At 36.8% G+C, this 65,698-nt stretch overlaps 1 long non-coding RNA gene across 3 annotated transcripts; it reads left to right on the top strand.

Annotated features, from left to right (window-relative positions):
• Positions 1-17,685: 17,685 nt before the first annotated feature.
• On the top strand, positions 17,686-29,091 carry LOC114274762 (uncharacterized). 3 transcript variants are annotated; one of them, XR_014337988.1, is made up of 5 exons: positions 17,704-17,969; positions 24,868-25,149; positions 25,325-25,412; positions 27,483-27,570; positions 28,728-29,091. It is a non-coding gene; the product is annotated as an uncharacterized LOC114274762 (long non-coding RNA). The 3 variants fall into 3 exon arrangements; XR_014337987.1 differs by having other exon boundaries at positions 27,436-27,570; XR_014337986.1 differs by lacking the exon at positions 25,325-25,412 and having other exon boundaries at positions 17,686-17,969.
• Positions 29,092-65,698: the final 36,607 nt, after the last annotated feature.

Genomic DNA, 65,698 nt, shown 5'->3' with positions numbered 1-65,698 from the left:
TGTTAACAATGTGAATATAAACATTGACATGTTAACATTCACATTGATAAGAGTATAAAGTTGGCCCGGCCTGTTGACAATGTGAATATTCACATTGACATGTTAACATTTACATTAATAATAGAAGTGCAAAATTAGCCCGCGTCCCGTGGCGGCGTGAAATCCGTCCACGGCCCATGGGCGGCGCGAGGGGCCCGTTGACAATGTGAATATTCACATTGACATGTTAACATTCACATTGATAAGAGTATAAAATTGGCCCACGGCCCATGGGCAGCCAAAAGCCCGCCCGCAGCCCGGGGCGAGCCCGGGCCAGCCCGTTGACAATGTGAATATTCACATTGACATGTTAACATTCACATTGATAGGAGTTTAAAATTAGCCCGCGCCTTGTGGCTGCCCGAAACCCGCCCACGGGTCCCGACCTGTTAACAATGTGAATATTCACATTGACATGTTAACATTCACATTGATAAGAGTGTAAAATTGGCCCGCACCCCGTGGGCGGCCCGAAGCCTGACCGTAGTTCGAGGCGGGCTTGGCCCGACCCATGACAATGTGAATATTCACATTGACATGTTAACATTAACATTGATAAGAGTGTAAAATTTACCCGCTGCCCGAAGCTTGCCCGCGGCCCGGGGTAGGCCTGGCCCAGCCTGTTGACAATGTGAATATTCACATTGACATGTTAACATGCACATTGATAGGAATATAGAATTGGCCCGCGGCCCGTGGGCTGCCCGAAGCCCGCACACGGCCCGAGGCAGCTTGTTTGGGTCCGGGCCCAAGCATGTCCGATGTAACGCCCTCAAAATAATACATAAAAACCATCACTTTAGACATGCATTGATATAAAAGAAACCAACCCTTTTTATTCATCAGAGTAGTTCTTACTACAGTATTACATGTTAACAACAAAAACAAATGCCCTATGGGCTTATGGCTTTCCAAGTCAACACCTGATTACACAAAAGAAGAGTACTAACTCTATACAAGATAAGCCCTTGGCTTGATATACATGTAATACAAACAAAATAAACAAAAAGAGTCTTCAACTCTCATCATCATCCAAGCTATATCCTTGGAGGTGGCATACTACCTGTACCTGAAAATAATGTCCCATATAGGGTGAGCCAACGCCCAGTAGAAATATGCTAAACACAGTATGAGCAATAACTAAGACATTAGCAATTGATAAATGTTCAATTTCTATAAACCAATCCATAACCCATTTCCATTTCATGACCACTATGTTCATGTTTCATTTCAGTTTCCATTTCTTATCAATTTCACAATTTACATCAACGGCTCAGAACCTAGCCAACCATTTATATGAGACAGTGACTCATATTAAACGTTTCCCATTTCACAATAGATAAACATACTAGTTGTATCAACATCTCAACAGATAAGCATACAAGCCGTATCCACATTTCAACTGATATGCATATTAGCTATATCAACACTTCCATAGATAAGCATATGAGCTATATCAACACGTTAACTGATAAGCATATGAGCTGTATCAGTGGAGTCCATCCCCTATCTCCTCCCAAACAACATCCGGTTTAGAGGTCCATCCCCTATCTTCCCCTAAACCGTAGAGTACATCCCTTATCTCCTCTCACACACACAACGTATATACATAATCAATCAATACATAACGTTAATGTATTCTATCAACAGTCATACTCTATGACATATCCAATTGATTAGTTTTAGTTTGCCTAATCATCATGCATTGTCTACAACAATCAAAACTACCCTCCACCGGTAGCCCAAGCAATTATTTCTAAACAGATAATAAAAGCTCCAACAGATAAAATATCAATGTTTTCAAAAGTGAGCGATTAATAAATCCAACTCCACTATTCTACTATATAATGAGCCAATTTCATTATTTCCAACTCAATTCTAGATAACCACAATTTTTTCAAATTAATCATACCAATTAATTTATACTACCAATTAGGGTTTTCTACCCCATTTCCTAATATTGACCCAATGGTCCAAATATCAACAACCAACAACGATATCATTATTTTGAAACCCACAATACACATTTTAGAATCAAAATAACAAAATCCTTTTTTAACATTTTGAAACCTAAGTCCCAAAATTACCTAACTTCAACACTTTATCAAAACAACCAAAAATCTATGTCAAAGACCATAAGAGTGAATAGGAATCCCTACCTCAAACGATGACACCCAAAGAAGAAGATGACGGAAACGAAGTTGCACCGAATCACAAGTTTCTCGGATCAAAATGTAGCCCTCGACAATCAACACTATTATTACAAAGGCCAAAGGGGAGGGAAGCACCCTGACTAGATCAAATCCTAGAGAGAAGGGAGTTTCTAGAGAGAGAAGTTCTCAAATGGCGTTTTGGAAAAGTAAGAGAGAGAGAGAGGAAGTGTAGAAAATGATTCAAAAATGCCCAGCTGTCATCTGTTATACGACATTCCCACTCGAGCGGAAAACACAACGCTCGAGCGTCAAGAACAAAAAACTAGGTCTGCTCGAGGGCAAAAAAGCCTGCTCGAGCGCCAAGACACAAGAATAAAGTACATCCGCTCGAGCGCGAAAACCAGTCCGCTCGAGCGTTCTCCCAGAACTTTCACCAAAGAGGAACTACCCGCTCAAGCGCCAACAAGCCCGCTCGAGCGCAAGAAACCCGCTCGAGCGTAGAAAACACACCTGCAGAAGTTTTGCAGGGACTCGAAATGCTGGAAGGGTGTAAACCCCGCTCGAGTGCAAAATGACCCGTTCGAGCGGACCACTCAAAAACTAGGCAACAGCAATGGGAGCCAAAGCTCTACCAACCTGTAATAACCAAGCCCAACACATCCTAAAACTCAAACAAATGGAATTAAAGGACGACAACAAGATAGACACAACTACTAACTCCACGGAATCGAGTCCAGAATGCAACAGAACAGTAAAGGAAATACCAGAATCGCTATATCCGAGACCCTAGGCTAGGGCCTATATAGCGACCCCGGTCTTTTCCCATTTGATTATTGTATCCGGACATAGGTTTCGTAGATTCTGTCATTGTATAAGTGTTGTTGTTGTCACTTATTTTCTCAATTGGAGTTATAGGATGTGTTGGGCAGGTTTGTTTCAGGTTGGTTGGGTTTAGAAACCAAGTGTTGCTGTCCAGAATTTTGGATCCTCACTCGAGCGAGGAGTTGGTCGCTCGAGCGAGAAGTTGTTTTTGGTTCTTCGCTCGAGCCGGGGTTTGGTCGCTCGAGCGAGAGTTTGCGTCTAGTATGGACCTGTAGCATTGCATTCTTGGCTCGAGCGAACTTCTCTTTGCTCGAGCGAGGATTTCTTGTGTCTGGTCGCTCGAGCGACCAAGTCTTCGCTCGAGCGAGCCTGTCCAGTTTAATTACGCAGCAGCGGGTTTTGCTCAGTCTTTTTCATCTTCTTTTTTATTCCAAACCCTAGGTTCGACTTCTCTCTCTTCCCACTCACCTTCTCTCTTAGGCTTGATCTATTTAGAGTGTGTTTCTACCCTAGTTGCTTTATTAAAAAGATAGAGTGAGTCGAGGGCTTCCATTTAATCTGAACATTTGGCGATTTGGAGCACATTGGTATTTGGGTATTCATCTCTGTCTTCTCCATTTGGGTTGTTTTCTTTGAGGTAGGGATTTCCTACTCCATTTTATAAGTTTTGTTCTAAATTTTGGTATATTGATATGTTCGGGTTACTTTGATAATTTTGGGAAATACCCTAGTTGTATTAATTAATTAATTTGTATAATTAATTTAAGGGAATTGGGGAATTTGGTTAAATTCATGAAATTGGGAAAGTTATTGATTAAATGGTGTAGTTGGATAATGTAAATCACTCGCCTATTGAATTGTTGGTATATTTATTTCCAAGTCTAGAAATAACTGTTTTGGGCTATCGGTGGAGGATAGTCGTGCTTGTTGTAGACACTGCATGTGGAATAGGGATAACTGAAACTAATCATTGTTTAAGTCATCAACTTTGACTGCTGAATTAATACAGACATTATGTGTATTGATTGTGTGTTGTATATGTTATGTGTTTGCATACATTGTTTTGTGTGGGAGGAGATAGGGGATGTACTCCACGGTTTAGGGGAAGATAGGGGATGGACCTCTAAACCGGATTTTGTTTGGGAGGAGATAGGGGATGGACTCCATTAGCATCACTTTTATGTGTGCTTATTTATATTGAAGTGTTTTTATTGATACAGCACTAAAATGTGTATCAAATTGGAAGTAAGAAGTGCTTTGATTTGAGCTTGAGTCTTATTTGTTCGTTGACATTGGAAGAATGTGAATTCGATAAATATATATAGTTCACTTTTGTAAGTTTGGCCAGGTTCTGAGCCATATTGATAATGTTGGAAAGTAAGACGTGTCTTAGACATTAATGTCATGAAACTGTATAATGATGTAATTGATTATCTTGGTTAACCATCTATTGAATGCTATTGCTTATTCAATACTTATATTTGGTTTAATATATTTCTACTGGGCTGTGGCTCACCCTATATGGGAACATCATTTTCAGGTTCAGGTGATAAGCTACCTCCAAGGACTTAGCTTGGAAGGACTTGGATTCTGAAGACTATTTTTTTTTTCCAGTTGTTTGCTTTTATTTGTTAGTACATGTAAACACTCAAGCCTAGGGCTTTATTTGTAATTGAGTTAGAACTCATATTTTGTGTCCAAGTGTTGGCTTGGAAAGATGTAAGCCCATAGGGCATTTAATTTGATGTTACATGTAATGTTTTTATTTAGTAATACTCTGATGAATGAATTAATAAATTGTTTTCTTTAAGTAATGCATGTTGATGATATACATATAATGGGTTTATTTTGAGGGCGTTACGACTTGGTATCAAAGCGTACCGGGTTTGAATACTTTGGGTACGTGGGAAGTGATTAGTATCACATTGGGTTCGTCTCGTTTGAGAGAGACTTAGTGTAATGTTATATGCTTATGTGATAACATGTTTATGTGATTATGTGGGTATGGAATGTAGTTTCTAGGATGTTGATTGGACCCTTGAGTTTCTAGTAGTCTTGTTGGAAAGGCACTTGATCACTGCTGCTTCCAACCGGAACTATAGTAACGCATTGGGACTATCATTATCCGGGAATGAAATTCGTAGGTGCTTATGTGATTATGTGCTTACGTGGAATGAATTATTGTTGTCCAATGCATTAGGACGCAAGTGTTTAGCTTCGGCACATTGATTAATGTGCTAATGTCTTTGTTTCCTTTATTAGGATGTCAGGACGAGGACGAGGACGCGGTAGGCGTGGTAGGCCGGGTAGGCAGGAGGTGCCTGTGCCAGAGGAGATTCCGGTAGTTCAGGAGGGAATTGGCCAGGCCAATGTGGCCGAGCCAGTAGGCCAGCAGGCTATGGGCGCTCTAGCCCGAGAGATAGCAGGGGCATTCAGGGAGTCAGTAGGCATTCTCAGAGCTGAGAATCAAGCTCGGGATGTTGCTGCAGATGCAGGACCTTCCTTTCTGAAGAGGGAGTTCTTCCGGTCTAATCCGGATGAATTTGTGGGTGATCCTAAAGAGCCGCTTAAGGCAGATGAATGGCTCGAACAGACAACGAAGACGTTTGAGATGCTTGGCATCGAAGACGAGGGGTTGAAAGTGACCTTGGCATCTTTTCAGTTGAAGGGGGATGCGGGTCAGTGGTGGAAGTTCACTAAGGGTCGTATAGGAGGTACATGGGAGGCTTTTGTGAATGCTTTCCAGGAGAAGTTCTTATCTCCAGTAGTTAGGGAGAAGCTGAGAGACCAGTTCTGCCAGCTTAAGCAGTCGAGTTCTTCAGTGGCCGAGTTTGAGGCTGCATTTACTAGTTTGTCCAGGTTTGCACCTGAGTTGGTGACGTCTGAGGAACGCCGTTGTATTGAGTTTGAGAAGAAGTTGAGGCGTGGCCTCAAGCTGAGAGTTGGGGGAACTATGATTCGGGATTATGGGCGTATGGTTGATGCTGCAGCTCACATGGAAATCATGATGCAAGAGGAGGAGGAAGGACAGAAGGGCTCCAAGAGGAGTCAGGATGGTCAGAATGATGGTAGGAGACAGAAGGGTTTTAATCCTCAGCAGTCTCAGGGTAGCTTTTCTAGATCGACTTTTCCTGTGCCGAGTGCTAGTTCGGGGAAAGGCAGTCAAGGAGACATTACCTGTTTCAAGTGTGGCCAGTTGGGCCACAAGTCTCTAGTTTATCCTCAGAGGGGAGGAGTGCAGAGAGCAGCATCATCTTCGGCTCGATCTCAGAGCCAGAGTCAGGGTAGAAGCCAACCACTCTCGTGTTATCAATGTAGTCAGCCAGGGCATATGAAGAGGTATTGCCCGCAGTTGGGTGGCACACCTGGTGCATCTGGTTTGAGGCCGATTCAGGGTCAGCAGCCAGCTCAGTCGGGTCAGGCCTCGAGGGCCAATCAGGGGGCTTCATCGTCCCAGTCGGTGCAGCAATCTTATGCTCATAGGGGTGAGCAGGTTGATCAGAGGTCGTCTAGGCGCGTGTATGCTGTTACCGCGCAGGATCTTGTGCGGCACCATCAGTTGTGAGAGGTACCTTCTTGTTTTGCAACTCGGTTGCTAATGTTTTGATTGATACGGGTGCTTCTCATTCCTTTGTGTCTGCTGCATTTGCATCTGTTTTGGAGTTGGAGTTAGCACAGTTAGCATCTCCTATTTGTGTAGTGTCACCTCTTGGGGGTGAATTGATTTTGAAACAAGGTGTTAGGGGTTGTGATATAGAGGTTGATTATCATAGAATTTCATTTTCCTTTGTAGTTATGCCTATGAGGGGTTTTGAAGTTATTTTGGGTATGGACTGGTTATCGTCATACCGGGCAGTTATTGATTGCTACCGCCAGAGGGTCACTTGTTGTACCGTGAGCGGAGAGTATTTCCATTTTCTGGGGGACCGGGTTGGTAATGTGTTACCACCGGGGTATGTTCCGCGAGGACGGAGTGAGCTTAGTGGTCTAGTTGCTAACCTTTCGATTAGTGAGATTAGTGAGGATGATGAGACTCAGATTATGTTGCCAAGGGTGGTTTGTGAGTACTCGGACGTCTTTCCTGAGGATCTTGTTGGGTTGCCACCGCATCGAGAGATTGAATTCTCTATTGACCTAGTGCCCGGCACGGCGCCGATTTCTATGGCACCTTATCGTTTTGCCCCAGCCGAGTTAGTTGAGTTGAAGATTTAGCTTCAGGAGTTACTAGACAAGGGCTTTATACGTCCTAGTGTTTCGCCGTGGGGAGCACTGGCCCTCTTTGTTAAAAAGAAATGTGGTGTTTTGAGACTTTGTATAGATTACCGGAAATTGAATCGGGCTACGGTTAAAAATAAGTACCCTATGCCTCGTATAGATGATCTGTTCGATCAGTTGAAAGGTTCCAGTTGTTTCTCGAAGATAGACTTGAGATCGGGTTATCATCAGTTAAGAGTCAGGGAGGAGGATATTCCGAAGACGGCATTCCGTACACGGTATGGCCACTACGAGTTTTTGGTGATGCCATTTGGGCTCACCAATGCACCGGCAGTTTTTATGGATTTGATGAACCGGATATTCCGGGAATTTTTAGATCGTTTCGTAGTCGTCTTCGTGGACGACATCCTTATCTATTCACCTTCTGAGGAGAAGCACAAGGAACACTTGAGAGTGGTGCTTGAGTTACTTAGAGCCCATAAGCTTTATGCTAAGTTTGGGAAGTGTGAGTTTTGGCTAGAAGAGGTCAAGTTCTTAGGCCATGTAGTTTCTGGGGAAGGAGTGTCTGTTGATACATCCAAGACTGAGGCGGTGCAAGATTGGGCACAGCCTAAGAGTGTGTTTGAGATCCGCAGTTTTCTGGGGTTAGCTGGGTATTATGGTCGGTTTGTGAAAGATTTCTCCAGATTAGCTTCGCCTTGACTAGATTGACTCGAAAGGGAGTCAAATTTGTATAGAGTGAGACTTGTGAAAAGTCGTTCCAGGAGTTGAAAGTTAGACTGACCACCGCTCCAGTATTGATTATTCCAGAGAGAGGGTTGGGTTATGCAGTCTACTGTGACGCCTCATGAGAGGGTCTGGGTTGTGTGTTAATGCAAGAAGGGAAAGTAGTTGCCTATGGCTCACGTCAGTTGAAAATTCACGAACAGAATTACCCTACGCATGATCTAGAGTTAGCAGCTGTGATATTTGCCTTGAAGATTTGGAGGCATTACCTTTATGGTGAGAGGTTTGAGGTATTCTCGGATCATAAGAGTCTGAAATATTTGTTTACACAGAAAGACTTGAACTTGAGACAGAGGAGGTGGATGGAGTTCATAGAGGATTATGACTTTGAGTTGCATTATCATCCGGGAAAGGCCAATGTAGTGGCCGATGCCCTTAGCAGGAAACCTGTTGGTGACATAGCTAGTATAGCCATCCGAGAATGGGAGATGTTGAGTGCACTTGGGGAGTTTGATTTACTTCTGGGCGAATCCGTTGAGGCTGCGGCCTTGTTTTCTGTTGTTGCACAGCCTACACTTTTGACTCGAGTGTTAGAGGCTCAGAGGGGTGACCTTGAGGTAGAATCTCTTCGTGAGAAGATTTCTGGTGGGAAGGTTGAGAAGGGTATGACGGTGTATTCCGACCTGAGTGTGAGATACCGAGACCGTCTGTTTGTGCCGGAGTCTTGCCGAGAGGAGGTACTCCGAGAGTTTCATCATTCACGCCTTGCGGTGCATCTGGGAGGCACTAAGATGTATCGGGATTTGGGTCGCCAGTTCTGGTGGCGGGGTATGAAGAGAGATGTGGCAGCGTTCGTATCTAAGTGCCTTACTTGTCAGCAAGTGAAGACTGAACATCAGAGGCCAGCGGGTTTGTTGCAACCCTTGCCTATTGCCGAGTGGAAGTGGGAACACGTCACTATGGAATTCGTTGTGGGTCTTCCGAGGACTCAGCGAGGTAGTGATGCTATTTGGGTGGTTGTAGACCGGTTGACTAAGTCGGCACACTTTATTCCTATGCGTGTTAGAGATTCAGTCGATCATCTGGCCGATTTTTATATTCGGGACATAGTGAGGTTACACGGGGTTCCAGTGACGATTGTCTCAGATAGAGATCCTCGTTTTACTGCCAGATTGTGGCAGAGTTTGCAGAGTGCCTTAGGCACTAAGTTGACCTTTAGCACGGCTTATCATCCTCAGACTGACGGGCAGTCCGAGCGTACTATTCAGATCCTTGAGGATATGCTTCGGGGTTGTGTTCTAGACTTTAGTGGGTCGTGGGAGAGGCACTTGCCGTTGGTGGAGTTTGCCTACAACAACAGTTTCCAGTCTAGTATCGGTATGGCACCATTTGAGGCCTTGTATGGCCGACCGTGTAGATCTCCTGTTTGTTGGGCCGAGGTGGGTGATGCACCTCTGTTGGGTCCGGAGTTGGTAAGGGAAACGACGGAGAAAGTTGAGCTTATCCGTAAGAGGCTTGTTACAGCACAGAGTCGTCAGAAATCTTATGCCGACCGTAGGAGGAGACCTTTGGTGTTTGAGGTGGGTGATCATGTCTTTCTGAAGATATCACCTAGACGGGGTTTGAGGAGGTTTGGGAAGAGCGGGAAGTTGTCTCCTCGGTTCATTGGTCCGTTTGAGATCCTTGAGAGGATTGGCGAGGCTGCTTATCGTTTAGCTTTACTGCCGCAGCTGTCCGGAGTACATGACGTGTTTCATGTGAGTATGCTTCGGAAGTATGAGCCGGATCCATCACATGTGTTGGATTAGACCGATTTAGTGGTTGATGAGGATGTCTCGTATGAGGAGAGACCGGTTCGTGTCTTGGATAGGCGGGATCAGGTTTTGCGAGGCAAAACCATCCCTTTGGTGAAAGTTTTGTGGAAACATCACGGAGTGGAGGAAGCCACTTGGGAACGGGAATTGGAAGTCCGCCAGAAATATCCGGACATGTTTGTTGATTTGTAATCTTATAATTAGATTCTGTTATATTGTTGAACTTAAGAACTTTATGTATGTCTTAAGTTGTAAAACATTGAATTTGTATTGGTAAATGGGTGTATCTTGAAACTTGCTTCATTATAGAAGTTTAGTGTATCATTGCATCTGGTGAGTACATTGTTGAATGTGTTATATATATCATGCGATTGAATATGATATGAGAATTGTTAACATTGAAAGGAATAAAGCATAATAATGATACAGGTTGAGATATATGTTGTTTTATATATATTGTGAGATACCCCTTGATAAAGAGATGAAGTGACCAGTATTGGGTCAAGATGTTTATTGCTGTTATACAATATCTTTGAGAATTGAGAAAAACTTGTTTTTGTTTACAAACTTATGCTTCATTTCGGGGACGAAATTCTTTTAAGGGGGGGAGGTTATAGCGACCCCGGTCTTTTCCCATTTGATTATTGTATCCGGACATAGGTTCCGTAGATTCTGTCATTGTATAAGTGTTGTTGTTGTCACTTATTTTCTCAATTGGAGTTATAGGATGTGTTGGGCAGGTTTGTTTCAGGTTGGTTGGGTTTAGAAACCAAGTGTTACTGTCCAGAATTTTGGATCCTCGCTCGAGCGAGGAGTTGGTCGCTCGAGCGAGAAGTTGTTTTTGGTTCTTCGCTCGAGCCGGGGTTTGGTCGCTCGAGCGAGAGTTTGCGTCTGGTATGGACCTGTAGCATTGCATTCTTGGCTCGAGCGAACTTCTCTTTGCTCGAGCGAGGATTTCTTGTGTCTGGTCGCTCGAGCGACCAAGTCTTCGCTCGAGCGAGCCTGTCCAGTTTAATTACGCAGCAGCGGGTTTTGATCAGTCTTTTTCATCTTCTTTTTGATTCCAAACCCTAGGTCCGACTTCTCTCTCTCCCCACTCACCTTCTCTCTTAGGCTTGATCTATTTAGAGTGTGTTTCTACCCTAGTTGCTTTATTAAAAAGATAGAGTGAGTCGAGGGCTTCCATTTAATCTGAACATTTGGCGATTTGGAGCACATTGGTATTTGGGTATTCATCTCTGTCTTCTCCATTTGGGTTGTTTTCTTTGAGGTAGGGATTTCCTACTCCATTTTATAAGTTTTGTTCTAAGTTTTGGTATATTGATATGTTGGGGTTACTTTGATAATTTTGGAAAAAACCCTAGTTGTATTAATTAATTAATTTGTATAATTAATTTAAGGGAATTGGGGAATTTGGTTAAATTCATGAAATTGGGAAAGTTATTGATTAAATGGTGTAGTTGGATAATGTAAATCACTCGCCTATTGAATTGTTGGTATATTTATTTCCAAGTCTAGAAATAACTGTTTTGGGCTATCGGTGGAGGATAGTCGTGCTTGTTGTAGACACTGCATGTGGAATAGGGATAACTGAAACTAATCATTGTTTAAGTCATCAACTTTGACTGCTGAATTAATACAGACATTATGTGTATTGATTGTGTGTTGTATATGTTATGTGTTTGCATACATTGTTTTGTGTGGGAGGAGATAGGGGATGTACTCCACGGTTTAGGGGAAGATAGGGGATGGACCTCTAAACCGGATTTTGTTTGGGAGGAGATAGGGGATGGACTCCATTAGCATCACTTTTATGTGTGCTTATTTATATTGAAGTGCTTTTATTGATACAGCACTAAAATGTGTATCAAATTGGAAGTAAGAAGTGCTTTGATTTGAGCTTGAGTCTCATTTGTTCGTTGACATTGGAAGAATGTGAATTCGATAAATATATATAGTTCACTTTTGTAAGTTTGGCCAGGTTCTGAGCCATATTGATAATGTTGGAAAGTAAGACGTGTTTTAGACATTAATGTCATGAAACTGTATAATGATGTAATTGATTATCTTGGTTAACCATCTATTGAATGCTATTGCTTATTCAATACTTATATTTGGTTTAGTATATTTCTACTGGGCTGTGGCTCACCCTATATGGGAACATCATTTTCAGGTTCAGATGATAAGCTACCTCTAAGGACTTAGCTTGGAAGGACTTGGATTCTGAAGACTATTTTTTTTTTTCCAGTTGTTTGCTTTTATTTGTTAGTACATGTAAACACTCAAGCCTAGGGCTTTATTTGTAATTGAGTCAGAACTCATATTTTGTGTCCAAGTGTTGGCTTGGAAAGATGTAAGCCCATAGGGCATTTAATTTGATGTTACATGTAATGTTTTTATTTAGTAATACTCTGATGAATGAATTAATAAATTGTTTTCTTTAAGTAATGCATGTTGATGATATACATATAATGGGTTTATTTTGAGGGCGACTTGGTATCAGAGCGTATCGGGTTTGAATACTTTGGGTACGTGGGAAGTGATTAGTATCACATTGGGTTCGTCTCGTTTGAGAGAGACTTAGCATTTTATATGCTTATGTGATAACATGTTTATGTGATTATGTGGGTATGGAATGTAGTTTCTAGGATGTTGATTGGACCCTTGAGTTTCTAGTAGTCTTGTTGGAAAGGCACTTGATCACTGCTGCTTCCAACCGGAACTATAGTAACGGGGCCTAGCTACGGGACTTAGCTACGGGACTTAGCTACTTCCTAGTGGCGGTCAACGCTATGGCCGAGCTACCAAGTAAGGTAGTCAAACGGAGAGAAGAGCCGAAGTAACTTGGTTGACTGCAATGTTAGCCGAGGTAAAGATATCAGCCGAGGTAAACGGTCAGCCGAGGTAAAGGTGTCGGCCGCAGTAAGAAGAGCTTAGCAAGTGGATCGCAAGTGTTAGCTCGGTCCAAGTATAATGACGGTCACCACGGTCGGAGTGGAGATAGTTAGCTCGGTCCAAGTGTAATGACGGTCACCGCGGTCGTAGCGCGCCATAGTTAGCTCGGTCCAAGTATGAAAAGGGATTGGCAAGTGTTACCACGGTCCAAGTGTGATTAAAGTCACCAGACGGAGTAAAGGTAGTTATCTCGATCAGGGTATTTAGAACCAAGGTATTTGGGCTTCTTGCGGTGGACCTAGCTATCATTAGCTTGGTCGGGGGTTTACTACGGTTAGCACAGTAGTAAGTAAACACCACAGTTGGAGTATGTCAAACCGAGGTACACGCAGTGAAAGAAAGAACCAAGCTAGCTGGAGCTCGGTCTAGTCTGCGGCTTTAGCATGATCATGGTAGCTCGGTCGTATTGACATCCAACCGTGGCAAAATCATCTCACTTGGTTTAAGCAGTGAGGGGGGTGTTGAAGGATAAGTATTATCTTTCAGGAATGTGATTCCTAGGAGAACTCTACATTGTGGAGTAAAATTCCTACTTGGATTGTGCCACGCGGAACCTATAAAAGCTCATAACATCACATATGGAGAGGTAACACACAACTTTGATTCCTGAATACACAGAGCTTTTGTCTACTTGTCTATTTTTGCTGACTTAGGGATCGGATGGGTTTCCGGCATATACCCGCCGGCTAGCTCACGTTTTTGTTTTCAGGGAGTAAAGCGACGACGTTTGGAGGAACACAGACTTGATCAACAGGACTATACGAGAAGGTTTATTTCTTTCCCGTGTAGTCTAGAAAGTGGATCTAGTTTTGGGGCTTAAATAACAATGGAATTATATTAGAAAAATGCTAGAGGCCTCAAAATTTCTACCAAATGTTTTACCAAATGTCTCACATCATGTGGACCCCACACTTATGTGAGACCCACCCCATATGAGACATTTGGTAGAAATTTTGATATTCCTAGCATTACTCAATATTATATTATGAAAATCTTTTGGTTGAAGCAAATATCATTCAATAAATGTTGATACTATTATGGAATTAAATCAGTGTCATTCCATAACTATTTATACATTATTGACATTGAGAAAGAAAATTTAAAAAATTAATTTAATTTATCAAAATTAGATTGTAGACCAATTGTAAGATGACATGTGTATTTTAAGTAATATAAAAATCAAAAAATATAAAAAAATTATATCGAGATTTTTAAGCAATGAAGAGGTCACAATATTTTTGTTTATATTATATAATATATATAGGATTACTGGAGTATTTTTAAATATATATATATATATATATTTTTTTTTTGGCTAATGTGTATTTATGATTTTTATGCTTCCCTTAGTTCAGATGAAGAGAGACGAAATTACTTAATGAGCCAAATTAACTTTTATATTTTGGGACTAAATTGATAAAATTTAAAAATTAAGAGCTAAAATTACACAAATTGCTTAATTTGGGACTGAGGCGTCATTTAGGAACATGTTCATTTAGTAATTCTTTGACTTTTTACAAAAAGATATGAATAAAAATCAGGATCCAGTGTCTCTGCTGTGCGTGAAGCACAACAGTGACTATTGTGCGGCCTATGGAACTCATTTAGGGTCCTATTTTGATGATCCGAACCGTTGAAAATTTAGAAAATATCGAAAACAATATACCTGTAAAGTATCAAGTTGATCGGATATTAATAACGTCCTTATCAAATACCATTTGTATTTAGTTTCATACATACATATTCATTTTTTTTTATATAATGTTATTTGATGAATATGTTATTGATATCTGATTAATTTAATTTTTTACAAGCATATTATTTTTGATATTTTTTAAAATTTGAACAATTCAGATCATCAAAATAAGACCTGAAATGAGTTCCACGGACCGCACAACAGTTAGTGCTGTGCTTTATGCACAGTAATGACACTGGATCCTAAAAATAGAGAGATAATTTTTTGAATTTTTAATTAAAATATTTAGTTTCCCAATGAGGCCTGACGGATCATCTTTTATATGAATTTATACATCTATCCCTAATTTTAATGGCATCTATACGGATAACCAATTTGAAACACGTTAAAAATAAAATTGACACAATTTAAAGCCTCGTCTGGCAAGTATCATTTTTAGTTAAAAAGTCAAAAAATTATTAAAAAAATAAAAAAGTCAAAAACTCATATAAAAAAGTTAAAGATTCATTTTTCTCTCTATTTTTTACACATTTTTTCACAAAAAGTCAAAAAATCATCCCAAAACATACTAATTTTTTTACATCACATTTTAGCCAAAAATTCAAAAAATTATTATAAAAGCCTGTTCCCAAACGAGGCCTAACTATCAAAGTATTAAGCCTGTGTTTGGGAAGGGAAAGTTGGACTATTTTAGCCAAGTAAGGACAAAACAGGCTTAATTAGCCAAGTGAGGACAAAAAGTTGTGAGGTGCTGGGCAACAATCAAGGGCAATGTAAATTTACGAAATTACCTCACATGAATTATGGACAACGACTCAGCACATGAAAAGTAAAAAAAAAGAACATTTTTCCAAAAAAATCCTTTTCCCAAGAAAAAACAAAGAAAGTTGAAAAAAAAAAATTTTAAAAACATTTTTTTATTTTTTGTTAAAATATTTTATAAAAATAAATTCAAACTCCATTTATAAAAATATTTTAAATATTTTAATTTTTTTGTTATATATTTGATTATGATTTGAGTGTAGAGTTGTGAAAGTAGTATGGAGTTTCGAGTTATGTGTTTGGTTATGAGTTTTAAAAATAATTTATTAATTGAGTTTTATTTTATGTGTTTGGTTACGATTTGAGTGTAGAGTTGTTTTCAAATTGAAAATATTAACATTTTAAATTATTAAATTTTTTTGAATATTTAAATTATTTAAATTTTTTTGTTAAAATTATTTTTTGAATATTTAAATTTTTACAATTTGAATTTTTTGAATATTTATTTTAAATTTTTGCCAAGGTAAATTTTTTAGATTATTTACATTATTTAAATATTTAAAATAAAATTAAAAATTAAAATAAAATTAAAATTAAAATTAAAATTAAAAATTAATTAAGTGTTGTTTTATGTGTTTGGTTACGATTTGAGTGTAGAGTTGTTTTTAAATTAAAAATATTAACATTTTAAATTATTTAAAATTTTTGAATATTTAAATATATAAAATAAAAATAAAATTAAATTATTTACAATACACATGACAATTATTTAAAACCTCACTTTTTATCATTTTACAGAAAATGAAAAACAAAAATTAAAATAAAAAAAATTAAAATAAAAAACACATAAAAAAACCATTTGCAAAAAAAAAAAAAAAAAAATAAGACCTTAAAATACACAGGACAATTATTTAAAACGTCACTTTCTATCATTTTACAGAAAATTAAAAAAAATAATTTTAAAATCAACATAAAAAAACACATGAAAAAACCAAGACCAAAAAAAAAAAAAAACAAAACCAAATTAATGTAATAAAAAAAACAAATATTAAAATGACCAAAAAAACCATTTGAGTCAACAATTCCATAGCACAGCCGCCGAAATAAAAATAAAATAAAATAAAAAAAAAAACGGGAAAGTGCGTGGTGACGTCACAGTTGGACAAAATTAGTTGCCAGGGACAATTTAGTAATATTACATATGGACACTTCACCAAAAAGTCAAAAAGCCAAAAACACCTTATCAAACCAATCTTTTTAGCCCCTGGCTAAAATAACCAAAAAAATTAAAAAGTTAAAAAGTCAACCCACTTCCCAAACGAAGGCTAAATGACACAAATCCAAGACTAAAAAAAGTAATTAATTTTATAATTTACTTGCGGTCAGAATGAGTTGTAAAATCACTTTAAAAAGAAAAGAAAAAAATCTATATTATTAGGTAATAGAGATGGCTTTTCTCCCGTCCACATAATAGATTGGGGTATATTGTTGAATCCGTAGGGCTTATCATGAGTCTCATTTCAATAATTCTAACAATTCAATGTGTAGAGTTCGTTGAGTACTTTGTATCTGTAAAAAATTACATTGATTGGATATCGGTAGCCCCTTGATCGGCATACATTTTTGTTAACAATTTATTTTTAAAATTATATTTACCATTGACAAAAATATGTTCCAATCAAGATGTTATAATCCGATCAATATAATTTTTTATAGACATAAAGTACTTAATAAATTCTACACATTAAACGATTCGAATTATTGAAACGAAATTCGTAATAATCTCGCAAGTCCAATAATATACTCTAGTTCACTATATAACTGGAGGGTAACCTCCCATAGGTAAAATCTACCCATTTTAGTCATTTGATTCTTTTTCTTTTTATAAATATTTAAGAGAAAAAAATTATCAAGTAATTATTCCTTTTACCATGGTCTATAAATGCAGGTATATTCAAATAACTAGCATGCCCTTGCAAATTACTTTTAATTTGCCTTGGCTTTGGTATGTTTTGGTAGAGTTTTAAAATTATGATTTGAGAATATGGTTATATTTTGAGTTTTTGAGTTTTGAAATTATGATTAGAGTGTGAAAAATTTGTTTGGTTATGAGTTTTGAAATGAGTTTTAAATTGAGTTTGAATTGAGTAATGTGACATATGATGTTTGATATAAAAACTTATAACTTATAACCAAACACATAACTCAAAATTCTATTTAAAACTTATAAAAAAAATTTAAAAAATTTCGCAAATATTTTTTATAATATAAAAATAAAAATTGTAAAAAAAAAAAAAATCGAACATTGTTCTGATCAACCTGTAGAACGGCCAACTAATTCAAATTTTCCCGCTTTACAAAGAATTTTTAAAAGTAAATATAAAATTAATTTTTAAAAATACTAAACACATATTACACTTGAAAGTGAATGTAAAATTATAATTTGAAGCCTAACCAAACATAATTGAAGGGTAGGTGGGGGATATTCTAGTCATGGAGTGAAAATGAAACATTACGACTTATCCACTCAAAGCCCTACCCCATCCACGTCAGCTAGAGAGAGAAAGTCTTGAGAGAGAGAGAGAGAGAGAGAGAGAGAGAGAGAGAGAGAGCGAGAGCCAGTCAGAATACACAGTGAAAACTATAAACAGGAGGCCAGGCGAACAAAACCAGAAAGAAAAAAAAAACATACAATGAAAAACGTATACACATTTTCTCGCTTGATTATTTCTTTCTTCTTCTCTTTTTGATCTCATCATCATCATCTTCCAATAAAGCCTTATCAAGGTAAGTCTCTTCCCTTTCTATCTCTTTGCTTTGCTTTTCTTTTTTTCCTTTTTCTTTTTTTGCTTGCTTTTTTGGAGTTTGCGTACGAGTCTTCTGAGTCTCAAGAAAAGCCATTGCATTGCCAATTATTGGAAAAAGAGTAATGGGTTTTTGTGGGTTTTGTCTAGGATTTGCAGTTTATGAGGATTTTCTTGGAAATTTTAGGATTTCTTGTGCTGTACTGCATGTGATATCTTTTGGGTTTTAATTTTTCACATTGTTTCAAAGCATGTGTTGTTTTTAGTTAATTTCCATCTGAATTAGTAATTAAATCAATGTTTGAGTAGATATTAAGATTTGAGGTCTACAATTGTTGAACTTGGTGAGCCAATGAGAAACAGGACAAAATTATGGTTTTTTTGAAGTAATAAATTCATAAAAATTTAAACTATTACCATGTCATTGATTTTTTTTTCTTTGGGGGGTCCTCAATTTTGATGGAATGATTAATTTCTTTATTTATTTGGAAGTGGATGGTTGTGAGGAAGTTATGAACTGCCTGGTTTACCCTAAATTTGGGTTGATACTGAATTATGGAATTCTCTTGCATGTTGTGGAATTAGTAATGACAGTCAAATAGCGCTTGGACCAAAAGGATGAAATTAAGTAGGACTAGGACCGGATATATGAAGTGTAAATTTAGCAAAAATGGAAGAGTCGATGAAGATTGAGTAAAACTTGATGGCCAAAAGATACCTAAGAATAATAATTTTCGATATATTTGGTAAATTATTTATAACGATTGATATAATTTTGGAAGCATAGAAATAGAGCGAACTAGATGAATGGAGGATTGCATTGGGAGTGTTGTGTGATTGTAAGATTCCTATTAAGTTGAATGAAAATTTTATTATGATTGTACTTGCTTTGATGTATAGTACTATATGTTGGGTGGTTACGAAAAACATATGTTCTGGAAATGAGTGTAACAGTAAGGAGAATGTTGAGATGAATGGAAGGTGTTACATGGAAAAATACAATAAGAATTCAATCAATTAGAAAGGAGTTAGAACTGGTACCAATTAAAGGAAAAACAATATGAGATGGTATGACCATATGCATCATGGACCATTTAATGCGCCTATAAAAAGAAGTGATTTTTACATGGAGGATGGTAAAACATATAGAAGTAGGCCAAGGAGATTATGGATTGAGATGATAAGAAATGATATGATTACCTCAAAAATTAATGGAGGATATGACTTTGAATAGAATCAACTAGAAGAAATTGATTCATGTAGCCAATCCCAAATAATTATGATAAAAGACTTGTTGGTTGAGTTGAGATGATAATGAAGTCTTTTATTTTTTATTTTGGAATTTTGAAGCATCAACTGTGACTAATATTGCTACATTTAGATGTGAGCTGACGAAGAACAGGAAAAGGAGCTATTGATCTTTTTATTCTTTCGGATTAGATAGCTTGTTTTGAGGTCGAGGGTAGGATTGGTTACAAGGAATGAAAACTTGGAATCTTCTAGATAGTTTGGATTTAGCACCAGTTGTAGAATTCTAACTCTTGCTTCTACTTTTTGTAGGACTCCTCATTAAACAAAAGAATAATAAAGGAAATACAAAACATTTGAGTATATTCTTGAGACAATTGAAAACATGTAGCCTTTTGAGAGAGAGAGAGAGAGAGAGAGAGAGAGAGAGAGAGGAGCTCCTTTGTTGCCTTTTGAGACACAAGGAAAAACGCTATAATATTGAAGCACCTGTTAGGAATGAAAGTTGTAGCATATCTTCATTGTAAGGACATTCTAGATCTCCTTTGAAAATTTCAGTATTTTATTGGAGACTTCCACATGATTCTATGTACACATTGCCAACTAAACTGGCCAAAGAAAAACGTAGAGGAACAAAGAGAAAGAAGTTCCAATGTCAAGTACATACACCTTGGAATTTGGTTGGGCTTGTATGTTGTTGTTTTGAGTTTGCATGTCCGTGCTTTTGATATGTCTGCAGAGTATTCACTTCTACTAGGGAATAAAGAAAAGAAAAACCATGGATAACATTTGCAATTCTCACTTTGTTTTGTTCTTTCCAAGTTCCTCATGAGTGAAATATAGACTATCCTCCAATAATTGATAACTAGCAGTTGTGCACATGCAATGCATGTGCAAATTGCAAAACATCTCCTCTCCACTCCCATCCTTCTTCACTCTCATCCATCTTCTTTCTCATCCATCTTCTCTCTCTTATGGTTTCACTGTCCTCTCTTCTTGTTTGAACTGATATTTGTGAGAAATAAAATTTTGTAGTTTTAAGATTTGTGAGAGAAAAGTTAAAAACCACTTGCAAGTTGCAACTGTAATATGGACAGGGAGTTAAACAGATGGACGTGGAGAGTTAATGTAGAGTTAATTTTTTTCATTTTTTTCCCTTACATCTATTGAACGTGACAACTTAGATTAGTGTTCACACCAAATAAAATGCTCACATCATAATACAGTACAGATAGTATAGATATGGGGCACACAAATTTAAAAGAGAAGAAGCCCATGCCAAATTCAAAAAATAACATATGTGGCTGTGCCTCCCTGTGTGGATTATGATATTAATTTTTAGGTTTTGGTTTGAAAATGAATATATGCTTATTTTGTGTAGTAAAAACACATTGCATGGTGAAAATGTAACTTGAGTTTTTACTCATCACATACATTTTAGTAGTTACATGCAATTTACATTGTTTAGCGGCAATGAAAATGTTATATGAAATGGGCCGACAATATTAGGTTTGAAATTGGGGTGACATAAGAAATTGAAATGATCGTCTCAGGTTCTGGTTGTTTGGCCTCCATCATAAGCAGGTTGCTTTAGGATTGGGACAATTTTTTGTACTGCTATGCTTTACTCAACCCAATTCAATGCTAACATCTTAAAGGTCACCTCATTAATTTTATTTGGTCAATAATCCTAGAGGACAATGGAGCATATATATTTGCTATGAACATGAAACTATTCTGGTAAGGGACAATGCAAAATTAGGACTTTATAATTTTATGTATGTAGTCTTTAAAATTAAATTAGTACTTATCACTAAATTATAAATTGAACGGGGAATATTTGACCATTTACTGAGGAATCAAATTGATTTAAAAATTTAATTCATTATTAAAGAATGTTAGCACATTGAACCAGATAACAACCATTTTACTTTGAGATACAAAACTTTTGTAATATTACCATTATATAGTTTGCCCCATATTTTATATCCTTGTTTACCATTCCTTCCTTCGCTGCTAAGAGGTTGGAAAGAGCTATAGAGAGGGGTTTGTTGGTGGGGATGAATTCAAGTAGCCATGTGGTAGATTGAGACTCAATTTGTACTCATGTTAGAGAAGGAGATATGGTATAAGGAAGTTAGAAATTTTTTAATCAAACATTTTGAAAAAGTGGTTGTGGGGTATTCCTATACGAAAGGCATAGATGGTGGAAATGGGTGGTGGCTGTGAAGTGTGGGTGTTTAGAGGGATTAGAATTCTCTTGAGTGTCTATGTTTTATGAAACAAACATTTGGAGAGGTATTAGAAAAGAACGTGACAAGTTTATGGGGAAAATTGGTACTGCCATAGGGCATGACACAAAAATGATGAAATTTTTGTTCTCATGCATGGTGTGTGTTTGATAGTGGATAGGAAATTAGGAATGCTATAGTGGTTGATACTTGATTATTGTTTATCACAAAGAGGGTACTCAAGTGTGTTGGGATATCTTGCTATGCAAGAGGTTCAAGATTGGGAATTGATAGAGTTGACAAGGATCTTAGAGAAATTATACAAGATATTGAGTATTGGATCAGGGGAAGACTCTTTTTGAGATGAAATCTATCTTGATCAGGGTGCTTTTCTTAGGAGGCATTGATTACTTGACACACTTCATTGTTTCTATGGAGAGGTATGTTGGGGTCCTATGGCTCCCCACAAGGTGTTTTCTTTTCCTTTTCCTCCCAGTGTTGTGCAACTCATGGTAAAATGCTCACAATTGATAATTTGATCTAGAAGACACACATATTTGTGAATTGGTGTTGCATGTATAAGCAGGAGAGCGGATTGGTGAGTCACCGTTGTTAGGGAATTAGGAAGCCCACAAGCACACAGCAATACAAAATTCCAGAGTCCAGGTCCAGAGTCCACAAAATTCCATATCAAGGCCGAGCATACATTATTTGGAACTTATACCTACTTAAAAGCTTAAGCATATAAGTGGAGAACCCATCTTATATGTATATTAAGACCTATCTCTTTTATTTTTTATCCGATGTGAGATTCTACTTTCACACATACTCCAACAATCCCCCCTTCTTATGTGAACCAAACATTGAGTCTTGCCTTGCTTCCCCTTGAGTTTGATCTATCATCAACAGGGTTCATCCTAGATCATACACACTCCTCTTTAATCTTGATCTATAACACTCTAACATCGAGTCTAGCTTGGACCACCTCCCCACACTCCATTGTGAGCCACCATACTCTATTGAGAGCCACCTTGTCGTGGTCTAACCTTGCCATGTGCATCAAGTATTTTTCTTTGCTCCACTAAGAGTCATCATAGATTTTTCTTGCTCAATCAAGAGTTTCCGTGCAAGCCCAAGCCCAAGCCCAAGCCCAAGCCCACCAACATCAATGCTCCAGAGGAGCCCGTCCATAGATCGTATGCCATCGGCTCTAATACCAGTTGTTAGAGAATTAGGGAGCTCACAAGTGCACAACAATACTTGCCCAATCCATCAGGAAAAAACTCTAGAGTTCACAGACGGCACATCAAGGCCTAATATATATTATTTGGAACTTATACTTACTTAAACGCTTAAGCCTATAAGTGGAGAGTCTATCTAATATATATTAAGACCCATCTATTTGATTCTTTATTCGATGTGGGGACTTTACCTTCAGACATGCTCCAACAATCCCCTCCTCATGAGTGAACCAAACATCAGGCCTCACCTTACTCCTCGATTCTGATCTATCATTAGCAAGTTTATTATAGATCTATGCACTCCCCTTAATCTTGATCTATAACTCTCTAACATCGAGTCCAGCTTGGGCCCTGCACACACTCCATCGTTAGCCACCATACTCCATTGAGAGCCACCTTGTCGTGTTTCAACCTTGCCACGTGCTCCAAGAATTTTCTTTACTCCAACAAGAGTCGTCATGGATTTTTCTTGCTCCACCAAGAGTCTCCGTGCAAACCCATGGCCAACAACATCAATGCTTTAGAAGAGCCCCGTTCGTGGATCGCTAGCCATTGGCTCTAATACCAATTGTTAGGGAATTAGGAAGCCCACAAGCACACAACAATACCGATCTAATTTATCAGGGAGAAACTCCAGAGTCCACAAAATATTATATCAAGGCCCAACATGCATTATTTGAAACTTATACCCACTTAAAAGCTTAAGCCTATAAGTGGAGAGCCTATCTTATATATATTAAGACCTATCTCTTTTACTCTTTATCCGATGTGGGACTTTACCTTCACACATACTCCAATAACCGTCTCATTCACTACCAAATAGAAAATGAGCTTTGGACGTTGATACCTTGAAATCTTTCTTGGTTTAGTGTAGAGCAGCATGCCCCTTCAAAATAGTTGAGCTTTTTTATAAGTTGGCAGGGGGGCTAGAACAGGAAAATGAAGGGAAGAAGTTGTAGCTTTTGATCCCTTTCTCATTATGTGGATTATTTGAGGGAGAGGAAGAATTGTAAATATTCCATGGTATGGAGGCTTCTTTGTATTGGCTTAAAAGTACATGTAAGCTTTTTTTTTTGCATAGTTGGGAGTCGGTAGTTATTAACTTGTCTCTTGACTAATTCTTAGATTTTGTAAAGCTTTTTTACACACGTGGTGCATATATATATATATATATATATTTGTTTACTTTTGTACACGGGTGGCATTCCTAAATGCAGCCTTTAATGAAATGTTCACACTTTACCCTCGTGAACTATCACTTGGTATCATTTAACTTGTCTCTTGACCAATTCTTAGATTTTGTTAAGCTCTTTTACACTGCTTCACTTTTTTACACAGGTGGCATTCTTTAATGCAGTCTCTAATGAAATGTTCGCACTTTACTCCCTTTAACTATCTATCACTCAGTATAATTTTACACCTAAACTAAAAAATGCTACACGTTACCATCTTGAACTATCAATTTGTATCAATGTGAATCTTTCATTAAGAATATGTTAAATAAATGGATGGAAAATTGTCATGTGCCTTACACATGACATCTTAAATATTGTGAAATAAATGACCTTATTCTTCTCTTCTCCTTTTCTCTTTCTCCTTCCCTTGTTTCTCGTACCCATGTCAGCAGCCATGGCTGCCATCGTTGCCACCACGGATAGAAGAAAAGAAGAAAAAAGAGGCAATCCACTGTATTTGAGATGTCATCTGCAAGTCATATGTCATTTTCCCATCTATCTACATAATGGATCCTTAATGGAAGGTACATATTGATACAAATTATAGTCCAAGGTGCTTTTTTTATCTCCGGGGAGAGTTCCTCGTGCATTCATGCGAACTACTTGAAAATGGGGAGATCATTAGTGAAAGCATTTTTCAGTTGACGGGGGTAAAGTAATATTAAGTAATAGTTGAAGGGGGTAAAATGTAATTTGCCCAAAAATGAATTGCCATTATTGAGTTATATTGTTTCTGATTTGTGAACAATTTGAGAATTATCCTAAAAAGTCAGTATCACCATGAATAATTTGTGAATTTGATCAAGTATGCTTGATGTAGAGGTTGGCTTCAATGATCATCCCGTTATTATTTCCTATATAGCTTGAGATATTGAAAGAGCATCTATTATTGCTATTCTAATTTTCTTGCCTGCTATTTGTTGTAGGAACTCATTTTATGCAGAGCAACAGTTGCATTCAAGACCTTGCTGCTTTCCAAGTTTCCATACCTTGTAACACAACTTGGTGAGGACTGTTAAAGAGAAACATTTGTCAACAAGTATTGTGTCATAGCAATAGGGAATGGTTATTCAGTCCAGTATCGATGGAAGGCAATACTGGAAATTTCCTCTCCAACGAGAAGCAATCATTAGAGGTTTCTACATCTGACAATGAAGTAAAAATGCCTACAGAAAACAGTGGAAGCACTTCTGTATTTGTCAATCATGGTAAATCTTCTGCACTCTTTTGTAAGATGGATAGCAATAGATAATCAGTTAACAATGGTGTTGAGGGCTTTTGTTCTTTTGTTATTCCCATTAAGTCATTTGCTCGAGTGAAATATAGCACCAAAAGCGAAATATAACTGTTTGTGTCTATGTTGTGGTTTTTTTTTTGTTACAGGAATGTTGTGGTTTTTAAAGTAATAAAGAGACAAAAATTTTCGTGCATCTATTATTAAACTAACTCTTTTCTTTTAGTGGGGAGGATGGTAAGTACTTGATAACTCATTCTATTTTATCATCGTATTTAATTTCACGTATATAATTATACATATATATATATAGGGAAAGGAGAACAAAGGAGTTGGGTGGTGTGTTTGAGTTTAACTTTTATCTGAAAGTCAATCCTAATTTCTTGTGCTTTTTCTCAGTCATTTTCTGTCTGAAAACCTCTGAATTTTTCCATCCAGGAGTCATTTGCATTCACTAATGATTTCATTTAACCATAAATATAAAGGAATAAAGCATCTCCAATCATTCATCAATTTTTTCATCTAATTTGATTCCAAATTTAAGTAAAAAGCTTGATTTGATATGAATTACTCCAATCCTTTTATCAATCCTCTTGTACCAAATTTCCCCTTTCATCAAATTTGATGAAAAAAATACCTCCAGCGCTTCATCTTTTTAATTTTTCATCAAATTCAAATTTGATGAAAAAAATGACTCTCTCTTGATTGGATGAACATTTGATGAAAGGGCTGGAGATGATTTTTGAGCACTTTTTCATCAAATCTAAATTTGATGAAAGAAAAAGTGAAGGATTGGGTGCAAAAAATCTGCAGTCTACCACAGAGCCATCAAGAAGAAAATTCAACAAGAGAAATTTTGTTATCCAGTGGAGGCTACGGATGAATGGGAGAAAGTTCTTGAAACGTGTGAAATCCATTTCTTTTGACTCTAACTAGGATAAGTCTGTGATGAGCCTCCAAAAGCAATTCAGCTTTAAAAAGTACATAGAGTTTATTGCTCTAACTAGGGTAAGTCCTCTAATTCTTACAATGTTTCAAGAAGAAGAAACTCACATTTTGGCAGTAAATAAAACTTTCTAGCCTCTAACATTGATGAGAGATAGAAGTCCCCCTTTTTCCCTTATAAATTCAATTATATTCCTTATAATTTACTGCATCTTGTGTCATAATTCCTACAATATATAATACATTTAAATATTCCAAACGTCTCTACTTATTGTACCCACTTTTGGATGTGTCCAAATATCCAAATATTTAGGAAGATTTAATGCTTAGACACACACCCGCATCGATACCTGAGTCCACATAACATAGACTAAGATACAGATTAATGTCATGAGTTGAGGAGTTTCTGATTGCTACAAACTGATTTTAGGAAAAAGGAAATAATACAAGATGGAAAATGCTCAGATCATAGCCTCTATGGCTGCATCCACAGCACTTTCACACGTTGTGGGGCCCACCTATGTGAGAGGGGAGGTTGTGGATTTATCCATTTACAAATTTTGGTCATTTATTCTTGGATGGGGGAATAGGATGATATGGTCTTTAATTTTTTTTACTTTCCTCGATGTAGCTCGTGGATGACAAAAATGTTGAAGGTGAACGGAAATGTGATTCTGGGTCCCATGAATCTACTGTTTGGAATGGATTGAAAAAGAAAGTAATTCCTAATGACTTGCTCAATCTAGAATCATTTTCCAAACTAAGCAATAATCAAATCCCCACCCTCCTCCAATGGTAGTCTCATATTCCAACTCAATCTAGAAAAAAGAAAAAGAAAATGTGGACTCTAATAATAATAAATTCCCACTATATCACCTAATAAAATAGAAACACCTATTCATATTTATCAAAAAAAATAAAAATAGAAACACCTATTCTCTCTCTTGAAATCTTCTCCCGCTTTCTCTTTCGTCCAAGGTGATGAACAAAGAGTGTTTTAGACAACTATATAAAACCTTATTCCATTTCTATGTTCTAAAAAGGTTAAATCAAACACTTGAATGCATTTTAATATTTTTTTCTTGCATAAGATTCCTGAATTATCGAAGCACTTGACTGGGATTTCTTTTCATTCCCGCTCTAGATTCTGGCCATCCAAACATAGACTTAAAATGTGTTATGGATGAGATTTTTTTATTTTTTTATTTTTTAACATTTTGATGTTTATAATTAGTTCTAATTGGAAAGGATTGCTCCTTTTTGTTTGTTTGTTTGTTTGTTTGTTTTTTTTTTTTTGGCTGAATGTGTTGTGTAGCTGAATGTGGGGTTATGGAGTATAATATGGCTGAATGTGTTGTGTAGCTGCAATTGCTTGGCAACAAAATAGAAAAGAATGGATTGGTGATCAAAGCCAAAGGTCAAAAAGAATACAGAAGGATCCAATTATAAGGTACATGCATTCCCCATAGCTTATTTGAGTACCACTGAAATCTGTTGTTGATTTTGGTTAGTCATGTCATTAGCATTTAAAAGAAAAATTTGTTCATACCCTCATGCTAGTTGCTACTATGTTAGCAGCTTCTGAGTACTCCTGAAATTGTACTTGCAGGAAAGGCTTCAAAAAAATCTAGGCTTTCGTAGGCAATAAAGAATCTATAAGTAAAAACTGTCCACAACTAATATTTCAGGGAAAGCAAAAAAAAATAAATTATTTGCCAAGTAAAGTTCTGACGTCAGTTAATAAAACAAATTTGAACTTAGCCTGAGATGTACTAAACTTATTTTAACAATTTACATGAACATGTGTTAAAATAATCAAGCTTTGATGCAAATGATCATTCAAATGTCATCTTAATTTATACTGTGAATATAGCCAAATTTTGAAGAAATTTGTTGTGAATTGTGATGTAACTGATAATTGAGCATAAAGTTGATTATATATATTCACCGTAACTTTTCTATTAGTACGGATTGTACTAGGAATTATAGATCTGTCTGAAGTTCTTGGAAAAATGTCTTTTAAGTAAAATGTAAATCTATGATTTTGCTTCAAAATTTGAACTTCATTCACTTGAGCATCGGAAACTTCATTTCATGAAAAAGAATAAGAAAAAGAAAATGTGGGATCCAGAGAGAGAGAGAGAGGCCGAAATTTTGATAAGCTGAGTGTCTCATTCTAACCATTACAGAAAAGAAAAGAAATGGGAACAGGAAAGTGAATAAAACAGAAGTTCAGTTATTTTTTTTTTCTTTTTTCTTTTCACTTTTTCCTCCATAAATCCAAGATCCAAATACAATCTTGTTCTTTTAGATTTACTATTATTCTCCTGAGACTGCAAACTGGTATATTTAGCTACTGTACATTGATTTTTAGGATGTATTTAACATGTATCTTATTAATTTTTCACACTGTGGTGAAGGATTCATTCATGGGAAAAACTTGTTGGCTTCAGTTCTAATAAGAAACAAATAGATAGATTTTTTTTTTTTCAATCAAGTGTGACCTAAATACATGATTTCAAAATCTTTGCTCGAGAATTTTTCTACATTCGACTGTGCATAGCCTTTTGTATTTACTAATGTGAATTTGATTGTTGGAGTTTGCAGGAGATGGTAGATTTTTTAGTTGACATTTGGCTTGACGATGGCCTCTATGATTTAGATAATCAGTGATAAAATATCAATTATGACCTCTAAACGCCGCAGATTATCAGTTGACATTCTGTTCTTTTAGCCAATTTCTTCTATTTCTTGATAATGTAAAACATGGAAAAGGGGTTGGAGGAAGTTCTTCAGTATAACCACAGAGAATAATTAGTGGTAATGTGATTGTTTGTCGATGCAGATTTTTAGGGATCTACAAGTAGGGGCATTAGTTTGTAGCTATTATTTGTACCAAAACCTTAATGTATTTTTATTCACTATTTTATGATATTAATGCGAGGCGTTGATAGTAAAATTATAAACCGAATGACGGATTAGCGTATTGGTAAATTGCAGTTTGAGTAGCTTTGGGTTGATTGACAAATTAGAGAATATTTGAACCAATTATCAAGTATTTGCATAATATATAACATTAATTTATATAATATGATATATATATATATATATATGTACAACAATGATAGAGACCACTAATTTTAGAACTTTAAAAAGACACTAATGGCATGACACTCAATAAAAAAAGAAAATAAATACAACACCAAAGCCAAAATATCAAATCATTCCTGGTGGGGCCCATTGCCACATCATTAGTGATAGCACTAATTAGTGCTCTCACTCATTTTCCTATGCATTCAACAAAGATAGAGACCACTAATTTTGGAACTCTAAAAGGACCACATGGCACTCAATAAAAAAAGAAAAAAAATGCAACACCAATGCCAAAACATCAAATCATTCCTGGTGGGGACCACTGCCGCATCATTAGTGATAGCACTAATTAGTGCTCTCACTCATTTTTCTATGCATTCAACAATGATGGAGACCACTAATTTTGGAACTCCAAATAGACACTAATGCCATGGCACTCAATAAAAAAAGAAAATAAATACAACCCCAAGGCCAAAACATGAAATCATTCCTGGTGGGGCCCACTGCCGCATCATTACTGATAGCACTAATTAGTGCTCTCACTCATTTTCCAATGCATTCAACAATGATAGAGACCACTAATTTTGGAACTCTAAAAAGACCACTAATGACATGACACTCAATAAAAAAAGAAAAAAAATACAACACCAAGGCCAAAACATCAAATCATTCCTGGTGGGGCCCACTGCCACATCATTAGTGATAGTACTAATTAGTGTTCTCACTCATTTTCCTATGCATTCAACAATGATAGAGGCCACTAATTTGGGAACTCTAAAAAGACCACTAATGACATTACACTCAATAAAAAAAGAAAAAAAAATACAACACCTAGGCCAAAACATCAAATCATTCCTGGTGGGGCCCACTGCCACATCATTAGTGATAGCACTAATTAGTGCTCTCGCTCATTTTCCTATGCATTCAACAATGATAGAGACCACTAATTTTGGAACTCTAAAAAGACCACTAATGACATGGCACTCAATAAAAAAAAAAAATACAACACCAAGGCCAAAACATCAAATCATTCCTGGTGGGGCCCACTGCCACATCATTAGTGATAGCACTAATTAGTGCTCTCACTCATTTTCCTATGCATTCAACAATGATAGAGACCACTAATTTTGGAACTCTAAAAAGACCACTAATGACATGGCACTCAATAAAAAAAGAAAAAAAAATACAACACCAAGGCCAAAGCATCAAATCAATCCTGGTGGGGCCCACTGCCACATCATTGGTGATAGCACTAATTAGTTCTCTCACTCATTTTCCTATGCATTCAACACTGATGGAGATCACTAATTTTGGAACTCTAAAAAGACCACTAATGACATGGCACTTAATAAAAAAAGAAAAAAAATACAACACCAAGGCCAAAACATCAAATCAATTCTGGTGGGGCCCACTGCCACATCATTAGTGATAGTACTAATTAGTGCTCTCACTCATTTTCCTATGCATTCAACAATGATAGAGGCCACTAATTTGGGAACTCTAAAAAGACCACTAATGACATTACACTCAATAAAAAAAGAAAAAAAATACAACACCAAGGCCAAAACATCAAATCATTCCTGGTGGGGCCCACTGCCACATCATTAGTGATAGCACTAATTAGTGCTCTCGCTCATTTTCCTATGCATTCAACAATGATAGAGACCACTAATTTTGGAACTCTAAAAAGACCACTAATGACATGGCACTCAATAAAAAAAAAATACAACACCAAGGCCAAAACATCAAATCATTCCTGGTGGGGCCCACTGCCACATCATTAGTGATAGCACTAATTAGTGCTCTCACTCATTTTCCTATGCATTCAACAATGATAGAGACCACTAATTTTGGAACTCTAAAAAGACCACTAATGACATGGCACTCAATAAAAAAAGAAAAAAAATACAACACCAAGGCCAAAGCATGAAATCAATCCTGGTGGGGCCCACTGCCACATCATTGGTGATAGCACTAATTAGTGCTCTCACTCATTTTCCTATGCATTCAACACTGATAGAGACCACTAATTTTGGAACTCTAAAAAGACCACTAATGACATGGCACTCAATAAAAAAAGAAAAAAAATATAACACCAAGGCCAAAACATCAAATCATTCCTGGTGGGGCCCACTGCCATATCATTAGTGATAGCACTAATTAGTGCTCTTAGTCATTTTCCTATGCATTTTACAATGATAGAGACCACTAATTTTGGAACTCTAAAGAGACCACTAATGACATGGCACTCAATAAAAAAAGAAAAAAAATACAACACCAAGGCACAAACATCAAATCAATCCTGGCGGGGCCCACTGGCACATCATTGGTGATAGCACTAATTAGTGCTCTCACTCATTTTTCTATGTATTCAACACTTATAGAGACCACTAATTTCGGAACTCTAAAAAGACCACTAATGACATGGCATTAAATAAAAAAAAAAAAAAAATAGAACACCAAGGCCAAAACATCAAATCATTCCTGGTAGGGCCCACTGCCACATCATTAGTGATAGCACTAATTAGTGCTCTCACTCATTTTCCAATGCATTCAACAATGATAGAGACCACTAATTTTGGAACTCTAAAAAGACCACTAATGACATGGCACTCAACAAAAAAAGAAAAAAAATACAACACCAAGGCCAAAACATCAAATCATTCCTAGTGGGGCCCACTGCCACATCATTAGTGATAGCACTAATTAGTGCTCTCACTCATTTTCCTATGCAGTCAACAATGATAAAGACCACTAATTTTGGAACTCTAAAAAGACCACTAATGACATGGCACTCAATAAAAAAAGAAAAAAAATACAACACCAAGGCCAAAACATCAAATCAATTCTGGTGGGGCCCACTGCCACATCATTGGTGATAGCACTAATTAGTGCTCTCACTCATTTTCCAATGCATTCAACAGTGATAGAGACCACTAATTTTGGAACTCTAAAAATACCACTAATGACATGGCACTAAATAAAAAAAGAAAAAAAATACAATACCAAGGCCAAAACATCAAATCATTCCTGGTGGGGCCCACTGCCACATCATTAGTGATAGCACTAATTAGTGCTCTCACTCATTTTCCTATGCATTCAACAATGATAGAGACCACTAATTTTTGAACTCTAAAAAGATCACTAATGACGTGGCACTCAATAAAAAAAGAAAAAAAAATACAACACCAAGGCCAAAACATCAAATCATTCCTGGTGGGGCCCACTGCCACATCATTAGTGATAGCACTAATTAGTACTCTCACTCATTTTCCTATGCATTCAACAATGATAGAGACCACTAATTTTGGAACTCTAAAAAGACCACTAATGACATGGCACTCAATAAAAAAAGAAAAAAAATACAACACCAAGGCCAAAACATAAAATCATTCCTGGTGGGGCCCACTGCCACATCATTGGTGATAGCACTAATTAGTGCTCTCAGTCATTTCCCTATGCATTCAACACTCATAGAGACCACTAATTTTGGAACTCTAAAAAGACCACTGATGACATGGCACTCAATAAAAAAAGAAAGAAAATTTAACATCAAGGCCAAAACGTCAAATCATTCCTGGTGGGGCCCACTGCCACATCATTAGTGGTAGCACTAATTAGTGCTCTCACTCATTTTGCTATGCATTCAACAATGATAGAGACCACTAATTTCAGAACTCTAAAAGGACCACTAATGACATGGTACTCAATAAAAAAAGAAAAAAAATGTAACACTAAGGCCAAAACATCAAATCATTCCTGGTGGGGACCACTGCCACATCATTAGTGATAGCACTAATTAGTGCTCTCACTCATTTTCCTATGCATTCAACAATGATAGAGACTACTAATTTTGGAACTCTAAAAAACCACTAATGACATGTCACTCAATAAAAAAAGAAAAAAAATACAACACCAAGGCCAAAACATCAAATCATTCCTGGTGGGGCCCACTGCCACATCATTAGTGATAGTACTAATTAGTGCTCCCACTCATTTTCCTATGCATTCAACAATGATAGAGACCACTAATTTTGGAACTCTAAAAAGACCACTAATGACATGGCACTCAATAAAAGAAGAAAAAAAATACAACACCAAGGCCAAAACATCAAATCATTCCTGGTGGGGCCCACTGCCACATCGTTAGTGATATCACTAATTAGTGCTCTCAATCATTTTCCTATGCATTCAACAATGATAGAGACCGCTAATTTTGGAACTCTAAAAAGACACTAATGGCATGGCACTCAATAAAAAAAGAAAATAAATACAACACCAAGGCCAAAACATCAAATCAATCCTGGTGGGGCCCATTGCCACATCATTAGTGATAGCACTAATTAGTGCTCTCACTCATTTTCTTATGCATTCAACAATGATAAAGACCACTAATTGTGGAACTCTAAAAGGACCACTAATGACATGGCACTCAATAAAAAAAGAAAAAAAATGCAACACCAAGGCCAAAACATCAAATCATTCCTGGTGGGGACCACTGCCGCATCATTAGTGATAGCACTAATTAGTGCTCTCACTCATTTTCTTATGCATTCAACAATGATAGAAACTACTAATTTTGGAACTCTAAAAAACCACTATTGACATGTCACTCAATAAAAAAATAAAAAAAAATACAACACTAAGGCCAAAACATCAAATCATTCCTGGCGGGGACCACTGCCACATCATTACTGATAGCACTAATTAGTGCTCTGACTCATTTTCCAATGCATTCAACAATGATAGACACTACTAATTTTGGAACTCTAAATAGAGACTAATGGCATGGCACTCAATAAAAAAGAAAATAAATACAATACCAAGGCCAAAACATGAAATCATTCCTGGTGGGGCCCATTGCCGCATCATTAGTGATAGCACTAGTTAGTACTCTCACTCATTTTCCTATGCATTCAACCATCATAGAGGACACTAATTTGGGAGCTCTAAAAAGACCACTAACGACATGGCACTCAACAAAAAAAGAAAAAAAATACAACAACAAGGCCAAAACATAAAATCATTCCAGGTGGGGCCCACTACCACATCATTAGTGATAGCACTAATTAGTGCTCTCACTCATTTTCCTATGCATTCAACAATGATAGAGACCACTAATTTTGGAACTCTAAAAAGACCACTAATGACATGGCACTCAATAAAAAAAAAAAAAATACAACACCAAGGCCAAAACATCAAATCATTCCTGGTGGGGCCCACTGCCACATCATTAGTGATAGCACTAATTAGTGCTCTCACTCATTTTCCTATGCATTCAACAATGATAGAGACCACTAATTTTGGAACTCTAAAAAGACCACTAACGACATGGCACTGAATAAAAAAAGAAAAAAAATACAACACCAAGGCCAAAGCATCAAATCAATCCTGGTGGGGCCCACTGCCACATCATTGGTGATAGCACTAATTAGTGCTCTCACTCATTTTCCTACGCATTCAACACTGATAGAGACCACTAATTTTGGAACTCTAAAAAGACCACTAATGACATGGCACTCAATAAAAAAAGAAAAAAAATACAACACCAAGGCCAAAACATCAATTCATTCCTGGTGGGTCCCACTGCCACATCATTAGTGATAGCACTAATTAGTGCTCTCACTCATTTTCCTATGCATTCAACAATGATAGAGACGACTAATTTTGGAACTCTAAAAAGACCACGAATGACATGACACTCAATAAAAAAAGAAAAAAAATACAACACCAAGGCCAAAACATCAAATCATTACTGGTGGGGCCCACTGCCACATCATTAGTGATAGCACTAATTAGTGCTCTCACTCATTTTCCTATGGATTCAACAATGATAGAGACCACTAATTTTGGAACTCTAAAAAGACCACTAATGACATGGCACTCAATAAAAAAAGAAAAAAAATACAACACCAAGGCCAAAACAACAAATCAATCCTGGTGGGGCCCACTGTCACATCCTTGGTGATAGCACTAATTAGTGCTCTCACTCATTTTCCTATGCATTCAACACTGATAGAGACAACTAATTTTGGAACTCTAAAAAGACCACTAATGACATGGCACTAAATAAAAAAAGAAAAAAAATACAACACCCAGGCCAAAACATCAAATCATTCCGGGTGGGGCCCACTGCCACATCATTAGGGATAGCAATAATTAGTGCTCTCCCTCATTTTCCCATGCATGCAACAATGATAGAGACCACTAATTTTTGAACTCTTAAAAGACCACTAATGACATGGCACTCAATAAAGAAAGAAAAAAAATACAATATCATGGCCAAAACATCAACTCATTACTGGTGGGGCCCACCGCCACATCATTAGTGATAGCACTAATTTGTACTCACACTCATTTTCATATGCATTCGACAATGATAGAGACCACTAATTTTGGAACTCTAAAAAGACCACTAATGACATGGCACTCAATAAAAAAAGAAAAAAAATACAACAGTAAGGCCAAAACATCAAATCATTCCTGGTGGGGCCCACTGCCACATCATTGGTGATAGCACTAATTAGTGCTCTCACTCCTTTTCATATGCATTCAACACTCATAGAGACCACTAATTTTGGAACTCTAAAAAGACCACTAATGACATGGCACTCAATAAAAAAAGAAAAAAAATACAACATCAAGGCCAAAACATCAAATCATTCCTGTTGGGGCCCACTGCCACATCATTAGTGATAGCACTAATTAGTGCTCTCACTCATTTTCCAATGCATTCAACAATGATAGAGACCACTAATTTCGGAACTCTAAAAGGACCACTAATGACATGGCACTCAATAAAAAAAGAAAAAAAATGCAACACCAAGGCGAAAACATCAAATCATTCCTGGTGGGGACCACTGTCACATCATTAGTGATACCACTAATTAGTGCTCTCACTCATTTTCCTATGCATTCAACAATGATAGAGACTACTAATTTTGGAACTCAAAAAAACCACGAATGACATGTCACTCAATAAAAAAAGAAAAAAAATACAACACCAAGGGCAAAACATCAAATCATTCCTGGTGGGGCCCACTGCCACATCATTAGTGATAGCACTAATTAGTGCTCTCACTCATTTTCCTATGCATTCAACAATGATAGGGACCACTAATTTTGGAACTCCAAAAAGACCACTAATGACATGGCACTCAATAAAAAAAGAAAAAAAATACAACACCAAGGCCAAAACATCAAATTAATCCTGGTGGGGCCCACTGCCACATCATTGGTGATAGCACTAATTAGTGCTCTCACTCAATTTCCTATGCATTCAACACTGATAGAGACCACTAATTTTGGAACCCTAAAAAGACCACTAATGACATGGCACTCAATAAAAAAAGAAAAAAAATACAACACCAAGGCCAAAACATCAATTCATTCTTGGTGGGGCCCACTGCCACATCATTAGTGATAGCACTAATTAGTGCTCTCACTTATTTTCCTATGCATTCAACAATGATAGAGACGACTAATTTTGGAACTCTAAAAAGACCACTAATGACATGGCACTCAATAAAAAAAGAAAAAAAATACAACACCAAGGCCAAAACATCAAATCATTACTAGTGGGGCCCACTGCTACATCATTAGTGATAGCACTAATTAGTGCTCTCACTCATTTTCCTATGAATTCAACAATGATAGAGACCACTAATTTTGGAACTCTGAAAAGACAACTAATGACATGGCACTCAATAAAAAAAGAAAAAAAATACAACACCAAGGCCAAAACATCAAGTCATTCCTGGTGGGGCCCACTGCCACATCCTTGGTGATTGCACTAATTAGTGCTCTCACTCATTTTCCTATGCATTCAATACTGATAGAGACAACTAATTTTGGAACTCTAAAAAGACCACTAATGACATGGCACAAAATTAAAAAAGAAAAAAAATACAACACCAAGGCCAAAACATCAAATCATTCTGGGTGGGGCCCACTGCCACATCATTAGTGATAGCACTAATTAGTGCTCTCCCTCATTTTCTTATACATTCAACAATGATAGAGACCACTAATTTTTGAACTCTTAAAAGACCACTAATGACATGGCACTCAATAAAGAAAGAAAAAAAATACAATATCATGGCCAAAACATCAAATCATTCCTGGTGGGGCCCACTGCCACATCATTAGTGATAACACTAATTTGTACTCTCACTCATTTTCCTATGCATTCGACAATGATAGAGACCACTAATTTTGGAACTCTAAAAAGACCACTAATGACATGGCACTGAATAAAAAAAGAAAAAAAATACAACACCAAGGCCAAAACAACAAATCATTCCTGGTGGGCCCACTGCCACATCATTGGTGATAGCACTAATTAGTGCTCTCACTCCTTTTCATATGCATTCAACACTCATAGAGACCACTAATTTTGGAACTCTAAAAAGATCATTAATGACATGGCACTCAATAAAAAAAGAAAAAAAATATAACATCAAGGCCAAAACATCAAATCATTCCTGGTGGGGCCCACTGCGACATCATTAGTGATAGCACTAATTAGTGCTCTCACTCATTTTCCTATGCATTCAACAATGATAGAGACCACTAATTTCGGAACTCTAAAAGGACCACTAATGACATGGCACTCAATAAAAAAAGAAAAAAAATGCAACACCAAGGCGAAAACATCAAATCATTCCTGGTGGGGACCACTGCCACATCTTTAGTGATAGCACTAATTAGTGCTCTAACTCATTTTCCTATGCATTCAATAATGATAGAGACTACTAATTTTGGAACTCTAAAAAACCACTAATGACATGTCACTCAATAAAAAAAGAAAAAAAATACAACACCAAGGCCAAAACATCAAATCATTACTAGTGGGGCCCACTGCTACATCATTAGTGATAGCACTAATTAGTGCTCTCACTCATTTTCCTATGAATTCAACAATGATAGAGACCACTAATTTTGGAACTCTGAAAAGACAACTAATGACATGGCACTCAATAAAAAAAGAAAAAAAATACAACACCAAGGCCAAAACATCAAGTCATTCCTGGTGGGGCCCACTGCCACATCCTTGGTGATTGCACTAATTAGTGCTCTCACTCATTTTCCTATGCATTCAATACTGATAGAGACAACTAATTTTGGAACTCTAAAAAGACCACTAATGACATGGCACAAAATAAAAAAAGAAAAAAAATACAACACCAAGGCCAAAACATCAAATCATTCCGGGTGGGGCCCACTGCCACATCATTAGTGATAGCACTAATTAGTGCTCTCCCTCATTTTCTTATACATTCAACAATGATAGAGACCACTAATTTTTGAACTCTTAAAAGACCACTAATGACATGGCACTCAATAAAGAAAGAAAAAAAATACAATATCATGGCCAAAACATCAAATCATTCCTGGTGGGGCCCACTGCCACATCATTAGTGATAACACTAATTTGTACTCTCACTCATTTTCCTATGCATTCGACAATGATAGAGACCACTAATTTTGGAACTCTAAAAAGACCACTAATGACATGGCACTGAATAAAAAAAGAAAAAAAATACAACACCAAGGCCAAAACAACAAATCATTCCTGGTGGGCCCACTGCCACATCATTGGTGATAGCACTAATTAGTGCTCTCACTCCTTTTCATATGCATTCAACACTCATAGAGACCACTAATTTTGGAACTCTAAAAAGATCATTAATGACATGGCACTCAATAAAAAAAGAAAAAAAATATAACATCAAGGCCAAAACATCAAATCATTCCTGGTGGGGCCCACTGCGACATCATTAGTGATAGCACTAATTAGTGCTCTCACTCATTTTCCTATGCATTCAACAATGATAGAGACCACTAATTTCGGAACTCTAAAAGGACCACTAATGACATGGCACTCAATAAAAAAAGAAAAAAAATGCAACACCAAGGCGAAAACATCAAATCATTCCTGGTGGGGACCACTGCCACATCTTTAGTGATAGCACTAATTAGTGCTCTAACTCATTTTCCTATGCATTCAATAATGATAGAGACTACTAATTTTGGAACTCTAAAAAACCACTAATGACATGTCACTCAATAAAAAAAGAAAAAAAATACAACACCAAGGACAAAACATCAAATCATTCCTGGTAGGGCCCACTGCCACATCATTAGTGATAGCACTAATTAGTGCTCTCACTCATTTTCCTATGCATTCAACAATGATAGGGACCACTAATTTTGGTACTCCAAAAAGACCACTAATGACATGGCACTCAATAAAAAAAGAAAAAAAATACAACACCAAGGCCAAAACATCAAATTAATCCTGGTGGGGCCCACTGCCACATCATTGGTGATAGCACTAATTAGTGCTCTCACTCATTTTCCTATGCATTCAACACTGATAGAGACCACTAATTTTGGAACTCTAAAAAGAACACTAATGACATGGCACTCAATAAAAAAAGAAAAAAAATACAACACCATGGCCAAAACATCAATTCATTCCCGGTGGGGCCCACTGCCACATCATTAGTGATAGCACTAATTAGTGCTCTCACTCATTTTCCTATGCATTCAACAATGATAGAGACGACTAATTTTGAAACTCTAAAAAGGCCACTGATGACATGGCACTCAATAAAAAAAGAAAAAAAATACAACACCAAGGCCAAAACATCAAATCATTGCTGGTGGGGCCCGCTGTCACATCATTAGTGATAACACTAATTAGTGCTCTCACTCATTTTCCTATGGATTCAACAATGATAGAGACCACTAATTTTGGAACTCTAAAAAGATCACTAATGACATGGCACTCAATAAAAAAAGAAAAAAATTCAAGGAAAATGAGTGAGAGCACTAATTAGTGCAATCACTAATGATGAGGCAATGGGCCCCACCAGGAATGATTTGATGTTTTGGCCTTGGTGTTGTATTTATTTTCTTTTTTTATTGAGTGCCATGCCATTATTGTCTTTTTAGAGTTCCAAAATTAATGGTCTCTATCATTGTTGAATGCATAGGAAAATGAGTGAGAACAATAATTAGTGCTATCACTAACGATGTGGCAGTGGACCCCACCAGGAATGATTTGATGTTTTGGCCTTGGTGTTGTATTTTTTTTCTTTTTTTATTGAGTGCCATGTCATTAGTGGTCTTTTTGGAGTTCCAAAATTCGTGGTCTCTATCATTATTGAATGCATAGGAAAATGAGTGGGAGCACTAATTAGTGTTATCACTAATGATGTGGCAGTGGGCCCCACCGGGAATGATTTGATGTTTTGGCCTTGGTGTTGTATTTTTTTCTTTTTTTATTGAGTGACATGTCGTTAGTGGTTTTTTAGAGTTCCAAAATTAGTAGTCTCTATCATTGTTGAATGCATAGGAAAGTGAGTGAGAGCACTAATTAGTGCTATCACTAATGATGTGGCAGTGGTCCCCACCAGGAATGATTTGATGTTTTGGCCTTGGTGTTGCATTTTTTTTCTTTTTTTATTGAGTTCCATGTCATTAGTGGTCCTTTTAGAGTTCCGAAATTAGTGGTCTCTATCATTGTTGATGCATAGGAAAATGAGTGAGACCACTAATTAGTGCTATCACTAATGATGTGGCAGTGGGCCCCACCAGGAATGATTTGATGTTTTGGCCTTGGTATTGTATTTTTTTTCTTTTTTTATTGAGTGCCATGTCATTAGTGGTCTTTTTAGAGTTCCAAAATTAGTGGTCTCTACGAGTGTTGAATGCATATGAAAAGGAGTGAGAGCACTAATTAGTGCTATCACCAATGCTGTGGCAGTGGGCCCCACCAGGAATGATTTGATGTTTTGGCCTTGGTGTTGTATTTTTTTTCTTTTTTTATTCAGTGCCATGTCATTAGTGGTCTTTTTAGAGTTTCAAAATTAGTGGTCTCTATCATTGTCAAATGCATAGGAAAATGAGTGAGAGTACAAATTAGTGCTATCACTAATGATGTGGCAGTGGGCCCCACCAAGAATGATTTGATGTTTTGGCCATGATATTGTATTTTTTTTCTTTCTTTATTGAGTGCCATGTCATTAGTGGTCTTTTAAGAGTTCAAAAATTAGTGGTCCCTATCATTGTTGAATGCATAGGAAAATGAGGGAGAGCACTAATTAGTGCTATCACTAATGATGTGGTAGTGGGCCCCACCCGGAATGATTTGATGTTTTGGCCTTGGTGTTGTATTTTTTTTCTTTTTTTATTGAGTGCCCTGTCATTAGTGGTCTTTTTAGAGTTCCAAAATTAGTGGTCTCTATCATGTCGAATGCATAGGAAAATGAGTGAGAGCACTAATTACTGCTATCACTAATGATGTGGCATTGGTCCCCACCAGGAACGATTTGATGTTTTGGCCTTGGTGTTGCATTGTTTTTCTTTTTTTATTGAGTGCCATGTCATTAGTGGTCCTTTTAGAGTTCCAAAATTAGTGGTCTCTATCAGTGTTGAATGCATAGCAAAATGGGTGAGAGCACTAATTAGTGCTATCACCAATGCTATGGCAGTGGGACCCACCAGGATTGATTTGATGTTTTGGCCTTGATGTTGTATTTTTTTTCTTTTTTTATTGAGTGCTGTGTGATTAGTGGTCTTTTTAGAGTTCCAAAATTAGTGGTCTCTATCATTGTTGAATGCATAGGAAAATGAGTGAGAGCACTAATTAGTGCTATAACTAATGATGTGGCAGTGGGCCCCACCAGGAATGATTTGATGTTTTGGCCTTGGTGTTGTATTTTTTTTTTTTTATTAAGTGCCATGTCATTAGTGGTCTTTTTAGAGTTCCAAAATTAGTGGTCTCCATCATTGTTGATTGCATAGGAAAATGAGTGAGGGCACTAATTAGTGCTATCACTAATGATGTGGCAGTGGGCCCCACCAGGAATGATTTGATGTTTTGGCCTTGGTGTTGTATTTTTTTTCTTTTTTTATTGAGTGTAATGCCATTAGTGGTCTTTTTAGAGTTCCCAAATTAGTGGCCTCTATCATTGTTGAATGCATAGGAAAATGAGTGAGAGTACTAATTAGTACTATCACTAATGATGTGGCAGTGGGCCCCACCAGGAATGATTTGATGTTTTGGCCTTGGTGTTGTATTTTTTTTCTTTTTTTATTGAGTGCCATGTCATTAGTGGTCTTTTTAGAGTTCCAAAATTAGTGGTCTCTATCATTGTTGAATGCATAGGAAAATGAGTGAGAGCACTAATAAGTGCTATCACTAATGATGCGGCAGTGGGCCCCACCAGGAATGATTTCATGTTTTGGCTTTGGTGTTGTATTTATTTTGTTTTTTTATTGAGTGCCATGCCATTAGTGTCTATTTAGAGTTCCAAAATTATTGGTCTCTATCATTGTTGAATGCATAGGAAAATGAGTGAGAGCACTAATTAGTGCTATCACTAATGATGTGGCAATGGGCCCCACCAGGAATGATTTGATGTTTTGGCCTTGGTGTTGTATTTATTTTCTTTTTTTATTGAGTGCCATGCCATTTTTGTCTTTTTAGAGTTCCAAAATTAATGGTCTCTATCATTATTGAATGCATAGGAAAATGAGTGAGAGCAATAATTAGTGCTATCACTAACGATGTGGCAGTGGACCCCACCAGGAATGATTTGATGTTTTGGCCTTGGTGTTGTATTTTTTTTCTTTTTTTATTGAGTGCCATGTCATTAGTGGTCTTTTTAGAGTTCCAAAATTCGTGGTCTCTATCATTATTGAATGCATAGGAAAATGAGTGGGAGCACTAATTAGTGTTATCACTAATGATGTGGCAGTGGGCCCCACCGGGAATGATTTGATGTTTTGGCCTTGGTGTTGTATTTTTTTTCTTTTTTTATTGAGTGACATGTCGTTAGTGGTTTTTTAGAGTTCCAAAATTAGTAGTCTCTATCATTGTTGAATGCATAGGAAAGTGAGTGAGAGCCCTAATTAGTGCTATCACTAATGATGTGGCAGTGGTCCCCACCAGGAATGATTTGATGTTTTGGCCTTGGTGTTGCATTTTTTTTCTTTTTTTATTGAGTTCCATGTCATTAGTGGTCCTTTTAGAGTTCCGAAATTAGTGGTCTCTATCATTGTTGATGCATAGGAAAATGAGTGAGAGCACTAATTAGTGCTATCACTAATGATGTGGCAGTGGGCCCCACCAGGAATGATTTGATGTTTTGGCCTTGGTATTGTATTTTTTTTCTTTTTTTATTGAGTGCCATGTCATTAGTGGTCTTTTTAGAGTTCCAAAATTAGTGGTCTCTACGAGTGTTGAATGCATATGAAAAGGAGTGAGAGCACTAATTAGTGCTATCACCAATGCTGTGGCAGTGGGCCCCACCAGGAATGATTTGATGTTTTGGCCTTGGTGTTGTATTTTTTTTCTTTTTTTATTCTGTGCCATGTCATTAGTGGTCTTTTTAGAGTTTCAAAATTAGTGGTCTCTATCATTGTCGAATGCATAGAAAATGAGTGAGAGTACAAATTAGTGCTATCACTAATGATGTGGCAGTGGGCCCCACCAAGAATGATTTGATGTTTTGGCTATGATATTGTATTTTTTTTCTTTCTTTATTGAGTGCCATGTCATTAGTGGTCTTTTAAGAGTTCAAAAATTAGTGGTCCCTATCATTGTTGAATGCATAGGAAAATGAGGGAGAGCACTAATTAGTGCTATCACTAATGATGTGGCAGTGGGCCCCACCCGGAATGATTTGATGTTTTCGCATCGGTGTTGTATTTTTTTTCTTTTTTTATTTAGTGTCATGTCATTAGTGGTCTTTTTAGAGTTCCAAAATTAGTTGTCTCTATCAGTGTTGAATGCATAGGAAAATGAGTGAGAGCACTAATTAGTGCTATCACCAAGGATGTGGCAGTGGGCCTCACCAGGATTGATTTGATGTTTTGGCCTTGGTGTTGTATTTTTTTTCTTTTTTTATTGAGTGCCATGTCATTAGTGAACTTTTTAGAGTTCCAAACTTAGTGGTCTCTATCATTGTTGAATCCATAGGAAAATGAGTGAGAGCACTAATTAGTGTTATCACTAATGATGTGACAGTGGGCCCCACCAGCAATGATTTGATGTTTTGGCCTTGGTGTTGTATTTTTTTTCTTTTTTTATTGAGTGCCATGTCATCAGTGGCCTTTTTAGAGTTTCAAAATTAGTCGTCTCTATCATTGTTGAATGCATAGGAAAATGAGTGAGAGCACTAATTAGTGCTATCACTAATGATGTGGCAGTGGGCCCCACCAGCAATGAATTGATATTTTGGCCAGGGTGTTGTATTTTTTTTCTTTTTTTATTGAGTGCCATGTCATTAGTGTTCTTTTTAGAGTTCCAAAATTAGTGGTCCCTATCATTGTTGAATGCATAGGAAAATGAGTGAGAGCACTAATTAGTGCTATCACTAATGATGTGGCAGTGGTCCCCCCCAGGAATGATTTGATATTTTCGCCTTGGTGTTGCATTTTTTTTCTTTTTTTATTGAGTGCCATGTCATTAGTGGTCCTTTTAGAGTTCCGAAATTAGTGGTCTCTATCATTGTTGAATGCATAGGAAAATGAGTGAGAGCACTAATTAGTGCTATCACTAATGATGTCGCAGTGGGCCCCACCAGGAATGATTTGATGTTTTGGCCTTGATGTTATATTTTTTTTCTTTTTTTATTGAGTGTCATGTCATTAATGGTCTTTTTAGAGTTTCAAAATTAGTGGTCTCTATGAGTGTTGAATGCATATGAAAAGGAGTGAGAGCACTAATTAGTGCTATCACCAATGATGTGGCAGTGGGCCCACCAGGAATGATTTGTTGTTTTGACCTTGGTGTTGTATTTTTTTTCTTTTTTTATTCAGTGCCATGTCATTAGTGGTCTTTTTAGAGTTCCAAAATTAGTGGTCTCTATCATTGTCGAATGCATAGGAAAATGAGTGAGAGTACAAATTAGTGTTATCACTAATGATGTGGCAGTGGGCCCCACCAGGAATGATTTGAAGTTTTGGCCTGGGTGTTGTATTTTATTTCTTTTTTTATTGAGCGCCATGTCATTAGTGGTCTTTTTAAAGTTCCAAAATTAGTGGTCTCTATCATTGTTGAATGCATAGGAAAATAAGTGAGAGTACTAATTAGTGCTATCACCAATTATGTGGCAGTGGGTCCCACCAGGAATGATTTGATGTTTTCGCCTTGGTATTGTATTTTTTCTTTTTTTATTGAGTGTCATGTCATTAGTGGTCTTTTTATAGTTCAAAAATTAGTGGTCTCTATCATTGTTGAATGCATAGGAAAATGAGTGAGGGAACTAATTAGTGCTATCACCAACGATGTGGCAGTGGGCCCCACCAGGATTGATTTGATGTTTTGGCCTTGGTGTTGTATTTTTTTTTTTTTTATTGAGTGACATGTCATTAGTGGTTTTTTAGAGTTCCAAAATTAGTAGTCCCTATCATTGTTGAATGCATAGGAAAATGAGTGAGAGCACTAATTAGTGCTATCACTAATGATGTGGCAGTGGTCCCCACCAGGAATGATTTGATGTTTTGGCCTTAGTGTTACATTTTTTTTCTTTTTTTATTGAGTACCATGTCATTAGTGGTCCTTTTAGAGTTCCGAAATTAGTGGTCTCTATCATTGTTGAATGCATAGCAAAATGAGTGAGAGCACTAATTAGTGCTATCACTAATGATGTGGCAGTGGGCCCCACCAGGAATGATTTGATGTTTTGGCCTTGGTATTGTATTTTTTTTTCTTTTTTTATTGAGTGCCATGTCATTAGTGGTCTTTTTAGAGTTCCAAAATCAGTGGCCTTTATCAGTGTTGAATGCATAGGAAATGAGTGAGAGCACTAATTAGTGCTATCACCAACGATGTGGCAGTGGGCCCCACCAGGATTGATTTGATGTTTTGGCCTTGGTGTTGTATTTTTTTTCTCTTTTTATTGAGTGCCATGTCATTAGTGGTCTTTTTAGAGTTCCAAAATTATTGGTCTCTATTATTGTTGAATGCATAGAAAAATGTGTGAGAGCACTAATTAGTGCTATCACTAATGATGTGGCAGTGGGCCCCACCAGGAATTATTTGATGTTTTGGGCTTGGTGTTGTATTTTATTTTTTTATTGAGTGCCATGTCATTAGTGGTCTTTTTAGAGTTCCAAAATTAGTGGGTCTCTATCATTGTTGAATGCATAGGAAAATGAGTGAGAGCACTAATTAGTGCTATCACTAATGATGTGGCAGTGGGCCCCACCGGGAATGATTTGATGTTTTGGCCTCGGTGTTGTATTTCTTTTCTTTTTTTATTGAGTGTAATGTCATTAGTGGTCTTTTTAGAGTTCCAAAATTAGTGGTCTCTATCATTGTTGAATGCATAGGAAAAGGAGTGAGAGCACTAATTAGTACTATCACTAATGATGTGGCAGTGGGCCCCACCGGGAATGATTTGAAGTTTTGGCCTTGGTGTTGTATTTTTTTTCTTTTTTTATTGAGTGCCATGTCATTTGTGGTCTTTTTAGAGTTCCAAAATTAGTGGTCTCTATCATTGTTGAATGCATAGGAAAATGAGTGAGAGCACTAATCAGTGCTATCACTATTGATGCGGCAGTGGGCCCCGCCAGGAATGATTTCATGTTTTGGCTATGGTGTTATATTTATTTTCTTTTTTTATTGAGTGCCATGCCATTAGTGTCTATTTAGAGTTCCAAAATTAGTGGTCTCTATCATTGTTGAATGCATTGGAAAATTAGTCAGAGCACTAACTAGTGCTATCACTAATGACGTGGCAGTGGTCCCCACCAGGAATGATTTGATGTTTTGGCCTTGGTGTTGTATTTTTTTTCTTTTTTTATTGAGTGACCTGTCATTAGTGGTTTTTTGGAGTTCCAAAATTAGTAGTCTCTATCATTGTTGAATGCATAGGTAAATGAGTGAGAGCACTAATTAGTGCTATCACTAATGATGCGGCAGTGGTCCCACCAGGAATGATTTGATGTTTTGGCCTGGGTGTTGCATTTTTTTTCTTTTTTTATTGAGTGCCATGTCATTAGTGGTCCTTTTAGAGTTCCAAAATTAGTGGTCTCTATCATTGTTGAATGCATAGGAAAATGAGTGAGAGCACTAATTAGTGCTATCACTAATGATGTGGCCATGGGCCCCACTAGGAATGATTTGATATTTTGGTCTTGGTGTTGTATCTATTTTCTTTTTTTATTGAGTGCCATGCCATTAGTGACTTTTTCGAGTTCCAAAATTAGTGGTCTCTATCATTGTTGAATGCATAGGAAAATGAGTGAGAGCACTAATTAGTGCTATCACTAACGATGTGGCAGTGGGCCCCACCAAGAATGATTTAATATTTTGGCCTTGGTGTTGTATTTTTTTTCTTTTTTTATTGAGTGCCATGTCATTAGTGGTCATTTTAGAGTTCCAAAATTAGTAGTCTCTGTCATTGTTGAATGCATAGGAAAATGAGTGGGAGCACTAATTAGTGCTATCCTTAATGATGTGGCAGTGGGCCCCACCAGGAATGATTTGATGTTTTGGCCTTGGTGTTGTATTTTTCATTTTTTATTGAGTAACATGTCATTATTGGTTTTTTAGAGTTCCAAAATTAGTAGTCTTTATCATTGTTGAATGCATAGGAAAATGAGTGAGAGCACTAATTAGTGCCATCACTAATAATGTGGATGTGGTCCCCACCAGGAATGATTTGATGTTTTGGCCTTCGTGTTACATTTTTTTTCTTTTTTTAGGGAGTGTCATGTCATTAGTGGTCCTCTTAGAGTTCCGAAATTAGTGGTCTCTATCATTGTTGAATGCATAGTAAAATGAGTGAGAGCACTAATTAGTGCTATCACTAATGATGTGGCAGTGGGCCCCACCAGGAATGATTTGATGTTTTGGCCTTGATGTTGTATTTTTTTTCTTTTTTTATTAAGTGCCATGTCATTAGTAGTCTTTTTAGAGTTCCAAAATTAGTGGTCTCTATGAGTGTTGAATGCATAGGAAAATGAGTTAGAGCACTAATTAGTGCTATCACCAATGATGTGGCAGTGGGCCGCACCAGGAACGATTTGATATTTTGGCCTTGGTGTTGTAATTTTTTTCTTTTTTTATTGAGTACCATGTTATTAGTGGTCTTTTTAGAGTTCCAAAATTAGTGGTCTCTATCATTGTCGAATGCATATGAAAATGAGTGAGAGCACTAATTAGTGCTATCACAAATGATGTGGCAGTGGGCCCCACCAGGAATGAATTGATGTTTTGGCCTTGGTGTTGTATTTTTTTTCTTTTTTTATTGAGTGCCATGTCATTAGTGGTCTTTTTAGAGTTCCAAAATTAGTGGTCTCTATAAGTGTTGAATGCATAGGAAAATGAGTGAGAGCACTAATTAGTCCTATCACCAATGATGTGGCAGTGGGCCCCACAAGGATTAATTTGATGTTTTGGCTTTGGTGTTGTATATATTTTTTTTTTTTATTGAGTGTCATGTCATTAGTGGTCTTTTTGGAGTTCCAAAATTAGTGGTCCCTATCATTGTTGAATGCATAGGAAAATGAGTGAGAGCACTAATTAGTGCTATCACTAATGATGTGGCAGTGGCCCCACCAGGAATGATTTGATGTTTTGTCCATGGTGTTGTATTTTTTTTCTTTTTTTATTGAGTGACATGTCATTAGTGGTTTTTAGAGTTCCAAAATTAGTAGTCTCTATCATTGTTGAATGCATAAGAAAATGAGTGAGAGCACTAATTAGTGCTATCACTAATGATGTGGCAGTGGGCCCCACCAGGAATGATTTGATGTTTTGGCCTTGGTATTGTATTTTTTTTCTTTTTTTATTGAGTGCCATGTCATTAGTGGTCTTTTTAGAGTTCCAAAATTAGTGGTCTCTACGAGTGTTGAATGCATATGAAAAGGAGTGAGAGCACTAATTAGTGCTATCACCAATGATGTGGCAGTGGGCCCCACCAGGAATGATTTGATGTTTTGGCCTTGGTGTTGTATTTTTTTTCTTTTTTTATTCAGTGCCATGTCATTAGTGGTCTTTTTAGAGTTTCAAAATTAGTGGTCTCTATCATTGTCGAATGCATAGGAAAATGAGTGAGAGTACAAATTAGTGGTATCACTAATGATGTGGCAGTGGGCCCCACCAAGAATGATTTGATGTTTTGGCCATGATATTGTATTTTTTTTCTTTCTTTATTGAGTGCCATGTCATTAGTGGTCTTTTAAGAGTTCAAAAATTAGTGGTCCCTATCATTGTTGAATGCATAGGAAAATGAGGGAGAGCACTAATTAGTGCTATCACTAATGATGTGGCAGTGGGCCCCACCCGGAATGATTTGATGTTTTGGCATCGGTGTTGTATTTTTTTTCTTTTTTTATTTAGTGTCATGTCATTAGTGGTCTTTTTAGAGTTCCAAAATTAGTTGTCTCTATCAGTGTTGAATGCATAGGAAAATGAGTGAGAGCACTAATTAGTGCTATCACCAAGGATGTGGCAGTGGGCCTCACCAGGATTGATTTGATGTTTTGGCCTTGGTGTTGAATTTTCAACAATGATAGAGACCACTAATTTTGGAACTCTAAAAAGACCACTAATGACATGGCACTCAATAAAAAAAGAAAAAAAATACAACACCAAGGCCAAAACATCAAATCATTCCTGGTGGGGCCCACTGCCACATCATTAGTGATAGTACTAATTAGTACTCTCACTCATTTTCCTATGCATTCAACAATGATAGAGGCCACTAATTTGGGAACTCTAAAAAGACCACTAATGGCATTACACTCAATAAAAAAAGAAAAAAAATACAACACCAAGGCCAAAACATCAAATCATTCCTGGTGGGGCCCACTGCCACATCATTAGTGATAGCACTAATTAGTGCCCTCACTCATTTTCCTATGCAATCAACAATGATGGAGACCACTAATTTTGGAACTCTAAAAAGACCACTAATGACATGGCACTTAATAAAAAAAAAAAAATACAACACCAAGGCCAAAACATCAAATCATTCCTGGTGGGGCCCACTGCCACATCATTAGTGATAGCACTAATTAGTGCTCTCACTCATTTTCCTATGCATTCAACAATGATAGAGACCACTAATTTTGGAACTCTAAAAAGACCACTAATGACACGGCACTCAATAAAAAAAGAAAAAAAATACAACACCAAGGCCAAAACATCAAATCAATCCTGGTGGGTCCCACTGCCACAGCATTGGTGATAGCACTAATTAGTGCTCTCACTCATTTTTCTATGCATTCAACACTGATAGAGACCACTAATTTTGGAACTCTAAAAGGACCACTAATGACATGGCACTCAATAAAAAAAGAAAAACAATGCAACACCAAGGCCAAAACATCAAATCATTCCTGGTGGGGACCAATGCCACATCATTAGTGATAGCACTAATTAGTGCTCTCACTCATTTTCCTTTGGCCTTGGTGTTGTATTTTTTTTTTTTATTGAGTGACATGTCATTAGTGGTTTTTTAGAGTTCCGAAATTAGTAGTCTCTATCATTGTTGAATGCATAGGAAAATGAGTGAGAGCAGTAATTAGTGCTATCACTAATGATGTGGCACTGGTCCCCACCAGGAATGGTTTGATGTTTTGGCCTTGGTGTTGCATTTTTTTTCTTTTTTTATTGACTGTCATGTCATTAGTGGTCCTTTTAGAGTTCCGAAATTAGTGCTCTCTATCATTGTTGAATGCATTGGAAAATGAGTGAGAGCACTAATTAGTGCTATCACTAATGATGTGGCAGTGGGCCCCACCAGGAATGATTTGATGTTTTGGACTTGATGTTGTATTTTTTTTCTTTTTTTATTGAGTGCCATGTCATTAGTGGTCTTTTTAGAGTTCCAAAATTAGTGGTCTCTATGAGTGTTGAATGCATAGGAAAATGAGTGAGAGCACTAATTAGTGCTATCACCAATGATGTGGCAGTGGGCCGCACCAGGAATGATTTGATGTTTTGGCCTTGGTGTTGTATTTCTTTTCTTTTTTTATTGAGTACCATGTCAATAGTGGTATTTTTATAGTTCCAAAATTAGTGGTCTCTATCATTGTCGAATGCATAGGAAAATGAGTGAGAGTACTAATTAGTGCTATCACTAATGATGTGGCAGTGGCCCCCACCAGGAATGATTCGATGTTTTGGCCTTGGTATTGTATTCTTTATTATTTTTATTGATTGCCATGTCATTAGTGTTCTTTTTAGAGTTCAAAAATTAGTGGTCTCTATCATTGTTGAATGCATAGGAAAATGAGTGAGAGCACTAATTAGTGCTATCACTAACGATGTGGCAGTGGGCCCCACTAGGAATGATTTGATGTTTTGGCCTTGGTGTTATATTTTTTTTCTTTTTTTATTTAGTGTCATGTCATTAGTGGCCTTTTTAGAGTTCCAAAATTAGTATTCTCTATCAGTGTTGAATGCATAGGAAAATGAGTGAGAGCACTAATTAGTCCTATCACTAATGATGTGGCAGTCGCCCCACCAGGAATGATTTGATGTTTTGGCCTTGGTGTTGTATTTTTTATCATTTTTTATTGAGTGACATGTCATTAGTGGTTTTTTAGAGTTCCAAAATTAGTAGTCTCTATCATTGTTGAATGCATAGGAAAATGAGTGAGAGCACTAATTAGTGCTATCACTAATGATGTGGCAGTGGTCCCCACCAGAAATGATTTGATGTTTTGGCCTTGGTGTTGCATTTTTTTTCTTTTTTTATTCAGTGCCATGTCATTAGTGGTCCTTTTAGAGTTCCAAAATTAGTGGTCTCTATCATTGTTGAATGCATAGGAAAATGAGTGAGAGCACTAATTATTGTTATCACTAATGATGTGGCAGTGGGCCCCACCAGGAATGATTTGATGTTTTGGCCTTGGTGTTGTATTTTTTTTCTTTTTTTATTGAGTGCCATGTCATTAGTGGTCTTTTTAGAGTTCCCAAATTAGTGGTCTCTATCAGTGTTGAATGCATAGGAAAATGAGTGAGAGCACTAATTTGTGCTATCACCAATGATGTGGCAGTGGGCCCCACCAGGAATGATTTCATGTTTTGTTCTTGGTGTTGTATTTTTTTTCTTTTTTTATTGAGTGCCATGTCATTAGTGGTCTTTTTAGAGTTCCAAAATTAGTGGTCTCTATCATTGTTGAAGGCCAAAACATCAAATCATTCTTGGTGGGGCCCACTGCCACATCATTAGTGATAGCACTAATTAGTGCTCCAACTCATTTTATTATGCATTCAACAATGGTAGAGACCACTAATTTTGGAACTCTAAAATGACCACTAATGACATGACACTCAATAAAAAAAGAAAAAAAATACAACACCAAGGCCAAAACATCAAATCATTCCTGGTGGGGCCCACTGCCACATCATTAGTGATAACAATAATTAGTGCTCTCACTCATTTTCCTATGCATTCAACAACGATAGAGACCACTAATTTTGGAACTCTAAAAGGACCAATAATGACATGGCACTCAATAAAAAAAGAAAAAAAATGCAACACCAAGGCCAAAACATGAAATCATTTCTGGTGGGGACCACTGCCACATCATTAGTGATAGCACTAATTAGTGCTCTCACTTATTTTCCTATGCCAACAATGATAGAGACCACTAAATTTGGAACTATAAAAAGACACTAATGGCATGTCACTCAATAAAAAAGGAAAATAAATACAACACCAAGGCCACAACATCAAATCATTCCTGGTGGGGCCCATTGCCACATCATTAGTGATAGGACTAATTAGTGCTCTCACTCATTTTCCTATGCATTCAACAATGATAGAGACCACTAATTTTGGAACTCTAAAAAGACACTAATGGCATGGCACTCAATAAAAAAGAAAAAAAATACAACACCAAGGCCAAAACATCAAATCATTCCTGGTGGGGCCCATTGCCACATCATTAGTGATAGCACTAATTAGTGCTCTTACTCATTTTCCTATGCATTCAACAATGATAGAGACCAATAATTTTGGAACTCTAAATAGACACTAATGGCATGGCACTCAATAAAAAAAGAAAATAAATACAACACCAAGGCCAAAACATGAAATCATTCCTGGTGGGGCCCACTGCCGCATCATTAGTGATAGCACTAATTAGTGCTCTCACACATTTTCCTATGCATTCAACAATGATAGAGACCACTAATTTTGGAACTCTAAAAAGACAACTAATGACATGGCACTCAATAAAAAAAGAAAAAAAATACAACACCAAGGCCAAAACATCAAATCATTCCTGGTGGGGCCCACTGCCACATCATTAGTGATAGCACTAATTAGTGCCCTCACTCATTTTCCTATGCATTCAACAATGATGGAGACCACTAATTTTGGAACTCTAAAAAGACCACTAATGAAATAGCACTCAATAAAAAAAAAAAAATACAACACCCAGGCCAAAACATCAAATCATTCCTGGTGGGGCCCACTGCCACATCATTAGTGATAGCACTAATTAGTGCTCTCACTCATTTTCTTATGCATTCAACAATGATAGAGACCACTAATTTTGGAACTCTAAAAAGACCACTAATGACATAGCACTCAATAAAAAAAGAAAAAAAATACAACACCAAGGCCAAAACATCAAATCAATCCTTGTGGGGCCCACTGCCATATCATTGGTGATAGCACTAATTAGTGCTCTCACTCATTTTGCTATGCATTCAACACTGATAGAGACCACTAATTTCGGAACTGTAAAAAGACCACTAATGACATGGCACTCAATAAAAAAAGAAAAAAAATACAACACCAAGGCCAAAACATCAAATCATTCCTGGTGGGGCCCACTGCCACATCATTAGTGATAGTACTAACAACAATGATAGAGACCACTAATTCTGGAACTCTAAAAGGACCACTAATGACATGGGACTGAATAAAAAAAGAAAAAAAATGCAACACCAAGGCCAAAACATCAAATCATTTCTGGTGGGGACCACTGCCACATCATTAGTGATAGCACTAATTAGTGCTCTCACTCATTTTCCTATGTATTGAACAATGATAGAGACCACTAATTTTGGAACTCTAAAAAGACACTAATGGCATGGTACTCAATAAAAAAAGAAAATAAATATAACACCAAGGCCAAAACATCAAATCATTCCTGGTGGGGCCCACTGCCGCATCGTTAGTGATAGCACTAATTAGTGCTCTCACTCATTTTCCTATGCATTCAACAATGATAGAGACCACTAATTTTGGAACTCTAAAAAGACACTAATGGCATGGTACTCAATAAAAAAAGAAAAAAAATACAACACCAAGGCCAAAACATCAAATCATTCCTGGTGGGGCCCACTGCCGCATCGTTAGTGATAGCACTAATTAGTGCTCTCACTCATTTTCCTATGCATTCAACAATGATAGAGATCACTAATTTTGGAACTCTAAAAAGACACTAATGGCATGACACTCAATAAAAAAGGAAAATAAATACAACACCAAGGCCAAAACATCAAATCATTCCTGGTGGGGCCCGTTGCCACATCATTAGTGATAGGACTAATTAGTGCTCTCACTCATTTTCCTATGCATTCAACAATGATAGAGACCACTAATTTTGGAAATCTAAAAGGACCACTAATGACATGGCACTCAATAAAAAAAGAAAAAAAATGCAACACCAAGGCCAAAACATCAAATCATTCCTGGTGGGGACCACTGCCGCATCATTAGTGATAGCACTAATTAGTGCTCTCACTCATTTTCCTATGCATTCAACAATGAGAGAGACTACTAATTTTGGAACTCTGGAAAACCACTAATGACATGTCACTCAATAAAAAAAGAAAAAAAATATAACACCAAGGCCAAAACGTCAAATCATTCCTGGTGGGGACCACTGCCACATCATTAGTGATAGCACTAATTAGTGCTCTCACTCATTTTCCTATGTATTGAACAATGATAGAGACCACTAATTTTGGAACTCTAAAAAGACACTAATGGCATGGTACTCAATAAAAAAAGAAAATAAATACAACACCAAGGCCAAAACATCAAATCATTCCTGGTGGGGCCCACTGCCGCATCGTTAGTGATAGCACTAATTAGTGCTCTCACTCGTTTTCCTATGCATTCAACAATGATAGAGACCACTAATTTTGGAACTCTAAAAAGACCACTAATGACATGGCACTCAATAAAAAAAGAAAAAAAATACAACACCAAGGCCAAAACATCAAATCATTCCTGGTGGGGCCCACTGCCACATCATTAGTGATAACAATAATTAGTGCTCTCACTCATTTTCCTATGCATTCAACAACGATAGAGACCACTAATTCTGGAACTCTAAAAGGACCAATAATGACATGGCACTGAATAAAAAAAGAAAAAAAATGCAACACCAAGGCCAAAACATCAAATCATTCCTGGTGGGGCCACTGCCACATCATTAGTGATAGCACTAATTAGTGCTCTCACTCATTTTCCTATGCATTCAACAATGATAGAGACCACTAATTTTGGAACTCTAAAAAGACACTAATGGCATGGCACTCAATAAAAAAGGAAAATAAATACAACACCAAGGCCACAACATCAAATCATTCCTGGTGGGGCCCATTGCCACATCATTAGTGATAGGACTAATTAGTGCTCTCACTCATTTTCCTATGCATTCAACAATGATAGAGACCACTAATTTTGGAACTCTAAAAGGACCACTAATGACATGGCACTCAATAAAAAAGAAAAAAAATGCAACACCAAGGCCAAAACATCAAATCATTCCTGGTGGGGACCACTGCCGCATCATTAGTGATAGCACTAATTAGTGCTCTCACTCATTTTCCTATGCATTCAACAATGAGAGAGACTACTAATTTTGGAATTCTAAAAAACCACTAATGACATGTCACTCAATAAAAAAAGAAAAAAAATATAACACCAAGGCCAAAACGTCAAATCATTCCTGGTGGGGACCACTGTCACATCATTAGTGATAGCACTAATTAGTGCTCTCACTCATTTTCCTATGGATTGAACAATGATAGAGACCACTAATTTTGGAACTCTAAAAAGACACTAATGGCATGGTACTCAATAAAAAAAGAAAATAAATACAACACCAAGGCCAAAACATCAAATCATTCCTGGTGGGGCCCATTGCCTCATCGTTAGTGATAGCACTAATTAGTGCTCTCACTCATTTTCCTATGCATTCAACAATGATAGAGACCACTAATTTTGGAACTCTAAAAAGACCACTAATGACATGGCACTCAATAAAAAAAGAAAAAAAATACAACACCAAGGCCAAAACATCAAATCATTCCTGGTGGGGCCCACTGCCATATCATTAGTGATAGCACTAATTAGTGCTCTCACTCATTTTCCTGTGCATTCAACAATGATAGAGGCCACTAATTTGGAAACTCTAAAATGACCACTAATGACATTACACTCAATAAGGAAAGAAAAAAAATATAACACCAAGGCCAAAACATCAAATCATTCCTGGTGGGGCCCATTGCCACATCATTAGTGATAGCACTAATTTGTGCTCTCACTCATTTTCCTATGCATTCAACAATGATAGAGACCACTAATTTTGAAACTTTAAAAAGACCACTAATGACATGGCACTAAATAAAAAAAAAAAATACAACACCAAGGCCAAAACATCAAATCAATCCTGGTGGGGCCCACTGCCACATCATTAGTGATAGTACTAATTAGTGCTCTCACTCATTTTCCTATGCATTCAACACTGATAGAGACCACTAATTTCGGAACTCTAAAAAGACCACTAATGAAAGTGTATAGGATGAGAATAACCTTGTAAAAAAAGATAAGGCCTGAGATAATTCAAAAGAGACCTAGAATTTACATGACTTAGAACTCTTTTCAAAATTATGTTGAAAAATATATTTTAGATAAATTACATTGATAGTTCCTATATTTTGTTCCTTATTTTATTTTGATTCATATACTTTCAATTAACTCAGTTTTGATCCTTAATTTTAAATTTTATATCAATTTGGTCCAATTGATAACACTGTTAGTGTTTTTGATGAAAAATGATTGTTGAATTAATTGTGATTAACTCACTGAGTTTAGTAATTTTATAATTTTTCCCCTAAAAGCATGTCATATGCCTACTTATTTTCGTATTTTTCATTAAAAAATGCTAACAATTGTGATCAATTGAACAAAAATTAGACAAAATTATAAATTTAGTGTTAAAATCAAATCAATTGAAATTACAAAGACTAAAATTACACAAAGATAAAAATATAGGGACTACGAACATAATTTGTCCATAAATTTTTAGTCATGATTTTCTAAACCATTATCACTTCAGTGTTTTCCAAAGAATTATCACTTAATTTGATAATTATTTTGAAATTGGACATTTGGATAAAATCACTCAAGATTGAAGGCAATGTTTCACTTGGATGAGTGACCCTATCCTCATTTATAAAATTGTAATTTTTTTTTTAAAACTAGTTGGACCCCATGCGTGTAGCATCATAGGTTGTCAAAACTATACTCTATTTTTCTTAATTTTTCAAATAAATGAAACATATCCACACCAAGAACTATGCTCATAGGCTGTGTATAGACAAAGATACAAATATGATTAACTGTTGATAAAATACAAAAACAACATGTTTAGTGTACTTGGGTCAAGGATTTGCTTGCTACAAGATATATATTCACGGATTGCATGCAGTAATGTGGTTATTGGAGGAGCTAACTCGTCATCAAGAAATGTAAGCACGATAATGAATATAAGATTGATTAGAAATTCTATCCTGAATCGTCTTACTCTCCTGTATGGAGATTCAGAAATAGATTAGCAACTTCTTATACCTGCATTACAACTTCATCTTCTATACCGCCAGCTTCCCAATATCATGGTAAAGCCATGCCTTTTGTGTTTAATACCACTTTAAGGCATTCCAAGTTCACCTACAAATCGATGTTTGAAGTTTCAGTTGCTTGACATGGCCATCAAGCAATTGCAACTTGCAAATGCCATACAACGCAAGACAATCATTATTTGAAAAATAGGCAACTAATTTGACATAATTAAACCATTTTCATGACCTCACAAAAATCAAAGGAGTGGGAATTGATCTCATAAATAAATTTAGAAGGAAAGATGCATAGCTTAAAATAAGTTTAATTTTTTACCAATCCATTCATTTATATTCAAACATGGAATAACAATTCTTATAAAATCGTATATTTGATTATCTAAATTAAAAGGACAAAGGGAAATTCTATTGGAATCTTACCTCTTGACATCTTGTCCCAATCTATAACAGTTTTGCAATGTCGAAAGAGTTGTCGCTGCCACTATTGAAGTAGACATCTACACATACAAGTTGCTTTAAAAATTCAAATATAGTAAGCAAATTCCTTGGATAAACAATATTCTATAATAAAAATTCACAAATAATTAGTTGAAAACAATGTGATCCCAGCATAGGAAGATTACATTTACATTACAATTTTAAAAAATGAACATGATTCCAAAATATAGGATGTAGTCGATAATAAGATACGATAAATTTTTCTTCCAATAATTACTCATGGACTGAATAGAGAAAAGTAAAACAACAACAGGAATTTAAGGTCCCAATTCAAAACAATCAAGAACAATAAAAAAAGGGTCATCCAAGGATAAGGATACAAAACATTATGGAGATCAATGCAAAGAATAGAAAAGGAAAGCAATAGGCATCATATGCTTAAGAATTTTTTTGTGAACCTATGCAACTGAATATGCCTAGGAGGAGTACATTCCAGCAAACCTCTTTGCACACGATAGTGCGTTCTGTAGCTATAAATGGTAGAATGGATGAATAGTTGCCTACTCCCACGAATTGTAAGAAAATGAACATTGCCCTAGTATGTTGAACAAATCATGTTCGCCATTTCTTCAGAAAAAGAATCATAACATTGAAAGGAAATAAAAAAAAATATTTGAATCCAGGTCATGACTTATTGGAAAATTTGTTTGTTGAACATAATTCTTACTGAGAAATACAGATTTTTGGTGAACACTATATATTACAATTGGGGTTTGCTCTATTTGATTGCGTAGTCTAAATGCGATATATTAGTTTGGTCTATGTCACATCATTTTTTTTTAAATTGTTGATTTGGTTTTAGAGTCCATCATTAGGAATTTGTAATTTCTTTCTAATTAAATTTGATAACAACCTATTAGGGAAAAATATAAAAAGGCAACTAATTCCATTATTTTGTTTCCTTGGGTAGAAACACGTGATGTACGAATTGAGATAGAAAGTGTTTGGAGTGGTTTATTTTACAATTTAGAGTGATACATCTTTATTTGGGATTGGGTGGTTTTAGAATGCAAATTACTTAGGAATTGGCAATTGATGGAGAAATTTATGCTTTGCCTACACACCACCTGTAGAAATTTATGCATTGCCTAATTCTTGTCAAATCTAAATTTCAACAGTATTCTATGACACCAAGTTCTTAGATTATTAATTAACCATCACTTTTTGAGTAACACAAATAAAAAAGACTTCAGAAGATATTTGGAGCAAATCATGGGTAACATATCCTTTGGGCTCATGTTGGGTGGCCTCTTTCTATCTCTTTCTTCAAATAAGGAGACCTTTCACACAGTATCACAGACATCTTTCTATCCAAAAGAATGCTGTTTCTAGGCTTGTAGCACTTTTTTCTTTTCCTTTTTCCCCCCCAACTTTATACAATAAAAATGTTTCCTTTGTGAACTACTTTATTAGTGAAATCAAAGCTACAATTTGTCTTCTTTTCTTCATAGTAAATAGAATTGATTACAATTCTAACAAAATTAAACCTGTTTTACTTTATTTGTTTTCAGTTATGGACTTTTGACTTTCAGCCAAGGTAGATTGCTGGCGATCTGATTTGGTAAGCATAATGACAATGATTTTGTGATCAAACTGAAACAGTTGTGATTTCGTCAAAGACCAAAATCGGGTGGAATAATTTCTCTATTTGTTCATATTCCACATTGTGCATTCTATATTTGTTCATGTGCTCCTTTGAGGAATTCTTTATATTAGTTAATGATAGCCCCAATCAACATTTAATTCAAAAACAAAGAGAAGAGAAACTAAACATCATTAGAAGATCACCCCGAAAAATTCCATACAAAACGAATAAATAAATAAAATGAAAATCCAAAAAAACCCAAGTCATTGATATCATCAAAAACATATAGGAAAACAAATACCCATAAAAAATCAAAAAGAAAAAGAAAAAGAAACCCATTAAAGAGGGTTCATGAACCAACCTTTCCAATCCAATCAACAACCTCTTTTGTAGCCCCCAAATTGAAGTCCCCATTACTTACCATTGTTGTCTTCTGCACATAGAAGGCTTCATCAAAACTTAGAGCCATTGCAAACTTTCACTAATTTCTATAGATATTTAGGATTTAATAACTACCCATCTTATCAAATGAGAATGATAGAATCATAGAAATCACAGTTTTGTTCCTTGGATGGCTTTATAAGAAAAATGGAATTCTTCACTAAAGAATGTATGCAGAAACAAGAATGAAAAGAGTACGATAACAAAAAAGAGATGAAGCACTCTCTATGTGTGTGTATGTTTCATTTTGGCATATGATCAAGTACATGGTGGACACACAATTAAACAGTTGTGAGAATCAAGAATAGAGCCCCAAATAGAAAAATTCATAATAGACAAAAGGAAGAAGACACACCTCAGTTTCTGCAGGTTGTTCCAGCTCATAAAACATACACCAATCCAGTATGTATGGCCATAAATATACTGAAGGTTCTGTTTCGGTGATGAGTTTGAAAACCCACTCAACTCTTGAAGATCTTCCACTGTTCCACTGATCACACCACTCAACTCCTGAAGAGCTTATCGCTTGTGTCATGAGTGTGACAACCCTCACCACTAATTACTATTAAACTGTGACTGAACATGATAAGAAACTGATTTGACTGAAATTTTGAACTGATTGAGTTAGTGTATTAGTTTAAATACATTTTTATCTGTTTGACCGCCAATTGACCTGTTCATGTTTTAACTTCGCATTGCAAATTGAAGGCCATATCGGCGACCGATTCAGAAATTGATTGGTATTTCATGCTAATTAGAATTTATGTGATTTTATGGTAAATTTAATTGAAATTTGATTTGGTATGATTAAATTAGATTAAATAGTGTTGAATCACATTAGTTGCCTTAACTACCATTTTGCCATCTAGTGGGCCACCTCACAAATCTTGTTTAGAGCTTAGTATTGCATCATTTTGTGTTCACTTCCTAGACCAAAAACGTGAGAGAGAGCTAGAGAGTTGGAAGAAGAGCATGAGTTCATCAAATTGGCTTGAAACTTAGAAGATTTGAAGGATAATTGCATAATTGAGCTTCCATTCTTGAAATTGAGGACCTAAGGTAGGAGAATCATCTTCTTGAACTTGTATTTAAGTTGTATCTTGCATGTTTCATGGAAGTTTGGTGATTAGAGTCTAGAATTGGTTCAAAATGTTGAATTGAAGCTTAAATCATGCATACATGTACACATTCTTGAGTTTTGAGGTCTTTCCATGAAAATTGCTACATGCATGTCCATATCTTAATTTTAGTTCATGAGTTCATCATGTTTTTGGAAGAATTGACTAATTTGATCAAGTATTTGAAGCTTTGATTTGAACACTTGCATGTCATATGTCCATCATGTTCATGAAGTTATTGTTGAATTTGTGTTTAATTGAACTACCTTTGGGCTTTGATTTTAAAAATTGATCTTTGAAACATGTTGTATTATGAGTTTTAAAGTGTTTTCCAGAAAATTAGCCCAAAAGGATCGGATTTGATGCTTTAAAAGTTGATTTTGAGCTTGGAGGTTCAATCTGGAAATTCCAAAATTCGGACCCACGCTCGAGCGGGAAAATGAAAGCTCGAGTGTGAAATGCATGTATCCAGTACTTTCATATGTTTACAGTCCGCTCGAGCGAGGACTTGTGTCTCATGCTCGAGCGGAGGTCGAGCGCCCATCGAGCATGAATTGCATGCATCCAGTACTTTTGCTTTAGTTTGTAGTCTGCTTGAGTGAGGAAAGTCACGCTCGAGCGAGGATCCTTTGTCTGCATGTCCGCTCGAGCGTAGAAAGCCACGCTCGAGCGTAGACCTCTGTTTCAGCAAATTTTGAAAAGTGTTTTTAAGTGCATCTTTGCATCCTCTTTCCATCATAGGAATTCCTAGGGCATGTTTAAGGCATCTTAAGGAGGATGTTGATGTAGAACCACACCGAGTCAAGTTAGGGGTTAAGTTAATAAACCCAAGTGTATAACTTAGTGTGTGTTCATTCTGTAACTGTAGGGTTGCCATCCGAGGATGCTCTAGCCTATCTGTAGCCCAGTGCTCTATGAGTAACAATGTTGTAAAGATATGTTCAATGATGATTATTTTCTGAACAATCAACTATACTATTTTCTGAAGTAATACTGCTTACTGTTTACTAAATAAATGATGTCCTAATTATGAACTGTATTCGTGGTATCCATAGCAACTTACTGTTACTGTACTGGTACTGTGACAGAGATCTCTGTCAGTTCCCATGTTGGAACCATAACTGTTTACTGTTATGATGGCCATCAACTGACTGTTTGGTCTGTTAAGACCTACTGTACTATTTTGCTATTGGATGTACCACGTATAACTGCTATAGTTTCTTAAGCACACAATGTGATACCCCTGTTCCGTAGTATGCTAATTGGTCCTTAAATTGAGTAGGATTATGTGTTTATCATGACTTTATGTGCCATTATGTGAATATATGTGATTTTGAAGTTTTATCTGTTCACCGTAGGAATATCTGTTTGACTAATCAACTTTGGAAATTTAATCGAGGGCCTTATCGGCCACAGAACCCGAAATTGATTACGCCATTGTGATTGGCATAATTTTTAGAGCCTCCGGTGAAATTCAATTGAAAAATTGATTCGGACCAGATTAAGTTGATTAAATTGGTAAATTGGTGCCCAATTATTTACTAATATTATATTGACTTAGTGGGACTTGCCATATTTGAGCACTACACCTCATTTCTCTCCCTTAGCTTATTTTGGCTGATTCTTGAACTCAATTTGAGAGGGAGAGCCGACTATAGGGAGGGAGAAAGAGGGATTGTGCAACTTTGGTCTTGAAACTTGGAGATTGGAAGCCTAAGTCAAGATTTGATCATAGATTGTGAGAATCAAGCTCCTAGGTGAGTGATTCTTGGATTATAATTGTAATTTTGTGCATGTCCAAGCTATCTTGGTGATCAAGAACCAGATTGTGATGAAGTTGAGTTGTGTTTGTTGAATTGAGGCTTAATATGTGCATGCATGTAAGAAATACCTTGAAATTTGCATGTTTAAGCACAAATGTGTATAACCCATGTGAAATGTTAAAAGGAAACTCATGTTTTGATCACCATTTGTGTTATCTAAGTTGAGAATGTGGCTAATCCATCACATGCATGTACAAATTGAGAAGACATGAGTTTGAATGCATGAATTGGTTATGTTAATGATTGAGTTTGACATATTTTGGGACATGCATGTAGATAAATTATGAAATTGAGCTTCAATATGTTGTAATTCTATGTTTGTACCATGTTAGTATATGATTATGTGAAGTTTGGACCGAAATCCTGCATTTAGAGCCTTTGAATGTCAAGATGAAGCTCAAGAACTCAATCTGGAAAACCCAGATTTTCGATGTCCGCTCGAGCGGGTGAAGTGACGCTCGAGCGGAGAAATCGAGCTCCCAGCAGTTTTTGCAGACATGGTTCCCGCTTGAGCGGGGAAGTTGACGCTCGAGCGTGGGAGCTATTTTGTCCGGCCTTCCGCTCGAGCGCCCTATTTAACGCTCGAGCGTATTTTTCATGCAACCAGTACTTTGCAGGCCTTGAGGGTCCGCTCGAGCGGGTAAATTGACGCTCGAGCGGGGACCCTATTTTCTGAAATCCTGTTTTTGCATTTTGTGTTCTGTTTTCCGTTCTCTTTCACTCGCAAGCACTCTTAGGCATATGTTAAGCATTGTAAATGAGTTAATGAGATGATAATAAAGCCTAAAGAGGAATATGTGAATTAAAGAACGGATTGAACTGTTAATGACCCTGTTGTGTTCATGAAATGTGTAGGGTCAAGCTCCAGGGCAAATCCACAAGCCGATCACTGTGAGTAATATCAATATTTGAAAGCTTGTCAATGTCCAATTGTTATTCCCTTATAAACTTTATGGGTTGTTAATTGGGATTGTGGACAAAAGTTTGACAGGGATCAATGAATGGACCAAAGGTCGTTTTGATAAGAATGAATGGACCGAAGGTCGTTTTGATAAGAATGAATGGACCGAAGGTCGTTTGGATGTATATGAATGGACCAAAGGTCGTTTAGATGAATATAAATGGACCGAAGGTCGTTTTGATAAGAATGAATGGACCGAAGGTCGTTTTGATGTATATGAATGGACCAAAGGTCGTTTAGATGAATATGAATGGACCGAAGGTCGTTCTGTCATGAATGAGTGGGCCGAAGGTCGTTTTGACGTAAATGACTGGGCTAAAAGCCGTTTGACGTAAATGGATGGGCCGAAGGCCGTTTGACATAAATGAATGGGCCGGAGGCCGTTTTGAGAAGAACAGAAACCTGAATGGGCCAAAGACCAGCACGTTGGAACTACAGTCACTTGATCTAAATTTTGTATATGTATATATATAATATACATGTTAAGTAGAAATGTGTATTGGGCCAAAGGCCGTTTGGAACATGTTGTTCTACATTGTTATGTAACTGTCATATTTGATATTATTCACTGGGCTATCGCTCACGCTCATTCATGTGTTTGTAGGTGAGCCAAGGGAAGTCCAAACCCAGCCCCAGTGAAGTCTGCTAGGAAAAGATCCGAGTTTTGCGGAAGTCAGCCTTGCGTCTCACTCTTGAGACCTACCCTTGCCTTTTTGCTATGTAATTATATTTTGTCTTGCCGGCAAGGACTTTATGTATATCTGTACATAGTCTGTCATAGGTTGACTCATCTTGGATGATCCTGTCTGTAATAAATTTTGTTGAACTGTACTTTTGATGTGGGTTATTAACGTAACTGAATATGGTCTGTTAATGTGCATATAAGCACGGCTCTATGGACAAAGTTTTTTTTATTTATTGCTTCCGTTTGGCCCCTTTACTCTGACAAGTCATGTCTGTTTTGGTCTGAGGCCGTAGGTAATCTCAAGATTGCTGGCCGGTTATGTCCTTAACCCATAGGGGCGGGTTCGGGTCATGACACACAAGGTCCTATTGGCCACTTTTACTTTGCAAGAGGAGGCCAGAAGGTGGTGGATGCTGGTCCGCGACACCAATAATGCCATGAATTGGGCTCAGTTTAAGGGAGCCTTCTTTGAGAAATATTTTCCTCAATGTGTCAGGGATCGTAAAGTAA

Source organism: Camellia sinensis, chromosome 8, assembly GCF_055761805.1.
Source record: "Camellia sinensis isolate YWXY chromosome 8, ASM5576180v1, whole genome shotgun sequence".
Lineage (NCBI taxonomy): Eukaryota > Viridiplantae > Streptophyta > Magnoliopsida > Ericales > Theaceae > Camellia > Camellia sinensis.
The sequence above is the reverse complement of the archived record's forward strand: the minus strand, read 5'-3'. Positions and strand labels throughout refer to the sequence as shown.